Source organism: Camelina sativa, chromosome 12 (assembly GCF_030686135.1).
Source record: "Camelina sativa cultivar CO46 ecotype springtype chromosome 12, ASM3068613v1".
Lineage (NCBI taxonomy): Eukaryota > Viridiplantae > Streptophyta > Magnoliopsida > Brassicales > Brassicaceae > Camelina > Camelina sativa.
The window spans coordinates 16,727,617-16,788,788 of NC_141891.1; the positions used below are offsets into that span (position 1 = coordinate 16,727,617).

Here is a 61,172-nt window from a genome sequence, read left to right on the forward strand (position 1 = left end):
TTTTTGGCGGGAAAATATGTCGGAAATTTTTTGGCGGGAAAATTTTGTTTTTCTTTTTATTGAATAAAATAATTTTCATCTAAGGGTAAAATGGTCATTAAAAATTAAAAGAGGGCATAAATAAAAATGGCCAGAAAAGAGGGTATTTTTAAAAAGGGGTATATCAAAAGGGGCATTTTTAACAAATTCTCATTTATTTTAATGTGTGAGTTAAATGTATTGTGTTTATTGGATCTTAAATATTGTTTAAAGCAATTAGAAAGCAAATAAAAAATAAAAAAAATTAGAAAACATTAAATGAAAATCAACCAATAAGGAAAGACCAAAACCTTACTTTTATATATATGATATATTGCTTTAAACTTTGAAATGAGAAATATATTATAAACAATAATTTTACATGAGAAATATATTAATTTAGCCAACCAAACTATGAATATAAGTTTAGCCAACCAAAATAAATAAAAAATATTAAAATTTAACCAAAAATAATTTCTCTTGAAAGATAATAAGTTAGTAGGAGGAATGAATTAATGTACAATTATTGGATAGGAGTTACATTTGAGTTAAATGGAGTTACATGTCTTTAATTATAAATAAATATTTTAATTTTTTATAACCTAAAATAAAAGGAATACCAAGTGGCTGAATCAAAATTCACATGATTTGGTTGTTTGTTGATATAAACTCAACACTTACACATAATATTTCAAAATAAAAAATATTACTTTTTAAGTGACAAACTAAATTAGTTTTCTTATAAAATTATATGAATTCTTCAATCTCAATAATTTTTAAAATCCTAAGGATAACTTATATTTTTTTGGTTTTCACTCATCAATTTAATTTATAGTGCTAGATTTCATACTAATGGTTTCATCTTTAGAGAATTTAGTGAAATGATATTTTTAAAATTATATATTATTTTTAAATTTAAGTTCCAGTTGAATATGTTTTGTTTTTTGGATCATTTTTTATTTTGATTAAAGACACAAAAACCAATTGTTTAATTATGTTCTTTTTGTTTTCAAAAACCTCAAATCATAAAAATATATATATATATATATATATATATATATATTATATTGATCTCTGCAGATTTAACAATTGGATCACAAAACAAAATAGTCTTTATAAATGGATAAATGGATAATTATATTGATCTTTATAAATTATTTAAAATGATACATGAATATGTGAGATAACCAGAGACATAATAGATAATTACATATGGATCATTTCAACTTTATGATCTTATTGTGTGGTGAATATTGTAAGGAAGTATGAAAATAATAACTTATAAGATGTTAATATAAAATAGAAAATGGAGATAAACATTTTAAAAGATTAAAATAAATATATAAGATATACATATCATACAAACTCTAAAACTAAGCTTTTACAATGATATTTGATTTGATTTTTTATAACCCATACAACAACAATAACAAAAAAAATACAAAACAAAACAAAACAAAACAAAAAAGAGATTTGAGAGTAGTGGAAGAAGATGAGAGAATGAAAGAGTGATAGACTAAGAGAATTACATAATGAGTATTTATAGGAAGAGAAATGATGAAAAATTACATTTAGAAAAATGAGAGTTACAATTCTAATTTATTGTTTTGTTTTAATACAATTGATTAATACAACTTAGTGGAGAAATAAAGTTAATGCATAATTTATAGGGAGAAGCTATAAAGATTTCAGTTTTATATTATGTGAGTTAAATGTGAAAATTAATTGTTTTAAATTTGTGTTTTAATATAATTTTTTTTTTGTTAAAATTGCATTGCCAAGTGGACCAATAAGGAGAGATTGAAACTCTACTTTTATATATATGATATGTGATGTTATACAACTATTTTCACGGCTCCAAAATATATATATACAGATTTGTCATTTTTCTTATTTTCTATATGGATACAAGATTGTTTATTTATATAGATTATTTAACTTTATACATTTATTAAAGTTTTTGATGAATATTTTTATAGTATTTTATTATATAAACCTTAGTTTTCAAAGTTAGTAATTCATATCATCTCGACATGTGTCAAGTATATCGATAATATTTTGACATGTGTGAAAAAATTATTTAATAATTATAGGAAACTTAAAAATCCTAATAAATAAAAGGATTACAATTAATATTTTTGAAAGTACATCAAATCAAACCAAAAGTAATCTATTATATCACTAATTCTAATAGGAAAGTTGTTTATTAAATTACTAATTTCAATAGGAAAATATGTGCAATTAATAAGGAAAATATTTGCAATTTAATTACAATTATTATTTATTATAATCATATTGTAAAAAGAAATTTATACAGCAAAATGATTAAAATATGGAAAGGTTTAATGTGTCAAAATTAGTGATTAACATAATGTAAGTATACATTTCCACATTTCCACTTGGCACTCAAATGTTATGTATTCACCTTTACATAAACAAATAATTTTCTTATAATAACGTTTTTGAATTTTTGATAATGTTGGACAAATAGTAAAACTATTACTTATGAGATTACAAAATATGAAACAAATATATTTAAAATATTGTTACTTTTTCAAATATGAGATAAAATCAGTTTTCAGTTTTTTTTTGAGAATTATCTAATAATTTTTATTTTTTATAAAATATTAAGTAAGATATAATTTGATACTCGTCCTCATCGTTCAGATATAATTTGATACTCGTCCTCGTCATTCTTCTCTAGAGTTTCCCATGTTTCTATATATATATCAGAGTATATACTCGCCGCCTCTCTGTAGATTTGGCGTTCTCAACGAAATTCAGGGTAATAAACATTTGTCATATGTTTGTTTAATGCATTTCAATATTTTTAACATTTTTCATCGCATATCTTTCATCTCTTGTCCTCAAAAATTTTCTGCAGAGATGGTTTAAGGCTTCTCAACGAAATTACGTCTCCAGTTGTGATTATGGTATGTTTCCATGACTAAGTCTTTAAATTATTGAATTTGCAAAATCATTTTGCCTTGTTACTGCAATTACAATAGGAACTTGATCAAAGAAAATAAATGATCTATTTGGCAAACTAGTCATTGTTGCTAATATAAGTGTAGATTCATCACTCTTCGGATCCATGTGAAATCATGCTGACCAGTAAATTTTTAATGTACCTCACCTCATATATAATTCTTTGAGTTCTGAAATGTTGCTATTCGTGTTTATCTCTCTTTTTTCTCAGGGATTTGAGTTTTGATGGTGCTTGCGAATATTTTTTGGGTGATCTCATTAGTCCGCTAGTATGAATTTGCTGCAAAGCGCCTTGAGTTTTTGCCTGTTCGTCATACTCTTTCTATTCAAGAGCTCTTGAACATTACCCCCAGTGAGTTTCTTGTCATTCTTTTCCAAAAGTTGAATAACATAACCATTGGTCCATTGGAATCGAAGTTTTTTATGGGGACGATACCATTAATGATCGATCAAAGGGTTTGATTAATAAATGTAGGCGACAACAATTATTAGTTTGAAAGGTTCAAAATACTATTGGATTTGATTGGTGATTTTGTTTTAAAAGTACTCTCCATGGAAAAAGAGTAATTAAGAGAAAAAAGATTCATTCATTTGTAGATATTTTTGGTATTGGTGTATTATGTTCATGTATTTTTTATAAACGAAAAATCCTATAATTCAATTACATAATACAACAACATAAATAGGTAAAGGAATTCTTCAAAATACTAAGTTTTGTTTTTCAAAAATACCATATAATTTTTTGAAAATACAAAAAATAAAAAATTGACTTTTAAGGATGTATGATCTATTTCTTTTAGGTTTGTGTTTACTCTCTATATTTGGAGATCACTTGATGACAAATGAAATCAAAAATATTAAATGATATTACTATTTTGATATTATTTTTAGTTGTATTACAAAATTCTAAAATATGATTTGATATAAGATGTTCAAGTTTGTAGTTTTATTTTGAAAAAATCTATGTTGTAATTTCAATCAAAATAGTGAAAAAAATTCAATCAAAATAGTTGTATTGCATGTATAATCTTAACTTTGTTAATTTTTATATAGTTTTTCATTTAGACATCAATGTAAAAAGTCTCCAAACCTTTCATTGATTCACAAGTAGACATTTTCTATAACTTTTTTAGAAAACCTTATAGTAAAAGCAAAAAAAATAATAATAGTAAGGTATTTATAATAATAAACATACCAATTTTTTTAAATTCACTGATGTAGAATCAATGTGTGGGTTCAAATAGCACAAGTAAGAAAGGATGAATACCTAGATGAAAACAAAAAAATTGTTCAACTTATTTAGGATTCTTTAAAACAAATTAATTTTTTCTTAGACTTATTTTTTTTTTCTTTCAAAACCATATATATATTGAATCAAGAGCATCATAATCTCTAGGATCATAGATGTTGAGAAAAATACAGTTATTTCAATAATTTATTTGATTTATACTTTTTGTGTCTTGTCGATCTCACTTTGTGTGTTTTTTTGATTTTTTCGATTCAAAAGTTTTACTCAATTGAACAGTAGTTTGATGTCATAAAAGGAACTAAATTCCAAAACTATCTTTATGTGATATGAATGTGCAAAACTATATATCCCTCTTGTCATTATGTTTTTTCTGTACAAAATTTTATTTGAGATTATAGGTAATTTGAAGATATTTGTTGATAATCATAAATCTAAAATAGTTAGACTTTTTCGCGGTCAATAGATTCATAAAATCTATTTTTTTGATGGAAACGATACCACTAAAGGATCAAAAGGTTTGATTAATAAATCTAGGTGACAGTGATTATTGGTTTGAAAGACTCAAAATACTATTTATATTTGATTGGTGATTTTGTTTAAAAATATACTACCCATAGTAAAAGAGTATTTAAGAGAAGAAAAAAAAATCATTCATTTGTAGACATTTTTTTGGTATTGGTGTATTTATGTTCATGTATTTCTTATAAACGAAAATCCTATAAATCAATTATATAATATAAGAACATAAAAGAGGTAGAGGGAATTCCTCAAAATACCAAGTTTTGTTTTTGAAAAATACCACTTTTTACCAAAAATAAAAAAATTGACTTTTAAGGATGTATAATTTATTTATTTTAGGTTTGAGTTTACTATCTATATTTGGAGATCACTTGATAATATATGAGATCAAAAATATTAAAATGTTAGTTGTATAACAAAATTCTAAAATATGATTTGAAATAAGAGGTTTAGTTTATAATAATAAACAAGCAAATATTTTTAAATTCATCGATGTAGAATCAATGTGTGGGTTCAACAAGTACAAGTAAGAGAGGAGAAATACATAGATGAAAACAAAAAAATTGACCAACTTATTTAAGATTCTTTAAAATAAATTAATTTTTTCTTTGATTTTTTTTCTTTTTCAAAACTATCTATATATAGAATTTGAATCAAGAGCATCATAGATTTTGAGAAAAATACAGTTGTTTCAATAGTTCATATCATTTCTCCTCATCTCCTCATCGATACATTATCATTAACATCATCATGATTAATTTTATTTTCATTTATTTGAGAATTTTTAATAACTTAATGGGCGTGATGTGTTTCTGGATTAAGGCCCGTTAAATACTATTTGCGACTCTGTATTCTGTTGACGTGGCAATTTGATACATATTATTATTATCTTTTCGTCATCTAAATGAAGCAAACGCCAATCAACGGTTGTCACGTAATCAATCAATCTTGAAGGACGATGACGTGGTGAAATGTATAACTACTAGACTACTAGTCTTCTACTTTCATTAATTCCTAAATTGGGTAGTTAACTTATTTCTGTTGACATTTCCACCTTAGCGAACATTTGGCGGTGGTTTAGATTTTTTTTTTCTTCCCAGGTGAGGAGGTCGGCGATAAACAATGGCGGATGAGAGATTTAACCGGAAGAATCCGGCGGTGAAGAGGATTTTGCAAGAGGTTAAGGAGATGCAAGCGAATCCTTCTGATGATTTCATGTCTCTTCCCCTCGAGGTACAACATATTTCGAAACACCTTCCTCTCATTTCCTCCTTCTCTTATCTCCATATTTGAATCTCACAAAATTTTATTATCTCTGTAGTAGTATCCATGTTTCCATTTGAATTAAGGTTAATTCAGAGTTTATGTGGCCCGATTTGAATTTATGCGTTTCGTATTGATTAGCTCCATATATTGTTTCCTCTATTCAATCATTAGCCTTTCAGATTGGAATTTGAAAATTTTTGGTATGCTTTATCAATGGTTGTTTTGTAATGTTATTGTTCAATCTTGTGCTGTTCAAACTTCAGGAGAATATATTTGAGTGGCAATTTGCGATCCGAGGTCCTAGTGATACTGAATTTGAAGGTGGGATTTACCATGGGAGGATTCAGTTGCCTTCAGACTATCCTTTCAAACCTCCTTCATTCATGTTATTGACCGTAAGAATTCTTTTTTTTCTCTCGCTTCTGTTCTTCAAAGAAGACTATACCTCTCTCTATTGAATCTTTCTTTGTCCTCTTGTTTTCAGCCTAGTGGTCGTTTTGAAACCAATACCAAGATTTGCTTGAGCATTTCTGATTACCATCCTGAGCATTGGCAACCATCATGGAGTGGTAATGTCACAAACTTTTAAAGTTGACCTTCTTCAACTATCAATATCCGAACTTGTTATGAAAGACTGAACTAAAACATTTTAACTAACACCGAATTGAACAGTTAAAAAGCATTTTATCTCTAGCAACTTCGATCATGATTTTGTTCTTGTTTATTTGTAGTTCGGACTGCTTTGGTGGCTCTCATTGCCTTCATGCCTTCAAACCCTAATGGAGCTCTAGGCTCAGTAGATTATCCAAAGGAGGAGAGACGTTCACTTGCCACTAAGTCACGCGAGACACCACCCAAATATGGTTCTCCTGAGCGTCAAAAAATAATTGATGAGGTACTCCAATAGATCACCCTGCTTGTAGAGCAATGTTTGAACTTTTGATTTACTAGGCACATTATTCAGATAGAGAAATGTGATTCTGGCTACATATTTAGAATGCTTTTGATTATTGAACCAATAAATTGGATATGTGGATATACTTTCTTTTTAATAAACGACATGGAGAGCCTTTGATCAGCTTAAGCGACAAATTGCTCTGCAGATTATTCATCCTAATTGGGTTTTGATTACTTATGATGTGTTTAGAATGCAATGTGATGCCATTTCTCATTAGAACTTTGTTAGATGTTGATCCTAAGATGCTGCAATAACTATTGTTGATCTTGAAGCAAAATGAACATATTACATGAATCTTTTGAAAGTTAGTAACTTGAAAAGACACAATTGCTGGAATTATTATTATCAACCAAAACGAATTTTAACAATCTCATTTGATTTTAAAATATTGACTTACTTGTTTACACTTTTTGACACGGTTAAATATGGCTTGTTTAGAATCATGTCATAACATTATTTGATCTTGTCCTCTTGATTGATATACGCAGATTCATCAATATATGCTCAGCAAGACACCGACTGCTCCCAAACCTAATCCTCAGGAATGTAACAAAACGCCTTTGGCTGATTCAGACAATCAGTCCCAGACCGAGCCGCAGGACGCTGCAACGGTTATATCAGAATTTGATACAGTGGCTGAAGAGAGAGTAGTTGGTCAAATCGCTGAAGAGGCAGCTCAGACGGTTTTTCCAGGAGCGAATGCAGCAGTAGTAGAGGTTGCAGAGGGAGATAGTGGAGGAAGCGGCTTGGTCAGGCAGCAGGAGCGACGTACATCCGTTGTCAGGACAGCTCAAAAACCGGGTGATGACAGGTTGTTCACGTGGGCGGCGGTTGGACTCACGATTGCGATTGTTGTTCTCCTGCTGAAGAAATTCGTTAGATCGAGTGGTCATGGCGCTGTGTTTATGGACGAGTCGTAAACGCTGAATTCCCAAACTGGGAGATATGGTCCCAAAAAGAAAGCAACAAAAGTGGAAGAGTTTATACGACTGTGAAATGGGGAAATAAGTAATTAATTAGTTATGTACTTATGTTAAGGTATTTTGATCATGTGTTGATAACTCGTGTTAGATGAATGTGTCATGTAAACGCATTGGACCCGTTTCCAAAGCTACTTCACGTCACAAACTCAAAACTTGTTTTATATTTGTAAAGTACAGAAACAAATCATGGATACGTAGCACAAACATTTATAATGCTTTGCGTCTACACCTAGATCTATCCCTAACTGAGATTCCACATTATTGCGGCTGCATACTTGTAAAGTAAAAAAGAAAGGGAAAACTGTTAATCCTGCCATGAACAGTGACAATTGTTCGCTCCAATGCCAGTTTCGTCGTAACATTTTTCCGCCTGCCACAAAGGGATAAAAAAAAGACCCTTTTATCCTCATCCATCGGTCGCAACTCTTAAACGATTTTTACTCTGAAAATTATTAAAACATAAATATTTTGAACCGAAATGACATAAAGTGGCAGGGCTTTTATTACTTCATCGGTCTACGCAACGGATTACCCAGAGATTACTTGAACAAAATTTCTTCATTATTCCTTCTCTCTCTCTTCTCACAAAATAGAAAGCCAACCGAGAGACTTTACAGCTTTTCAGAAGAAATCCGCCGTCACCGTTCCTCGCCGCCTTTAGCGTCGACTTCTGATGAATTTCTTCATCAATTCCCTTCTACGGGATAATCCCCCGGCGTTGCTCCCACCCGCTGTTAGAGGTGAACCCTCGGCTAATACTTCCCCTGTGCCCACCGCCGGCGTTTGGTACGTTTTTTACTCCATTTTTTCGTTTTTGAAAAGTCTCATTTCTTACTGTTTGTTTACCCTAAGTTTACTTAGTTTCAGTGGCGAGTTGGAGTTAGATGAGCCCGTTGTTTCGGATGAATTTTTGTCCGCCGCCCCTGGAGAAAGGTAAATCGGTTTTCTAAGAAGTAGAATCCGTCTGTTTTGATGTGCGTTATGTGGTTCCTTATAAGGGTAGACAACAGATCTGTTGTCCACCCGATTTCTTACATTATTTATATAATTGTCCACCAATTCAAGTTAATCTATCAATGGTAACCCCACATTCTTTTCATCGTGCATGGCGTATCCTTCAGTGGACAATAACGGAAAAATCAGGTTTGTCCTCAATTACGATGAGTTGTCTTTGGTGGACCTTAGGTTTATGTCCATCAAACGACGTCTATATATATGGTAAAAGGACAAACAACATACCAACTTCTATTCTTTTGCAGGTCAGGTGCCGCTGGAGACGTTGATAATGTTGTCCATCCAGTGGACAACTTGCAGATGCCCAGGTATATGTCTATTCAATTGTAGTTTCTTCGTTTGGATGTTTGCAACTTCTATTTTTCAAGTACTGAAAACTAACTGAACCTCATTGCAGTTTTGCTGACAACGCAGATTCTGGGCATGATTTGCCTTCGGTGGACCAAAGAAAAAACCCAAGGTATATGTCCATCTCTTCGTGACATGTTGGGATCTATCGGATTCCATTGTCAATCATGTCTACTTTAATGTTGCTTTTATGGTGGACAACTTTTAAACTTCCTCTCAATTGCAGTTCCGCTCAAGGTCTCTCTCCGGTGGACCAAAGCCATAACGAAAGGTAGATGTCCACACATTGGTTTCCATGGTCTTTTATTGCTATACATTGTCAATCTTGTCTTCATGTTGGTTTCATGGTGGACAAAGTTACAACCTCCTCTCCATTGCAGGTCCGAGCTAGACTCTAGGAATGTCATGCCCTCGGTGGACCAGCCTTCGGTGGACCAAAGACAAAACCCAAGGTATATGTCCATCTCTTCGTGACATGTTGGGATCTATCGGATTCCATTGTCAATCATGTCTACTTTAATGTTGCTTTTATGGTGGACAACTTTTAAACTTCCTCTCAATTGCAGTTCCGCTCAAGGTCTCTCTCCGGTGGACCAAAGCCATAACGAAAGGTAGATGTCCACACATTGGTTTCCATGGTCTTTTATTGCTATACATTGTCAATCTTGTCTTCATGTTGGTTTCATGGTGGACAAAGTTACAACCTCCTCTCCATTGCAGGTCCGAGCTAGACTCTAGGAATGTCATGCCCTCGGTGGACCAGCCTTCGGTGGACCAAAGACAAAACCCAAGGTATATGTCCATCTCTTCGTGACATGTTGGGATCTATCGGATTCCATTGTCAATCATGTCTACTTTAATGTTGCTTTTATGGTGGACAACTTTTAAACTTCCTCTCAATTGCAGTTCCGCTCAAGGTCTCTCTCCGGTGGACCAAAGCCATAACGAAAGGTAGATGTCCACACATTGGTTTCCATGGTCTTTTATTGCTATACATTGTCAATCTTGTCTTCATGTTGGTTTCATGGTGGACAAAGTTACAACCTCCTCTCCATTGCAGGTCCGAGCTAGACTCTAGGAATGTCATGCCCTCGGTGGACCAGCCTTCGGTGGACCAAAGACAAAACCCAAGGTATATGTCCATCTCTTCGTGACATGTTGGGATCTATCGGATTCCATTGTCAATCATGTCTACTTTAATGTTGCTTTTATGGTGGACAACTTTTAAACTTCCTCTCAATTGCAGTTCCGCTCAAGGTCTCTCTCCGGTGGACCAAAGCCATAACGAAAGGTAGATGTCCACACATTGGTTTCCATGGTCTTTTATTGCTATACATTGTCAATCTTGTCTTCATGTTGGTTTCATGGTGGACAAAGTTACAACCTCCTCTCCATTGCAGGTCCGAGCTAGACTCTAGGAATGTCATGCCCTCGGTGGACCAGCCTTCGGTGGACCAAAGACAAAACCCAAGGTATATGTCCATCTCTTCGTGACATGTTGGGATCTATCGGATTCCATTGTCAATCATGTCTACTTTAATGTTGCTTTTATGGTGGACAACTTTTAAACTTCCTCTCAATTGCAGTTCCGCTCAAGGTCTCTCTCCGGTGGACCAAAGCCATAACGAAAGGTAGATGTCCACACATTGGTTTCCATGGTCTTTTATTGCTATACATTGTCAATCTTGTCTTCATGTTGGTTTCATGGTGGACAAAGTTACAACCTCCTCTCCATTGCAGGTCCGAGCTAGACTCTAGGAATGTCATGCCCTCGGTGGACCAGGTTCCGGAGGAACCCAGTCAGGTTATTGACGCCTCCTTACTCCCTCATAGGTTATTCGCTACTAACCGGTATCCTGCAAGAGGCCGTAATAAACTCATACTCAAAGCCAGAGTATCTGATGGATATTGTCAAAGTTTTGGATGGTACTGTGGAGTTTGAGTGGCTGAAAGCATCTTCCTTTGGTCCTCTATTTCAACTGCCGGTCCGCAAAAGCTCCCTCTCTGGTAAGCTTGTCCACCAGCTTCTCTGTCGTACGCTTGTAGCACGGAAGCTTCACGAGATGTGATTTGTGTTTGGCGGTCATCCGGTGCGGTTCTCCCTCCGAGAGTTCGGACTCATAACAGGCCTCAACTGTAGTCCTTATCCTTCACAATTACAGACCAAAATGTTGGAAACTCCAGCCGAAGGGGAACAACCTTACTGGTACACTCTGCTTGGTCCGAAAGAGTCCTATTCCATTCGGGATATTGTTCTGATGTTGAAGCGGGAAAAATAATTGCCTAAAGCTGATAGAATGGATGGGAAACGTCGACTACGGCTTGCCCTCATTGTAATTGTTGAGGGTATACTTGTCTGCGACTCCTCAAAGGTTAGGGCAAGCAAGGACGTAGCAGAGATGTTGAAGGACTTGGACGCATTTGTTAACTACCCTTGGGGGAGGAGATCTTTTGAACGGACTATTGAGACGGTTAATGTTGGTATGTTTAAACGGACTCCTGACGTTTTATGTAAAAAGTTGATGGGATCCCATACAGCAACACATGGCTTCACACTCGCTTTCCAACTGTTCTTCCTAAAGGCCATCCCCTTGCTGGAGACCCATCTTCCTGAAACTGACGCTGAACTCACTTTCACAGACCGATGTGTTAAACACCTCACAAAATTGATGTCCTACCACAATGCCAACATTATACAAATAGAGAGTGACAAAAATGTAAGTTTACATGTCCCACACATTTATTACATGTCCATTGTTACTTCTGTTACATCATCTCATTATATATCTTGTCGACAGCTCCGTGTCCACTTTTTACTGCCCTCCGACGTTCCAATAGACCCTCTTTCTTGTTCCTGGGTTGACGAGGTCGATGATGAGCGCGTTGGTTACATGTTGAAGAAGATTGAAGACGGACACGTTTTTACGCCTGATGTTTGGCCAGGTGGAATGGCACAGCTTCCCCTTATACCTGCATCTATGGGAGTGAACAGGACTACGGCTGACCTTCCTAAAACCAAGGTCAGTGTACCAATTCGTAGAAACAAAAAAAGAGGCAAAGGGAAAGCCCCTGCCTTCGTCCAAGAAGAAGATCCTGTCGACGACTACCCTATTGAAGATCCTGTCGACGACTACCCTATTGATTCTTTAACTGTTCAACAACTTCTGCGTGAGGTCGATCGGAGAAACAAAGAGCATACAGCAAAAATGAAGCGGTTGTGGGATGTTGAGAGGAGTCTACTGCAAGACGAGATTTATGACCGAGTTATCAGATCTTTGAAGTCCAAGGGTGTTTGCCCGAATTCACCACCCATGTCCCATCCAGATACTGCACAAAAGTTCAACCAATCTTCATGGGAAAACTACGGCCTTAACATCGCAAATGTAGTTAACAGTATAAACAAGTCCTTCAAAGATGGATGTATGGACAATGTCCACCCTAAAGATAATGCTGATACTGCCGACTCTTCTTCGGATGAGGTACAATTAACTCTCACACTTTGTAATTACTAGAGATCTATAATTACTACCTAACTCTCACACTTTGCTCAACTCAGCATGACAACGAAGATTGTCGAAGCAGATCTTCTGGTCGGGAAGAAGGCGACGTGGTAAGAAAGAAGTCATCCTGATAGACAATAAATATTGGTGGACAAAGTTTATATTACTTCTCTTAACTTTGTTGGACAGGGATTGGGCTCAGCAAGTGAAGAAGATGTAGAGAGGATGGTAATATGCACCCAACCCGATACTGCAACAAACCCTCCACATAAGCTCAGTCAATCCGGTAATAAAATGGACCAGAATTGAATAGGTATTTTCGTTGTCCATCAACAGTTCTGTAGATGTCGATCTTGTGTCTCAGTCTGGTAGTCCATCAAATAGACCCGGTAGACTAGTAGCTATTTCGATTGTCCATCAACTGTTAATCTTGTCGATCTGGTATTACAGGCTGGTAGTCCATCAGAGTCCAAAATGGAGAGCATGAGTAATCGAGACCAATCAGGGGATGAGGCAACAGAGGCTACACAAATAACTTCGGTTAATAAGGTAATCAAAGTGACCCCGATAGACATTCCTTTATAATGTTGTCCACCGTCATAAACTCTTGTCCATCCGTTATTTCAGGCTGGTAGTCCTTCAGAATCCCAAAAGGAGATCATGAGTGATCGAGACCAATCAGGGGATGAAGCCACTACTGTATCACCACCTGTGAAGGAGAATGATGCTGACGATGTCGTAGGGGAGGCAGGGGTCCCTGATGAAGGTCATCTGGAAGGTGATTCAGAATTTTCTGACACCGTTGTAGTAGAGGTATGCTTCCTCTCTAATAGACTTATGTCCATCTTAATAGAATTATGTCCACCATATGTTAATGACAGCCTCGAAGTCCATCAGGATCCCAATTGGAAACCATGAGTGACAATTCTGGTGATGCGGGTACCAATGTATCACTTAAGGAGCATGTGAATGATGATGAAGTCGTTGTAGGAGAGGCATCGGTTCTGTCTGCAGGTGAAACTGAAGGTGGACCACGGATGGAGGTATGATTCTTAACTTGTCCATTAAGATTTCCCCTCATGTCTCAGCCATCCTTGTTGCTTGCTTACTTACAGCAAAGGACATTTTTGCAGGTCCCCGACAAAGCTAATAGGAAGCGGCGTAATCCCACCGCCGATAAATGTCAAACTCCACTTCCAAGGAAAAGAACGAGGACAGCCCCTAGGCGCTATGGTCAGTGTTCGACTTCTCACTCTAAGCAACCAGCTTCAGAGAGCTCCGAAGACGATAGTTTCATGCCTCTGAAAGCTGTAAGCCGTTCACTGGAGAGAAGGTTTATCGCACAGCTAAAAGCGTACCGTAAAAAGTCTGTTTCTAATGATTCTCTATCTTTTTTTTCCTCTGGTTATATCTTACCAACACTAGCTTTGTGTAATTGACTTATTTCTCAGGGAGTACATTATTGATGGCATCCCTGTGAAGAAGACTTTCTTTAGCGAGATTTACACGCCACAACACTGGGTGGATACTCCGGTAAGTGCATACTACTGTCTTACAGAGCCACACAAGTCTAATGTTACTAAGAATGCATTTGTTGAAGCTTTGTCCACCTTTGTTTTGCAGCACATGGAAGCGATGTTAAGCCTTCTGTGGAGGCGTTATGGGGATACGTTGCGCCAAAACAGGATAGTTATCCTTGACACCTGGTTCTCTCACATGCTAACCACCGAGTTACAGCGTTATCAGGCATCGAAGAAGAAAACAACTTTTTCCTGGAACAACATTATTAAGAACTACGTCAGAGGTAATGTCTACAACCGTAACTCTAACCTTACATGGTACACCGACGTAGATACTGTTTATTTACCTATGAATTGGGGAAAACGGCACTGGGTTGCACTTGTTATTCGCTTGAGGACGGCTCACGTCTTGATCCTTGATCCGTAAATTGTCCACAACTCCCCCAAGAAGGTTCCCCGTCTTATGAGACCTGTAATGGACCTCCTGCCACTGATCATTAAGAAGTTCGTAGATCCTGCATCAGTTGACTGCCCTCTGCCTAACGTGTTTAGCTTTCAAAGACTGGAGAATGTTTACCATAATGACAGGACCGGCGACTGTGGTCCTCTGGCGGTTAAGTTTATCGAGCTCCATCCGCAAAAAGTAATACCTGATGGACTAACAGAGGACTTGGTGGACAAACTCCGTATGTCCTACGCTGTTGATGTTTACCAAGAATTTGTTGTCTCACTAAATAATTGAACTTCTTATGTTTTCCCTAGAATTTGTCTCAAACGGTTATGTACTTCCTTAGAACTTCTTATGTTTCCCTAGAACTTCTTATGTTTTTTGGTCCCTACTACATTTTGTTATTTAAACAACGGTTAGAAGAGTGGACTGTATTTCAATCTAATTAGACAATTGTCTGCCCTTGCTTTATCTACACAAGTGGTTTAAAAGTCTACAGACCTTAAAACACTCCTACCTTGTCAGTTATACCACATTTTCTACAGTGGGAGCCAATCAATCATGTCTCTGTACCGTGATGGCAGAGCAAACACTGTCAACAGCTCTTAAGTCAAAGGATAAAAACTACAGTGGGCCACCAATACCGCCTATTAGGTCATTATACACCTAAAGACTAATAGGATCTCTTACCCATATATTCCACCACATCTGCCTTCTTTATTATTATCCACATAATGGGCCTTTATTATTATCCACATAATGGGCCAGTATAGCTACTCTTAACCATCTTCTTCATCCGCATACACTCCCAATGAGCCTGCCTACGGCACGCCTCTTCCTTCCGATGCTTCTGCTTCTTCCGCATCTTCTATTTTTTCTCGTCGTTATGGAGACCCAACATACGGCCTCCCTCGGAAGTGCATTTGTGGTAGTCATCTCAAAATTGGTACCAGATCCGAAGAGTCTGACATTGGGCGTATCTACTACGAGTGTAAGAGAAGTGGAGTAAGTCCCTTTCTTTTGTATCATGTTCCCATTTTCGTCTACACATGTTTCATTGTAACATCTCTTATTGTATCATGCCTTTACAATACTTTGCTACCCTAACAAACATCATCCTTTATTTCTAATAGACTGGAGGGCATCACTTCAGCAAGATGTGGGATAAAGCCATTATGGAGGAGATACACGACATCAATGCCAGGTTTTCAGAAAATGATGACCGGATGATCCGTTACCTCACCTATACCAAAGAAGGGGAACAATGTGACCCTCGTACTGTGCTTAAGAGTGTTCACGCCCACGATGAACAAATCAATAGCCTTCATGAGATGGTCACAGAGCTAGGCACTGGCTATACTGATTTCCGGGCATTTGTTGAGGGATTCCAACCCCCTCAACCACCCCCCAAAAACCAAAAGTTGGAGCTTGCTGTTATTTTGTCTACTGTACTCGTCCTTGTTGCTTTTCTCCTGGCAATCGGCATGTCCATCAACAACTACAGAGGGTGATTTATTTATGACATTTATGTATTCTGCTGGAGTTTCCTCCCTGGTTGTACTAGATGTTTCATGTTGTCTATCTCCTTTTGCTTTTTAGTAGACTTTTCATGTTGTCTATCTCCTTTTGCTTTGTAGTAAACTTTTTATGTTGTCTATCTCCTTTTGATTAGGCACCTTATGTACTCACAAGCTTTTGTCCACCTACCGTGTCTATCAGCATGTTTTATGTCTACCATCAGTGTTATTTGTCTCTTGTTTGGTTGTTTCATTAGATCTCTTCTTTACAGACCCAATGTACTTTTCTGTTCCATATCTATCTGTTATGCTTGGTCATATATGCACTCATTTCCCAATTTCTACGAACTTTACTGAGGGACAATATGCACAATATAGGCTTGATGGACATATTGCCATTTTTGTCTACCAACATGTTAGATACTTCATTGAACACAAATGTAGTTCTCCATATTTTACAAAAGACAACGATTACACTACAATGTATTTTACATCCATGGAGGTAATTGGGATCCTCATTTCTTACATGTCCGAAAAACACACAAAAAGATCAATCATGTTTACTGTCTAAGACATGATATCCGATTACACTAAGACATTATATCCGAAAAACACACAGAAAGACCAATCATCTTTAATGTCTACCATCTGTAGACATAAAGGCCTTTCAATGTCCACCAATGTTTATGGTCAGCCAACTCCAAAAGACACAGTAACTTCCCACTTTTTTCTTCATATTAGCTGAGAACATGTTTTCCTGTTATGACCCACCCCGAAGCATCTTCCACACTTGGCAGGTGTCTTTCGCTTCTTCCGCTAATTAGGAAAAAATACACCAATTAGCTCACTAATACATTCAAACACATAGACATATCAATCTAACAACGCCTACAAACTTACTTTATGCTTTTCCCCCTGGGAAGGTATCCTTTTCTTCTTTGGCCTTCCACCCGCGCGTTTTGTTCTAGGTGGATCAGCAGCCTCTTCTCGTACGGCCGCTGGGATGTCGTTGTCCCTTTCTTTTGGCACGAGCATTATGACTTCTGCGTACTTTTTCCTCCACGGACCAACAAAGTAGCATTCATCAACCAGCGAATAGATATCGATTTGAAACACTCCTCTGGCAGCCAAAGCATGACAACATGGCAACTTCAATACATCAAACACTCGACAAGTGCAAGTTTTTTTCTCTAAGTCCACTGTAAAAACAATACCTCGTCCATCGTTAACTTGATAAATCCACTGACTCGCTGATATAACACGACAGTCCACAGCATCTTTCAGGTGGTCTATCAGGATTTCTTCTATTTCCGGTGTGCATCTTGTTTTTGTTTTATTTACCATTGTCCTCCGGCAGTAAAACCACCTCATCAACATTGCCCGGATAAACTCGACCATCGACACAATAGGGTAATCAACAGCAGTTTGCATCGCCGCATTCAACGACTCTGAGATGTTGCTACTCATTATGTTGTAACGATCTCTGGGGAAGTGAGACAGTGTCCAGTGTGGCAGACCAATTTCTGTGAGATAAGTTGCGCAAGCTGGTTTTCGGTTTTCTATTTCTCTCCACCAATACCGGAAATCTCCTACGGTGTATGCCCTCGCAGCTTTAGATACCACAGTAGCCAACCCTTCACAATGGAAATTGTGCTTAACGTTTCTAAATAGATGGACAGAACATGCACCATGTTGGGCCATTGGATAGACTTTACCTAACGCTGCATATATTGACGCATGTTTGTCAAAGACAAAAACTAGGGCTTCTTCATCTGGAATAAACTTTTTTAGATTCTCAAAGAACCACACCCATCCTCCTTCATTTTCCCCATCAACTACACCAAATGCCAAGGGAAAAATTTGCATATTTCCATCTTGTCCACTGGCTGCAACCAAGCACCCTTTATACTTCCCTTTCATTGTTGTGCCATCAATTACAATGACCTTCCTCAAATATTAATATCCCGCAATGGAAGCTCCCAATGCAAAAAATAGGTACTTGAACAAAGCTTTGCCTTTTTTGTCCACCGTTGTGTGCATGGCAGTCATGGTCCCTGGGTTAGTTGACTTCAATAGGTGTAAATATGTTGACAGGAACCGATAACTCTCCTCCTCGTTCCCTCGCGCTGATGCCATTGCCAACTCTTTAGCATTCCATGCCTTTGTGTACGATATTGTAACGTGGTATTCAGCCAAACAAATATCAGGTAGCTCGCACGTTCGTGGTCCCTTCTTGCCATTTGCGAATTTTGCCTTCAGTAGATCTGCAAATATTCTAGCAGTAGCTTTCTCTCCATACTTTGCCCTAGCACCCACATCACAAGTATGCTTCAACGTCAATGTCTTGATCTCCAAGTTTTGAGAATTTGCGTGGGTTGTTGCATATATTCTCCAGCCTCAGTTCTTGTCTACGCAAGTTGCAATAACTCTTCCTGGATCTGACTTGCTGATTCGAAAACTAAAAAGCCTGGTCATCGCATAAAGGGACAGCATTCTATGCATCTCTTTTTTGTTTGCAAATATACGTCCAACATATAATGCATCGGTTGCCATTTTCAAATCCATGTTCCTTTCTTCGTTCGGACCTCCTCGAACATTGTCATGCACGGGAGGAGCATCATTGATAAGATGAGGATCGTCTTCTCTTATAACTGCTCTGTTACTACCCATACATGTCATCTGCTCGTTTCCTCCCTCAAACACGAACAACCCTTCATCCATTCCATCGGCTACTCTGCCAATGGCTCCCACCGACTGATCTGTCACGTTGTCTCGCACTGGTGGTGCATCCTCAAGTAGTGATGGATTGTATGGCACTACCGCTAGCCCGCGGCCATCATCACCAACAACGTTTTCATTTCCTACCTGATCGTCTAGCTCTATGCCAAGTCCAAAACCTATGGGTTCCATTGGCCTCTCTACCCTTCCCTTGAAAGGATCCCAATCAGGCGGGTAATCTCTATTAATCCGTTCAGTCCACTCGTCAAAATTATAATCAGGCTCATCGTCACACCTTCCCCCTGATGTGGCTCCAACATCATCATCCTCTTCCATCTCGGTTCTACCCTCACCCTCTTCTCTATGGTTTTGTCCTCCATACGGGTTTCCCCTTTGAGTATCCAATGTCCCATTTCCGGCAGAAACCTCTCCCTTATCACCTGATGTAATCGAACTCACCTTCATTCTTTTACCAGGGTTCCCATCATCTCCCAACCCTTTCCTCTTCACATTCTTCTCACCTAAGCTTCCATCATTTTGGCACCCGTTATCCCTTTCCTTGTGGACCATTTGCAGCCGGTGGACTTCTTCAACATTCCTCAGATACTCTAAGAAAACTTCGTCCGACTCCTCATCCAAATTGGCAGCTTCATTAGCTAGACTCATAATTCCACCCCCCGCCATATCGTTTTTCTCCGCCAAAATGGACATCTCGTCTGTTTCAGTGTTTTGTCTACCACCGATGGCCACATTTTCTTTAGCTCCTGCAGCCAACATGTACTGCCCAGATTTCTGTCCACACATAATAGACATTTCGAGATGTCCATCTTCATCACCATTACCCCTATTGTTCTGTTCTCCGATAGACAACATGCTTTGTCCTCCCTCTGCTGATATCACCTTCTTTTTGTTGATCGAAACGTACAAATACAGCCCCCCACCCTCTTCATTCTTTGCTTTAAACTGCTCAAACTCAACTTCACTCTCAACTGAAACAGGGAGCATCTTCCCTTGTGTGAAGGCAACTGTTTCTCCTGGGTGCCAGAAGCTTAGCTCTATATTGCTTTCCTCAGGTTTTACCCCCAACAGCTCTACTATCTTCTCATTCACCTCTGCAAACGTTGTCCATCTTCCGATAGACAAAAATCTAGCCATTTGCCCGCGACGGACAACAAACTTCCACACCCCCATGTCTGAACATGTCCACTCACCCACAAGCAGACACACTCTCCCGTCCATCTGCATCAACATTTAGCACATTTAATACTCACAACTACATTCTCTCCCACCAACAACATTCTCTACCAATAGACCAAAATAAATGTGAAAAAACATGTTTCATTGTCTGAACCCATATTAAATGTGAAGTCTTACCTCCGATTCTCCGACCAGAATTAATTCTTCATGCTCGTCGCCACTCTCTTTCTTCAGATCTGTTTACTCTTATCTCTAACCTTTTGCTTCATTAACTACAACTAATTAATGATTTCTTTAGCCCCTTAAACAACCAATGGACCAAAGCCGCTGCCATTAATGCCAGTCCCATCGTTATTAATGACCTCAAACCCTTCAAATTTTACTTCCTCTTTGAATTCTCCCGCGTTCGTTTTATAGATAATAGAGTAGGGCTATTTTAGTCTTCTTACAACTCTCCATCATTACCGAAAATGGCAGTTCTCATAAGAAAAAACAAAAGTGGCATTAGTGATAAATTTTTTGGAAAAAATGGCATTCCTGATAAAAATCCCAAAAAGAAACTTGACCAATGAGAAATGTTAGTGATGCAATATAAGGCCACGTTGGTAGAGCTTTCGTGATGCAAGAAAGTATGGAACACTTCTTCATACTTCAACTCTGAGAGGATAAAGAAACCTTAATTATCAGCCATTGTAACTCAAATACTCGGTATCTGTTTGGTCCACGTTAAACTTTTGGTAAATTGTCCACTGGGGGAATTCTTTGTAAAAACTTTGGTAAATTCGTTTTTCACCTTTTGATTCGCAGATATTTTTTTTCCAAAAAACACCTACAATGATGATACTATTATTAGAAGATTTTTAATCCTATCCCACTACAAAAGTATAGATAGATTGAGCAGAACTTGATTTGATATTAGATACACCACCCTTGGGAACTCTCACAAGTCACAACCATAGGCCCACTGCCCACATATATCGATCTCCTCCTCTAGTAGTCCCTCGTGCGCCCCCACTAGCCGGGATATTCCAGAAAAACCCACGTGATCTTGGTCCCTCTTAAAACACAGACACCGAGAGTTCAAAATCACGCCGAAATGTAACCGTAGTCTGGGTTAATTTGATAATAAAACAAGTTTTGGGGTTTTTAAAAAGAAAATTATAATAAGTAAAGGAGTCAAATCAGCAAAGAAAACGACACCATCATCTTCTTTAACCTTTCACCTCACTGCCTCTTCTTCTTCGTTTTAATTGGCTTTGAGAGTGCCCAAAGAAAAATTTCAAATTGGTTTCTGTTTTTCTCAGTTTGAGAAAGAAACTTCGACGTTAAGCTATAGACAGTGATAATTTCAAGCTTCTCAATATCCTTATCATAATCTTATCAGAGTATCAGTTTCAGTTTTAAAGTATAATTCCGCAAAATTGCTCTTTCCAGGTTCTGAGTCCGATGATTAACGACGATCTTCTTCGTCTCTCATTGTAATTCTACGAAATTAACTGAGAAAAATGGTCTCCGGAGGCGGTAGCAAAATCAACGGCGGAGAAGCAGCTTCGTCAGGCCATCGCGTCAATTGTAGTAGCCGTCACACAAGCAGAGAACAAGCTTAGTCTTCGACAAGCAGAGCCATTAGGTCACATAATCATAAGCCGCAAAGCCACGGCGGCGGAACGGAGTCCGTTAGCAAAGCTATTCAACAGTTCACTGTCGACGCTAGACTCCACGCCGTCTTCGAGCAATCAGGAGAATCCAGCAAATCGTTCGACTACTCTCAGTCCCTTAAAACGACGCCGTACGATTCTTCCGTACAGGAGCAGCAGATTATGGCTTATCTCTCGCGGATCCAGCGCGGTGGCTTTATCCAGCCTTTTGGTTGCTTGATCGCCGTCGATGAATCCACCTTCACAATCATTGGTTACAGCGAAAATGCGCGGGAAATGCTAGGGCTCATGTCTCAATCTGTTCCGAGCATCGATGACAAATCGGAGGTTCTTAACGTTCTCCTCGAACGCGCGTTCGTGGCTCGAGAAATCACGTTACTGAATCCAGTTTGGATTCACTCTAAGAACACTGGTAAACCTTTCTACGCAATTCTCCACAGGGTTGATGTTGGGATTTTGATTGATTTAGAGCCAGCTCGAACCGAGGACCCGGCGCTTTCAATCGCTGGTGCAGTCCAATCGCAGAAACTCGCAGTCCGTGCGATTTCTCATTTACAATCGTTGCCTGGTGGAGACATCAAGCTTTTATGTGACACTGTTGTGGAAAGCGTTAGAGATCTTACTGGCTATGACCGTGTTATGGTGTGCAAGTTTCATGAAGATGAACATTGGGAAGTAGTTGCGGAGAGTAAACGGAATAATTTAGAACCTCACATTGGTCTGCATTATCCTGCTACAGATATTCCTCAGGCATCTCGGTTCTTGTTCAAGCAGAACCGTGTTAGGATGATTGTAGATTGCCATGCGTCACCGGTTCGTGTGGTCCAAGATGATAGGCTGACGCAGCCTATTTGCTTGGTGGGTTCGACTTTACGAGCTCCTCATGGCTGTCATGCTCAATACATGGCTAACATGGGCTCTATTGCGTCGTTAGCTATGGCGGTTATAATAAATGGAAACGAAGAAGACGGTGTTAGTAGTAGCGGAAGACACTCGATGAGGCTTTGGGGTTTAGTGGTTTGCCATCACACATCGGCTTGTTCCATACCTTTTCCTCTGAGGTACGCTTGCGAGTTTCTTATGCAGGCCTTTGGCTTACAGCTAAACATGGAGTTGCAGTTAGCTTTGCAGGTGTCTGAAAAACGCATTCTGAGAATGCAGACGCTGTTATGCGATATGCTACTGCGTGATTCACCAGCGGGGATTGTTATGCAGAGGCCTAGTATCATGGATTTAGTAAAATGTAATGGCGCGGCATTTCTTTACCAAGGGAGGTATTATCCATTGGGTGTGGCTCCGACTGAGGCTCAGATAAATGATATTGTGAAGTGGTTGCTTGCTAACCATTCTGATTCAACCGGGTTTAAGCACAGATAGTTTAAGCGATGCGGGTTATTTTGGGGCAGCTGCTTTGGGAGATGCTGTGTGTGGTATGGCAGTCGCGTATATCACAAAAAGGGACTTTCTTTTCTAGTTTCGGTCTCATACCGAGAAAGAAATCAAATGGGGAGGGGCTAAGCACCATCCTGAGGACAAAGATGATGGCCAGCGGATGCATCCACGTTCTTCGTTCCAGGCTTTTCTCGAAGTTGTTAAGAGCCGATGTCAGCCATGGGAAACTGCTGAAATGGACGCCATTCACTCGCTCCAGCTTATTCTAAGAGACTCTTTCAAAGACTCCGAAGCAATGGACTCTAAAGCTACTGCAGCTGGGGCGGTTCAGCAACATAAAGATGATACGGCAGAGCAAGGGATGCAGGAGATTGGTGCAGTAGCGAGAGAGATGGTTAGGCTGATTGAGACTGCGACTGTCCCTGTATTTGCTGTGGATATCGACGGCTGCATCAATGGGTGGAACGACAAGATCGCTGAGCTGACCGGTCTCTCTGTTGAAGAAGCTATGGGAAAGTCTCTTGTTCGGAATTTAATATACAACGAGTACGAAGAAACAGTTGATAGGCTTCTTTCTTGTGCTCTAAAAGGTTTATGCAGTTCTTAAGACTTCCAATCTGTGCAGGGCTCTAACATGAAAATTCTTATAATGTCCTGCGCTTTCAATTATGCAGGGGATGAAGGCAAGAATGTGGAAGTCAAGCTAAGAACTTTTAGTCCTGAGCTGCAAGGGAAAGCGGTGTTTGTGGTTGTCAACTCATGCTCAAGCAAGGACTACTCAAACAACATCGTTGGGGTCTGCTTTGTTGGACAAGATGTAACTGGTCATAAAATTGTTATGGACAAGTTCATCAACATACAAGGCGACTACAAGGCCATCATCCATAGCCCGAACCCTTTGATCCCTCCAATCTTTGCAGCAGATGAGAATATATGCTGCCTTGAGTGGAACACCGCAATGGAAAAGCTCACAGGCTGGCCTCGCAGCGAAGTGATAGGAAAATTGCTTGTTAGGGAAGTGTTTGGGAGCTGTTGCAAACTAAAGGGTCCTGATGCGTTAACTAAGTTTATGATCGTTTTGCATAATGGGATCGGTGGCCAAGAAACAGATAAATTCCCATTCCCGTTTTTTGACCGCAAAGGGAATTTCATTCAGGCTCTCCTGACTTTGAACAAACGGGTCAGCTCAGATGGTCAAGTCACTGGGGCTTTCTGTTTCTTGCAGATACCAAGTCCCGAGCTACAGCAAGCTCTAAAATTCCAAAGGAGACAGGAGAGCGAATGCGTCTCGAGGAGGAAAGAGTTGGCTTATATTTTTCATGTTATAAAGAATCCATTGAGCGGATTGCGTTACACAAACTCATTGCTGGAAGCCACATATTTAAACGAAGATTAGAAGCAGCTTTTTGAATCAAGTGTTTCATGCGAGAAGCAGATTTCAAAGATTGTGGGAGACATGGACGTCAAAAGCATTGAAGATGGGTGAGAGTTTTAATTCGTCTTGATAAACACTTAATTGTTCTGTAAAGCTTCATCACACTACTGAACAAACAACCTCTATTTTTGCTCATCAGTTCATTTGTTCTAGAGAGAACAGAGTTCCTCATTGGCAGCGTCATTGATGCAGTGGTAAGCCAAGTCATGTTGGTGGTGAGAGAGAGAAATCTTCAGCTCATCCGTAACATTCCCAAGGAGATCAAATCCATGGCTGTCTACGGTGACAATATAAGGATCCAACAGGTTCTGGCAGAATGTCTGCTAAGTATGGTCCGTTATGCACCCATGGAAGGCTCAGTGGAATTCCATCTACGCCCGAATCTTAAACAAATGGCTGACGGGTTCTCTGCTATACGATTAGAGTTCAGGTACCTTCATCATTCCTCTTATGACTCTTTGTCTGAGATCAAAGATCGAATACATAGCTATAACCATCCATTGGATGATATTTCTTTTTCATATATGTGACTACTGCGGATAAATTTCAGTTTTTGCTTGCTATCCCGCATTAAGAAGCTTGTGACTCGGATAAACTAAAAACGCAGTTTTGACCGAGAGCGTTGTCAAGTTTTAAAGCCTTATCAAGGATTGATTAGCAAACAACAAACACTCTGACTCATTTTGTCAATGTATGTTAGAATGGCGTGTGCAGGGGAAGGTATACCGCCAGAGAAAGTGCAAGACATGTTCCATAGTAGCCGATGGACAAGTCCAGAAGGATTAGGGCTAAGCGTTTGCAGAAAGATTCTTAAGCTGATGAACGGAGAGGTTCAGTATATAAGGGAATTCGAACGCTCTTATTTCCTAATCGTTATCGAACTCCCGGTTTGTCTGATGATGATGATGCCTTCTTAGTGATTGGCGGTGAAAGTTTTGACTCTGTTCCAGGTAGGTTTAGAAGGAATGGTGAGGTTTTGCGGCCGGAAAAACGTAAGAGGAGTTATAGTTTTCGTACACCGTATATATTGTTATAGTCTTACTTATAGAATGTGATGGGAGCTCTTTTGATCATAATAATGTAATATAGAAATGGAAGACTGTTTTTTGATTTATACAGATAACATTTGAGCGTCAGAGATATCAAATTTGTGCAGATCTCTGTTAATTAGCAAAATTTGCCAAGAAAATTATTGTGTACGTTCATTTAATGTCCAAAGTACTATATGCAGAGTTCAAGTTTGAGCGAACTTATAATTACAAAAAAAAAAAGTTTGAGCGAACTTATTAGCCTTAGGTACTTCGTTCTGTATTTTGTAGCTCTGTTTTATCAAATTCCAAGCTTACGGTTTTGGTTGTAACTGAACCGTTTTGTGTCGTAATCTTATTATATAAAGCTTGATGTCAATATTACTCATCGTCACACATGTCAATTATATTGATAAAATGTCAACACGTGTCTAGATTACTTCTTAACATGATCGCGCCTCATTAACTAAATCGTGACACATGTCAATTGTATCGATAAGATGGTGACACGTGTCCAGATTACTGCTTAACATGATCGCGACATGTGTTAAGCTAACGATTTTAGATTTTGACACATGTTAAGCTAATCGCTAGAAAAAAAAGTTAAAAAAATATTTACCAAAAAAAAAAAACTAATCCAAAAGCAAAAAGGAAATATTTACCTATCATCCTAAGGAAATAGAACATATGTTTTATTATATAAAGATGTGTATTAAGAGGTACCCAATATTAAATCAAAACCTTAAGTACGCTAGAATAACATGATCGCGACATGTTTTAAATTAACAATTTTAGATTTGACACATGTTAAGTTAATCGCTAAAAAAGTTAAAAAATTATTTATCAAACCAAAAAAAACTAATCCAAAAGTAAAAAGTAAATATTTACCTATCACCGTAAAGAAATAGAGCATATGTTAAATGGTATCCATATCAAATCAAAACCTTAAGTACGCTAGAAAATCATGAACAACAAATAGACAAATACAAACCATGAGATATGAGAAAACCTTGCTAGCAAAAGAAAACATGATATCATGAGTGATGATCAGATTGCTACAATCGAAAAGACACTTTCAGATGAACCTCATAAAGGCTGGATTTAACTACGCTTCATATATGGATAGATAAACTAAATCAAATGTGTAAATACAATATTTATATAATGCTAAACATATATCTTCAACTACTTTCACCTATATGACTATTTTCACATCTATGAATAATAGACATCATGTTATTTCAAAATTTTCATTATTTTTTATTGTCTAACATAGTTTACCAAAATACAAGGTTCCCAAATTACAACTTCGCAACTTAGATGATGGTAAGAACTTTATTCTGTTTGTCTTACACAATTTTGGATGACGAATCTACGTACTATCAATATTTGTTTATTCCTTTTTTAATATTTTAATTTAATTATGTTGTAGTATTTTTAGATTTTAGTTAAATTATTTAGTTAAATTTGAATTTCTTATTAAAAATTCGTGATATTTTAAACTAAAATTTTCTATATTATTTTGAGTTTATTTTTTTTTTCAGTTAAAGATATGTAAGAACTCTATTTAATTATTCCTTTTTAAATAAATATTTTAAATTTCTTATGCTGTACTATTTTTAGAATTTTTATTTGAGTTTATATTTTATATCTATAAACTATCTAAGACTCCTATACCATTGTGTATAATTTTGTTTTTTTTAACTGTCTTTAATTTCTTAAATTTATTGGGTTGGTCATAAACTCATTGCAATCATGTAGATATTTTTTCACATTTTTCATCCAAAATATTTTTGAGTAAACAATTTTAGGGGTTAAACAAACTGCCAATACCAATTTTAGTGGTGAAAAGAAACTACGTCAAAGTGAAAGTAAACAGACAAAAATTGGTTTAATTTGTTCACAGATACATTTTATAGGTGGTGATAAAGAGCGTATTATTATAACAAAATATTTTCGAGTGTAAGAACATATTATTAGAAGTAAACCATAGAGCAAAATTGTACGTAGATGCTAATAAGATAATGCTTTAACGGGTTGATTGCATGTAAAATATTTTATGAATAAGTTGTTGAACGTTTTTGAAATTTGACAATAATAATACTTTTAATGGTCAATGTTTCAAAAAAAAAAATTTGTGGTCGATAATTTATCTTTAGGTTATTGTAAGAATTGTAATAATAATTTTAAAATATAAAAATAAAAATTAGTGTATTATATTAAAAACTTCTCTCTAACTAAAGGTATTTATCTATTTATTTGCGGAAAATATATTTCACTTACAAAAACGTATTTTTTAATTTTAAAATTTTTTAATTTTATTAAATAGTTTAAAAACCCGCACACCGTGCAGGTCCTAATCTAGTAATACATAAAGTTAATAAAAATGTGAATTTTCCTGCATATATTGTGATTTGAATTTTTTTAAACAAATATATGTTACTCAATTAATATAAAAAGTGTGTGTTCAACATACATATATAGTAAATTTTCCGTATATAGTAAATTATAAAATTTTAAGAAGGTTATAATTTAGAACTGATATATCTAAACTTAGTAAAAAGTTTAAAATTATGAATATTTAAATATATTAAAATTTCAAAATAACATAAACGAGTTATATTACATGACGAGTTATATGACACTACAAGATTGAACTGATAATACTAAAAATAAACTATCATTATGATATTTCAATACGGGTTAAATTATCATTTTACTATTTTAACAGCACCAATATAAAATATGTCGAATCCTCATTTTACTATTTTAACAATACCAATATAAAAAATGTCGAATCGAAATGATTTAATTAGAATTGTATTAAACAAAAATTGTTGTGCGCTATACCACAGATTATATACTAATTCACTATAACTAACAAAATAGTATTTTAGCAAAATTAGTATTAAAATAGTACATTAACAAAAATATTAATACTCAAAAAAAACTTATCCCACGGTATACTGTGGATCATAATCTAGTTCTATATAAAAAATCAAATTGATTTTTTATTCTTTTTTTTTTTTTGGACAAACATTGATTTTTTATTTTCTATCTAGCTTTTTATTACAAGGATTAAAAATTATAACTAAACCTAGCAATATATCTTAAACTAAGAAGAATATAATAAACAAATAATACTTTTTAAACATTATGTATATAATATTTTAAATTTAGAGCAATATAGTGACATATTTTTCTAACATGTTCATCAAATTAATGAAAAAATTGATAATTTAATATTTTAGATGTCTCAAATTTAAGCATAGTGTACCTAAAAAAGTCAAAATTCTGATATACATTTTGTGTAAGTCCTTATAAAAATAAACATAAATATCCATATTCAGAAAAATTATATTAAAAAGATACGTATATAGATTAATATAATATATATATATGTATATAGACTAGAAATTTACTGAAAAAAAAATGAAAAAGAAAAAGAGAACACTACTCGATGGCTGATCGAGAAAAACAAAGATGATCGACTATATAATTTCACTATTTCAGTTCTATATTGATCGTTCTTGATTGGTTTTTTTTTTTTTGATAACGTCGATTGTCCTTGATTAATCGGCCAACCGATATATTGACTTAAAAACTTCGGAAGTCTACATATATTAATTTGAGACATAAATTTCAAAATAATTGTAGCATTTTTTTATCATAATAAGAACGATCTTCATATGTGCTTACCGGCCCGTTCTCGGTTATATAAACTAAACTTTGAGATTGCCGTAGTTTGTCGTGAAGTACTCGATCTAGTACACCTGCGTCTTTCCCAAATGACTTATATACGTGCTATGTAAGTTATGCATGAAACTTACGCATGGACTTATTAATTGGACCGTCTTCATAGCAAGAAAAAAAGAAGAAGATGAGAATTAAATTAATACATATAATCTGGTACGGTGGTCCAAGAAACCTTCATATTCATCTCGCAAAGTTTAAGGAAGATCCCAAATGGAAGAGGGCAACAAATGGTTTAAATTCCTGGACATTGCACCATAACTCGTCTGAAACATGCATATGTAAACATTTATTCCCTAACAAACATTTCTCCAAGACAGGCTACATCACTTTTGAAATCACTAGTAGTAAGTAGTAACTAACTAACAAGTAAACTTATTGGTAATGGGCATTCACTATAGAGAGTTATGAGACATTTCTAAAATAATTTAACGTATGTTTTAGTTGACGTTTAGACAATAATTTTTTTTTTTAATAATAATTTTGTGGTGAAAACTAACTTATTTTTCTTGTTAACTTTTATTCTTGTAGGCCTAGCACAACTCGACATGTGCCATTCATGTTTCTCAAGAAAAAAACATTTGAAGTAGTCTCCTATATCTTCGTTATAAGGTAGTCTTGTGTATCGGTCCATTAGAAGAGAGAGATACACAACCGAATAAGAAAATGACAAATCGAGGTCGATGATCATTGCTCATATAGTCATACCTATCTACATACATGTTTTGGTGGTGGTGTGTTAAGGCAGGCTAGTGCGCAAACTTACTTTTTGTAGGTGCATTCAAGACAAAGACACATTGATATATTTTCATCAAATTATTCCTAGACACATCAAATATATTTTCATCGAATGAAACTATTTATTTCGTTTAAAAGTTTAAACACACTTAGATTTTATAGTTATTCGTGTAAAACATTCTCAATATGATCAGCATTCTTTTTATGATATTACCAGAGCATTGATCTTCTCTGTAAAATGTTAATATAAGAATATATATATTTTGAAAGGTAAAATCTTCATTTCAATAGAAGAATATATATATTTATATATGTAAAGCGCAACTTAAATCTCGACACACGATAACAAACCTTTAAGTCAAATATATTAAATTTGTCGGCAGATCATATTTATTGATAACGATTTGTGGATGAATATAAACTGCATGATTAGGATAAAAGATCAAATGTTTTTATAAACCAAATGGTAAAGTAGTTGGGACGCGGGAAAAAAAAAGAGGAATCTCAATTAATTTCATCACCTGCCTTACCCTACTCTTTTTTAAACCATGTTGAAATTCTCGTTAATTTGTCTTTTTTTTTTTTAACAATGAGATACCCTTTTAATTTGTTTTTTACAACTCATACATGATACATCATAGAAAAAATCGAAAATTAAGCATCGATGATAACATTTAAAAGAAAGAAAAAAAAAAACTAAATTTGAAATCTTGAGTACTGTCTTTTTAGTTAAAACGTTGTAATCCGTTTTGTTCTAAATTCGTAGTTTCATCCATGTATAACATTAGTTCATGTTTGGATTGTTTAACAAATTATTTAGCAAACCCTTTTTCAAAAAAAAAAGAATGTATGTCTCATAATTTAAAGACCTTCGCATTTTCTGTGTGTTTGATCAAATAACTTTGTATATAGAAACATAAATTCGTAGTTTAATATTGTATCTTAACTCTTATAAGTATATAGAAACATAAATGAATATATTTAATAGATACGTATTATGTATATGGCCTTATGTTAAAATTCGTGTATATATTTATTTTTAAACTAAGAAATTCCTGTATATATAATACATATAAGATTGGTACGGTGAAACATTTTTGAGTTTTAGTAAGCTTGATTATAAATACACAATTGAAAATCCTGCGTAGGAATACGTCAAAACGACATTAATCAAGGTATACATAGTCTATATTACGTGTTATAACTTATGACTAGTGACTCTATCTTTGGACTACTGACTTAGTCGGCGGTAAAAAATACTCTAGCTACGCATGCAATTTTTGTTATGATTAAAGAAAATGATATATATATATATATATATATATATATAGGGTTGAAAAAACATGATAGGCAATTTGAAAAAGAAACACTTGCTTCGCACTCATTAATTACCTTGAAGAAAATTGTATCCTAGCTAGATTGCGAAATGAGGAATTGTATGAGAATTTCAAACTAGTGTATGATGAATGTATAAGGCCTCAACCAATTCTCATTAATGCTCATTTTTGCTCCTATAAATAGATTTAGTAAGTAGAGTAAGGTGAGTAACCAATTGCACTGAACAAAGAAGTGAAGAACGGGATTCTGAGAGTAGAAAAATAAAATGGGAAAAGTTTCTAGGCGATTAGGGTTTTTGGGTTTGATGCTTGTGGTGCTCATTATTGGAGTTGCGGAATGTAGGAGACTTGAGAAAGAGACTTTGGGAGGAGGTGGTTTTGGAGGAGGTGCTGGAGGAGGATTCGGTGGTGGAAAAGGCGGTGGTGGGGGTGCTGGCGGAGGAGCTGGTGGAGGGTTTGGTGGTGGTCACGGTGGAGGATTTGGCGGTGGTGCTGGAGGAGGTCACGGTGCGGGTGCTGGAGGAGGATTAGGTGGTGGTGCTGGTGGAGGTCATGGTGGCGGTGCTGGAGGAGGATTTGGCGGTGGTGCCGGAGGTGGCCACGGCAGTGGTGCTGGAGGAGGATTAGGCGGAGGTGGTGGTCATGGCGGTGGTGCAGGAGGAGGATTTGGCGGTGGTGCTGGAGGAGGACACGGTGGTGGTGCTGGAGGAGGATTTGGCGGTGGTGCTGGAGGAGGCCACGGTGGCGGTGCAGGAGGAGGATTTGGTGGTGGGGCTGGTGGAGGTCACGGTGGCGGTGCTGGAGGAGGCTTTGGTGGTGGTGCAGGCGGAGGTCACGGTGGAGGTGTTGGTGCAGGAGGAGGATTTGGTGGTGGGGCTGGTGGAGGTCACGGTGGCGGTGCTGGAGGAGCCTTTGGTGGTGGTGCAGGCGGAGGTCACGGTGGAGGTGTTGGTGGTGGAGCTGGAGGAGGGCACGGTGGTGGAGCTGGAGGGGGCTTTGGTGGTGGTGCAGGAGGTGGAGGCGGCCATGGTGGTGGAGCTGGTGGAGGTTTTGGTGGCGGTGCAGGTGGAGGAGGAGGCCATGGCGGAGGGTTTGGTGGTGGTGCTGGAGGAGGTCATGGTCGTTGATTTTAAATATAGCTTTATAGGTTACTTACTTGTCTCTCAAGCCAGATTAAAAGGAAGAGATTATATATTTGCTTGAGAATTTTATTATGATGAAATAAATGATATTTAAAATATAATAACTATTTGATGTTCATTTCTAATGAACAGACCAGATTGTAAAATATCAAAAATAAAACGTTGTAAAAAAATATCAAAAATAAAACGTTGTAAAAAAATTGTCTGCAAATAAAGTAGAACCTCTATAAATTAATACTCTTTAAATTAATACTCGCTATAAATTAATAAATTCTTCTGGTCCCGAATTGGGCCGGTATAAAAAATAGCACATTTCGATAAATTAATAAGATAATATTTTTTTCAGAAATCTTATATAAAAATATGGTCCCATCAATATCATAAATTAATAATCAAGCTACTATTGATATATATATATATATATATATATATATATATATATATATCTAAGAAAATCTAGTGAAATATGACTCTATTGTTGTTTTCATATTCTTGAATTTGCATTTTTATTGGAGCTCATCTCTAATCTTTTTCATTACCGTCTTCTCAAATCGCATCCAAAAATCATGGAGAATCCTAAATGCGATAATTGCTTCCTTACATGTATTTATTCTAAAATTACCACAATATATCCTTTGACTTCATCATTACAATGAATGATAGTAGCAATTTCTTCTAAACTCTAAACTTCTAACATTTATCATTTATATCTAAACTCTAAACTCAACAATTACGATAGCCAAGATTATAAATTAAGAAAATTCTTTAATATTATGAATGATAACAAAAGTATCTTATTTTATAATATAATTTTTTTAAAAATTATGAAAATTAAAAATCTCTTCATAAATTAAAAAAATATTAATTTATCGATAAATTAATAATTATTAATTTATCGATAAATTAAAACCTCTATAAATTAATAAAATTTTGTGGTCCCAACCTTATTAATTTATAGAGGTTTTACTGTAACATGAACAGTGTTAAAAACGGAAACCTATAAATATTTCTAAAACTATGGCACCATCCGAATCATGATAATTAAAGCGGCTAAAGCGAGTCTTATTCTTCACGTCTTCAGATAATTGTTTGATTTTTCGTTTTACAGATTTGGGTTGATGTTGGACATGGGCTGCGTCCAATATGCCACTCGGCCCAACAAGACAAGATAATTGTGATTTCGGCCCGACAAAATTGGGTGAAAGTCATTAATAAAATCGTAAAGGGCAATCTCGGGAATTCACGATGGAAACCCTAAAAAACCCTCGGTCTACAGTCCGCTATATAAAGCAACAGTACTCACTGGAGAATATCCATCAGACTCACGTACAATACCCCGAGAGCAAAACTTTGTGTCTAATCATAGTTATTGTTTCCTGTATAATTCTCGTTAGCTTCCGAGCTCGTCGTGACTCACTTGTCAGTTCTCCTGTGAACTGACGAGCACAATCTTGACTCGTTTTAGTGACGACCTCGAATTCTTATCGTTAATAAAAGAACAAACTTCTCTTTCCCCAAAAATTGATATTTATTTAGTGTTGTGCAATCCTCTGTACAAACAATTGGCGCCCACCGTGGGGCAAGAGCAGAACATTTCTTTTTGACGAATTAATACCGACGGTCCTCACTTCCTCAAAGTTTCAAGATCCATGACGAACCCCAGCGACGATCTCAACGAAGCAACAGAGCAGCCAACGGAGCAGCCGACGGAGCAGCCGACGGAGCAGCGATGGGGGCGAACGAGAACACGAACTGTCCTGCCTTAACCCTCTTCGGCGATCTCAACCAAAGGCCCCTCGCCGAGCACGATTCCTCCGCCAGCGCCCGACGCGCCCCTCGAACCCCTCGCAGCTACAAACGTTGGACCCGGACCTGTCACCGACCAGCTGGTGACTAACGCCACCGCTCTCCTCAGCGCCGCACTCACCAACACTGCCGCTCACTCCAATGCCGCTCTCCCCAATGCTTTGCCCGTCCAAAGGAGCGGACTCGACAACCTGATGCAAGTCATACTCGATCGACTCGATGGTCAAGAAACGGGAACAAACGAGCGGCTCGAAGCAATTGTGGCAGCGCAAGAAGCGTCGCAAAATCAAATTAGCAGGCTCCAGCAACGAAGGAGCGAACGCCGGAGTGAGAACAACCCTGGCGATCAGCATGCAAATCCACCACCATTTGCGACGCTGTCCGTAGAAGAACGCTACGAAAGCCATAGACGCCCACCAGCGTCGATCATCGCAGGCTCCATGGAAGAACGCCCCAGAGAAGTCCCATCCGAGAATCAAAACCGAACGCAGAGACAAAGCGGAAGCCCGCCGACCCCAACTTTGCTGAGCCGACAAACAGACGCAGATCTCAAGGACGAAACCATACGGCGCCTTGAGATGATGGTCCAAGACCTCTCCTCGAGAGTTCACCCAATCTCGGCCGAGTACTCGAAGAGGTCCAGCGCTCGCCGTTCACTGCAAGGATCTCTCGCGTTCGTGTTCGTTACGTAAACAAGTTCAAGTTCACTCCGTATAATGGATTGGATGATCCAAAGCCGTTTCTGACTTCAATGAGTTTTGCTATAAGCCGAGCTCATTTCAGTGAAGAGGAGTACGAAGCTGGCTCTTGCCAACTGTTTGTCGAGAACCTAGCTCACGAAGCCTTGGGATGGTTCGCCCGGCTCCCGCCGAACTCAATTGGAAGCTATCACGAGCTGACCACCGCTTTCTTACAACACCACTCCACATTTATGATTCGAGGTGCCTCAAATGCCGATCTGTGGAACATGTTTCAGCAAACCAACGAGTCGCTCCGGGATTTTATGGAAAGGTTCAAAAGAATAGTTTTGAAGCTCTCGATCGCTGATGACACAGCGATATCGGCTCTCCGCAACGCTCTCGCTCACGGTTCCCGATTTAGGGAAGACATTATAATCCATGAGCCCCTGTCTCTGGACGACGCGCTGCACCGCGCCAACAAATACATCGAACTGGCTGAAGGAAGCGCATCGAGAGCGAACCGACCGTCGCAAGAACCGCCGACCTCTAAGTCGGCCAAAGGAAAAGAAAAGGTACAGGACGAGCATCACGAGCCTCGTCAACACCTCGACAAGGAGTACGCTGACAAGCTGGAGAAAGCAAAGAAAGCCCAAGCATTCGCTGTTAGCAATCAGGACCCCCAAGCGTCATCGTCGAAACCCTGGAATAACAAATGGGTCTGTGACCCATCGGGCAAGGGCGGAAAAAAGTATTGCGACTACCATAAATGAGGAGGACATACCACTGAAGAATGCCGCACGCTCCAGCAAGTACTGCTCGATAAGTTTAAGGAAGGCCACATTGACGTCGAACACGAGCGACGACTAATAACGGCCCACAGGGATAATCAATTTTTTAACCCTGCGAACGAGAACCCAAGTAGGCAATACAATACAGCCCCCGCCCCACAGCAAGTCACTGAGGTCCTGCCGCCGCCCCCTGCACCTACCCTTAAGAGGAACCCCGAGCCGGTCGACGACCTAAACGTTCCGGCCCTGCGCCAAAGGATTAATATGATTATGGGCGGCCTAACGACTTGTCGAGACTCGGTTCGTTCCATTAAAGCTTACAGGCGGGGTCTAGAGGTCAAGCGGGACTGGATGGCTCAAAGCACGCAGCCCATCACAAACTCCGAGCCGATCATATTCACAGAAGACAATGCATCAGGCCTAGCAGGGCCGCACAACGACCCATTGGTGGTTGAGATGGCAATTGGTGAAAGCATCGTCACCAAAATCTTAATTGATACTGGCAGCTCGGTAAACGTCATCTTCAAAGACGTATTGATTCAGATGGAGGTCGACCTGCGCACAACCGACCATGAAGTCCAACCCCTCACCAGCTTCGATGGCGATACAGTTATGACGGTCGGCACGATAATGCTTCCAGTCTACGTAGGCGGAACGATGCACTGCATCAATTTTGCCATCGTTGACAAACCAATCGTCTACAACGTTATCTTGGGGACTCCATGGCTGCATAAGATGAAAGCTGTAGCATCAACGTACCACCAGTGCGTAAAGTTTCCTACCTCAAGAGGTATATTCACGCTGCGAGGAGACCCGTTGATCGCCAGAACTTGCTTCATCGTCGAACGACAGCAGCGTAGTGCTTGCACTTTTGCAATCTCAGACCCCGCCGAGCAGTTAGATGGTCGCGTCCGTCCAAACACCGAGCTAATCATCCAAGTGAACATTGACCCTTCTGACGCGACTCGCTGGGTAGGGATCGGTGCCGAACTACCACAGGCTATCAAGGACGAGCTCGTCAAGTTTATGTGCCAAAACGTTACCACCTTCGCGTGGAATATGAGCAGTATGACCGGGATCGACCCCAGTATAACTTGCCACGAGCTCAATGTAGACCCAAGGTTCAAACCGGTCAAACAAAAGCGCCGTAAACTCGGGCTGGAGCGCACCGCTGCCGTAAACGAGGAGGTCACAAAGTTGCTCGCTGCTGGATCCATCAGGGAGGTCAAGTACCCCGACTGGTTAAGCAACCCCGTAGTTGTGAAGAAAAAGAACGGCAAATGGCGGGTGTGCGTTGATTTTACCGATCTTAACAAGTCGTGCCCAAAGGACAGCTTTCCTCTCCCAAGAATCGACCAGCTGGTCGAGGCAACTGCGGGAAATGAACTTCTATCGTTCATGGATGCTTATTCAGGATATAATCAGATAATGATGCACAAAAACGATCAAGAGAAGACAGCCTTTATCACCAATCAAGGCACTTACTGTTACAAGGTCATGCCGTTTGGCTTGAAAAATGCTGGTGCAACATACCAGCACCTCGTTAACTGTATGTTCGCCGAGCAGCTCGGCCAAACAATGGAAGTATATATCGATGATATGCTGGTAATATCGACCCATGCTGCCGATCACGTCTCACATCTCGCTAAGTGTTTCGAAGTTCTCAACCGATATAACATGAAGCTGAATCCAGCTAAGTGCTCGTTTGGCGTAACTTCTGGAGAATTCTTAGGCTACCTCGTCACCAAGAGGGGTATCAAAGCTAACCCGAAACAGATTTTGGCGCTTACAAACCTTCCGTCTCCAAGAAATACTCGAGAAGTTCAACGACTTACCGGGCGAATTGCCGCCCTCAATCGATTCATTTCACGCTCTACCGACAAGTGTCTACCGTTTTACCAGCTGCTTCGCAGCAACAAAAAGTTTGAGTGGGATGAGAAGTGTGAGTCTGCCTTCCAGGAGCTCAAAAACTATCTCGCTACTCCTCCAGTCTTAGCTAAGCCCGACCAAGGAGAAACGCTCTATCTGTACATCGCCGTCTCCAGCTCGGCGGTCAGTGGGGTACTCATTAAAGAGGACAAGGGAGAACAGCATCCCTTTTTCTATGTCAGCAAAAGTCTCGATGGAGCAGAGCTCCGCTATCCAACCTTGGAAAAGCTCGCCTACGCCGTAGTTATCTCGGCTAGGAAGCTACGTCCATACTTTCAGTCCCACACAGTGGAAGTCTTGACTAACCAGCCCCTGCGGACCATTTTGCACAGTCCAAGTCAATCAGGTCGTTTGGCCAAATGGGCAGTGGAATTAAGCGAATATGACATTGAATACAAGAATCGCACCTGTGCGAAATCTCAAGTACTCGCTGATTTTTTGGTCGAGCTCTCTCCCAGACTAGAGTCAGGTGCTCCCCACGAAGAGAAGTGGTCATTGCACGTCGATGGTGCTTCCTCCCGACACGGCTCTGGGGTCGGCATACACCTTATTTCACCAACAGGCGAAGTGCTCGAACAATCATTCCGGCTCGCCTTTGCTGCCTCAAACAACGAGGCCGAGTACGAAGCCTTGATCGCAGGAATGAGGTTGGCAAGCGGAATTGGGGTCAAGAAATTACAAGTCTTTTGCGACTCGCAGCTGGTGACCCGCCAGTTCAACGGTGATTACGAATGCAGGAACGACCGAATGGACGCTTACCTTAAAATTGTCCAAAACCTATCCGGTTCATTCGAGTCGTTTGAGTTGATGAAAATTCCTTGCAGCGACAATACTCCCGTACTAACACTGATTGTCTCTGAACCATCGGCCGGTGCACCATCAACTTCTGGTGAATGCTCAGCCGATCAGGAATCTGCCGAACAAGGATCCACCGAGCTAATGTCTAACGACCAAGTATCTGAAGGATAGGAATCTGCCGAACAAGGATCCACCGAGCTAATGTCTAACGACCAAGTATCTGAAGGACAGGAGTCCGCCGAACAAGGATCCACCGAGCAAATATCTGCCAAACACAATTCCGTAGGACAAGCATCTGCCGAGCACGAGTCCGTCAATAAAGGACAAACTACTTCCGAACCGAAAGAGCGACCATACGACTGGCAAAAAGAAATCTGTGGTTACATCGCCGATGGAATTGCTCCATCAGAAAAATGGGAAGCCCGACGCCTCCGAGCTCGTTGTGCGCATTACACACTTTACCGCGGCGAAGTCTTCCGTTGGAGCGCGTCTGGAACCCTTTTGGCTTGCTTCGGTCCCGCCAAAGTTGAAAACGTAATGAGAGAGGTGCACGAAGGCGCCGGTGGCAATCATTCAGGAGGTCGTGCACTCGCAATGCGCATACGCAACAATGGTCATTATTGGCCTACCATGAACAACGATTGCGAGAAATTTGTCGCGAAGTGCAAACAATGTCAACGCCACGCTCCTATTATTCACGCGCCAACCGAGCTTCTGAGGACAACAACACCGCCTTACCCCTTCATGAGGTGGGCAATGGATATCGTTGGACCACTTCCCGTGTCTCGTCAAAAGAAATACATCCTCATCGTGACGGATTACTTCACCAAGTGGGTCGAAGCTGAAGCCTTCACAAAAATCGGAACTCCGCAAGTCCAAAAATTTGTGTGGAAAAACATCATCTGTCGGCACGGACTCCCGTATGAAATTATCACTGACAACAGCACGCAGTTTACCTCGATCCAATTTGAAGGCTTTTGCGCGAAATGGAGAATTCGCCTGAGCAAGTCTACACCTCGCTACCCGCAGGGAAACGGACAAGCTGAGGCGACCAACAAAACAATCATCGACGGACTCAAAAAACGGCTTGAAGACAAAAAAGGCCTCTGGGCTGACGAACTCGATGGTGTCTTATGGTCGCACCGTACCTCCCCTCGCTGATCTACAGGATGGACCCCGTTCTCCCTTGCATACGGAATGGAAGCACTCGCACCAGAGGAGATCGGTGTGCCAACACTAAGACGCTCCATGCTCATTCATGATCCTGCATTGAACACGGAAATGATGCTTGATACTCTCGATACCCTCGAAGAAGAGCGCGGCAGAGCACTTATCCGAATCCAGAACTATCAGCAGCAAGCCGCGAAGTTCTACAACAAGAAAGTCAGGCTTCGCCACTTCGATGAAGGTGATCTCGTCCTCAGGAAAGTCTTTGAAAACACCGCCGAACTCAACGCAGGAAAGATGGGCGCTCACTGGGAGGGCCCATACTTGATCTCCAAGGTCGTCACCCCCGGCGTCTACCAGCTCCTCACCTCGGACGGCACCCCGATTCCCCGTTCGTGGAATTCCGGAAACTTGAAACGCTATTACCACTAGAAGACGAAGCGTCACTCGTCACTCATCAAAAAAAAAAAAAAAAAAAAAAAAAAAAAAGAACGCTCGTACTAACGAGCTCTCCCTTTGTACTATGAACTACGAATGGCTTGATCCCTCTCTGAGGGTACGTAGGCAGCCCGTCAAAAGGCGCAGCTATACCAAATATTAAAAACAAAAGTTTAAACATTTTAAAACTAAAACGAGCTCTCTCGAACGAGTCCGTCTCAGCGAGATGTCCAGCTCATACATCGACCCTCTGGCCAAGGGAACGATTTAGAACGCGTTCCTCATGGATGCAACGGTGAAATAATCCGCACCAAAAAGCCGAGCCCAGTCTCGCATTCAGCTAGCAGGCGGTTAAGTCTGTATAAGCCAAGTTCTCACTTGCACTTTCTTGCCGACCTCGTGGCACACACAGGATAAGCCGGACACTAGGGCTGCACCTAAAAGGTACGACGAGCTCATCTTGACTACCACCCTAAACACTTGGAAATCGATACGTAATAGGATAAGCCGAGAGACGTCTCGCACCGTAAAGTACAACTCGATTCCAAAGATAGGCAAAACACAATTTTTTATTTCATAACAAGAACGACCAACAAAAGCCACGTTCGGCACAAGTTCAAAATAATAAAAACAAACAACAAAAGGCCATGCACGGCACAAAGAACAGAAACAAAGGCCATGCTCGGCATATGCATCACGCACAGGCGTTCAATCTTCTAGTCCCAGATCGGCATTAGAGGGAACATCAAGCTCTAGCCCGTCGATAAACTCCCGCCAAGCCAGGCACTCCCCACGCAACTTCTCCAGCGTATACATTGGGACGTTTACACCCCTAGCAGCCATACCCTCCAAGTATGAGCAGATTCCTTCATCACGGCTGCTCTCAAAGAAGATATTGTCTGTACACTCTATCCGAATAATATATCGACGTAATACGTCGATCCGAGTTCGGCAAGCATCGATCTCCGCATTACTTTCGAGAGGTCTGGCGTCGATAGGTTCAAAATCACTCTCCTCAAGTTTAGGAACCTCCACTGAAGCCACTGCCGCCTCGCGACGAGAGCGCTCTTCTAGCAAACGATCCCATCTCCACTTTGGAACGAAGAACCCCTCATCGATCATAGTTTCGAGATACGCAACAGTCCCGTCCACACGATCAAACTGGAGGCAAAGCTCGAACTTACGGCGCGTAGCTAGAATGTAGGCCCTTAACCTCTGGATCCAAGCACGATAAAACACGAGTTCGGAGCGAATCACATCGTCCACACCTAGCGCCATAGTACCAACCTCAACCGCTCAAAACCAAAAGAGAGACCTTTCCTGAAAAAGAAACAGAACGAAATGGAATGGCAAGAAGTGAGCATTTGAGGAGCAATTTATAGAGCAAAGGATACAATCCTCGAGATGAAATAACCAAGACAGTGATCCTCGAAAACCACATCCATCAAATGATCAACACATGTCAAAGACCAGAGGGTAAAACATAGCAAAGTTCCAAAAAGAAAAAGTACAATGCCTAAACGGCTCAATATCCGGTCAATCCAACGACAATGCAAGATCCCAAAAAGAAAAAAAAAAAGAAAAAGTACAACGCCTAACAAGGCTCAACATCCGCTACATCACGGGGATAGGGTGCAAAGATACACAAATAACACAAAGGAAACAAAGACAAGTCACTGGTCGACATCGACCTGAGCACCCGAGGTCACGGGTGCCCCCGCCGTAGCGACCTCTCCCCCCACGATCACAGGAACATCTGCGCTCACCGGTGCCACCTGAGGGATCGCGTGGCCGAGCATGCTCTCCAGGCCGAGCACAGTCTCTGGAAAGGCCTCGAGATCGCTATCCAGAACATCGGTAATATCAAAACCAGCAACCTTGTCCTCCAACATCTTCAAATCAGTCTCCAACGTAAGCAACATCTTCGGCGGAATGACCATGCCACCCGTTATCAGCTCCTGGAGACACTCATAAGTACCCGACACCTAACTCAACGACATCAGAGATTCATGCACCGCTCTGTTATCAAGGATGTGTCTCCTCAATCTCTCAATGCGAGACCTATAGCCAGCAAGCTCGGCATCGAAGCCCTGCCGCTCTGCTTGCAACTGCTGCAGCTGCGCTCCCTGAAATGCGTTATCTGCCTCAAGCTGCTCGATGCGGGAACGGGAAGCTTCCAAAGAAGTCTTGTGCTCGGCCAACTGTTTCCTATAACCGGCGACCTGCTTCGTCAGAGCAGCAGTAACCCCTCGCTCCTTCTCAAAATCCTGGCGAAGCTCCTCGGCCGACCTCCTGGGCGGCTCAGAAGGGCGAGCATCAGCAACCTGCTTCGCCAGCTCGGCAAGACGGCGCTCGTATGAGATGACCATACGGTTCACAAAACCACCATCCTGAAAGCATAAGGGATAAAAAATTAAGACAAGGATCGAGGGTGCAAATTCAAAATATGAAGAGAAACCAACCTGAAAGTATCGCCGAGCCCATGATCGGTACAGCTCGGGGTCGTGAAGGGAACCCACAGGGGGAAGCGGATCAGAAGAGCCGCGAAGCTTGCTAGCGAGCTCGCCACAAGCAACTCCATTGTTGAAATATGACCCGTCCTTCGTTTTGTAGGAGAAAAAGAATGAGTCATCGATCTCAGTGGTATCGCGCGATGCGCCGTCTCTCCTAGATCTCTTGGACGACTCGGGCTCAGAAACGACCACCTCGCCAAGAGAAACTCTCTTCCTCGTCGGAGTAGGACGCCCAGAATCAGCAACAACAATAGCTAAGGCCTCAGAAGTCTCGCCGCGCGGCTTCTTCTGTGCGCGAGAGGCAGCAGAAGGAACAGTAGCAGCCCTCTTGTCGGCACGAGCAGGAGCCACCTCCGCCGATCTAACATCACCAGCAAGCCTCTGTTCGGCACCAGCTCCCGCGACAGGATCAGCGACCTCAGCATCAGCAACACGCGTAGAAGGTACAACGTCAATGCACTTCTTGAACTGATCGGCGTATCGAGGGAAACGGGTGTTGACCTTTCCCATTCCTAAACGTGGTAGACCTGAAAAGGAAAACAAAGTATGACAACCTAATAACCATCAAACGCAACCATGAAAGTTATAAGAGTTTATAGAGAACTCACGAGATCTCTTAGTAAGCGAGGGCCAATCAATCGCCCCTATCGCTCTGATCTTCCTGAGATTATCAAAGAAACCTGGAGGATGAGCGCGCAAACGAACAACAGGCTCTGCAAACATCAACAAAAACAAAAGTGTTAGAAACTAATCAGAAAAAATTCAACAGGCAAGGATAAGAAACAGCAAAGCTACCGGGAACCATATTCCACTCAGTAGCATAAAACATGTCAAGGTTCTCAACCGAAGTCTCATCTAGCTTGACAAAGAAAAAATAACGCTGCCAACGACAAATCTTCTTCTCAGCTCCGGTGACGATCTGATAACCCGACTTAGCACTAGTATAAAAACATCCAGGACTACCTCTGACTTTCGTAAATCTGGTGGCTTCCTCGAGGAAATGTGCGTCAACCTCCACACCACAATCGGTACCAAGTATCGCCAAACCAGCTGCGTTGCGGATACCTCCCACAGAAAGCTGAGAAATAGCAATCTTGCGTCTCGCACAATAACGCGTCAAGAACTCCGGCAGAGGAAACCAAAGACCGCAATCTGTGAAGTAATGTGTATAGAGAGTGATGAAACCTGCTGGAGGCGTCCAAGGACGCTCGTGAGATTCAGGAACCTGGAATACCAACCCATCGGGCATCTTACACCACTGCGCCATCTCAGCAATGGTATCCGATGTGCACAATGAAGAACCCTGATCGATCGGACCAACGGCAAGTTCGTCATCGGAACCAACAGGAACGGCACCAAGACCCAGAACAGCTGAACTTGGAACCGCATCCTCAGCCGGTACAACATCCATAGGACTCCCACCAGAACCACTCTCGCTACCCTCACTAAACTCGGGAATATCATCAAAGTTGAAATCGTTACCCAGATTATCAATACTGAGATCTCCACATTCTCCCCCGATGTCAACATCATCAAGAGAGTCCCTACAATTAATATCGTGCGTTCTCAGAGAAAGCGCGTCGAATTCCTGCGAAAGTTTTACCACGCGCATATGTTGGAACTCGAGACTGTGACTGAGGTCGTCTGAACTTCCTAGATATTGGTCTACCAACGCCGACCTCACCACCATTGCCGAGCTCAGCACTACCAAACTCATCACCATTGCTGATCTCGAGCACCTTCCCGGACCTTCCCTCGATCCGACCTCCCATCTGAGATCGGTGTCGTCGTCAGAATCAACGACTTCATTTGCATCCTTCTGCCGATCACTATCCACCTCGCAAGGATCCAACTCAACGGACCAGTCTCGTTCTCCGACATCTAGTTCACCACGCCGATCTCCGAATTGCTCAACCAGCCGAGTTTGGGAATCTGTACTGACTCCGCACGAGGTCACTCCGTGGTCGTCGCTGATACCAACAGATCTCGCTGACTTCGAACCAACAATCCGCACGCGAGGGACCGACACAGAAATGCCAAGCTCACAAGAGCCGAACTCGCGTCTCTCGCCGAGCCCACGAGAGATATTGAGCTCGTGCGAAATACTTGGTTCGCGAGTCATATCGTCATCGCCGAGCCTAGAGATGCCGAGCTCATGGCCAACAAGCTCGTCACCCTCGGTCCTAAGACCGCCGACCATGTTGACCTCGGCATCGATCTCCGACCGCCGACCAGGTGTCTCGCTCACAATCTGCCGCCGTACCCCAAACTCGTTAAGCTCAGATCTGCCGAGCTCAGATCTGCCGACCTCGGACCTCTCAGCTCGGGACTCGCCACAGCCGACCATGTCGCCGAGCTCGTCACCACCAGCCTTGGTAAAACTGGGAGTTCTTGTTGATGGCTCGCCGATCTCATTTTGTCGCCGACCCCTTTGACCAATCTCAAAACCGCCGAACCCGTCACTATCCCTCAACTCGTCTCGACCTTCTTCACATCTCGTCCCGACCGGCAGATCTTCGATCCCAAAATCAACCAATCCGCCGATCCCGTCCGAATCTTCCCGTGCGGCGATCCTTGAACCAGCACGGCGACCACGATCCGGCTCCACATTGTCCTCATCATTTCGATCTCCAACCAAGGAAACACGCCGATCGCCGATCATCGCCGACCTCACAAAAGGCAGAAGCGAGCGGCGGCGAACTAGGTCAAGGAGAGGATGCAATGGACCAAAGGGAGAAGTAGAGAGAGAAAGAAGTAAAAACAAGAAAGTAAAAAATAAGAGAGAGAAGAAATTACCTTTTATGAAGAGGAGGAGCAAGTGAAGGAAATGAGAAGGGAGAAGGAGCATAAATAAGTAAATAAAATGGAAAAATTACTGTCAAATCCATCACCTCAATCCGCGACTCACTTCTCTTTTTCGGGATAATCATTGAAAACCGCACTCAAAGTAAAGACCGCAGGATTTTCCCAGTGTCTCTCGAAGAATGAACCCGAAGGTTTTTCAGGGGTTACAGAAGAAATTATGGGAGATTCACTGTAGCAATATTCATTTCCCAGGAGCAATCCGAGACGAACTGTGCCGAGCAGGCATATTACAGACAATACAAGCATGCCCGCCGATCGCAGAAAAACTGACGCTCCCCGGACTAAGGGGGGGACTATTGTTGGACATGGGCTGCGCCCAATATGCCACTCGGCCCAACAAGACAAGATAATTACGATTTCGGCCCGACAAGATTGGGTGAAAGTCATTAATAAAACCGTAAAGAGCAATCTCGGGAATTCACGATGGAAACCCTAGAAAACCCTCGGTCTACAGTCCGCTATATAAAGCAACAATACTCACTGGAGAATATCCATCAGACTCACGTACAATACCCCGAGAGCAAAACTTTGTGTCTAATCATAGTTATTGTTTCCTGTATAATTCTCGTTAGCTTCCGAGCTCGTCGTGACTCACTTGTCAGTTCTCCTGTGAACTGACGAGCACGATCTTGACTCGTTTTAGTGACGACCTCGAATTCTTATCGTTAATAAAAGAACAAACTTCTCTTTCCCCAAAAATCGATATTTATTTAGTGTTGTGCAATCCTCTGTACAAACAGTTGAGTAAAAGTCATCATCAAGATCAATGGGGATTTGGTATTTATATAACTTCAAAACTTTTTTTCATAGTGTTGCAAAAGTCGAGAATGTACATGAATTTTTAACTTAACCATCTACATAACAGTGATAACGATTATGTTTTAATTTCTAATCATTTATGCCACAGATGCATGACAAGTCATTGTGGTTAAGAGTATTAACTTTCAGGAAACAAAGAAACAACTCAACAAAAATACATGTAACTATTTAATCTGAGCAAATAAGTATTGGTTTGATTTGTAACAAGCTAACTGCAAAAAGCTGACAATATTTGAAATCAAACAAAGCAGGGAAATAAAGCAAACATGTTTAAATCAAAGAAAGAAAGACGAACTTTTGAAATATAGTAATTGACTAAGAGTCTAGGATGATTACTTGCTGACTAGTGGAATTCATACAATTTAACAATGCTAATTCTTAGGCCCTAGATCACAAATCTACACTAATTCACTTCTATGATACTAGTCTCTTCGTTAATCATCTAATCATCAATGACTTTTATTCGCGATCAAATGATCAATAAGCATGAATAACTAGCATAAATAGCCACTAAACAACCATAATCACCAATATTTCCTTTGGCTAGATTCGTAAAACTTTTAGTAATTTGGTTTACGAATTTCATTTAAGACATTCCTAGCTAGCTAGTATGAAATTGCCTAAAATCTAAATCAATATGATCAAAGTCAATCTAGCTGAATACATTCTAAACAAGGATAAGATATTCTAACCTTTAACTCCAATAATCAACTCATAATCATCCTAAATCTATCATATCGAAGAAGTCAAGAATCCTAAAAAGATTACTCACTCATGAGGAATGAGTGAATGACCATGATAAGACAAATCATAGAGTTTGATCTTTGCATTATATAAATACAGTAGTAGTTAAAAAGAAAAAAATAGATTTGAGTATGAAAACTCTAAGATTCATAAAAAAATTGTTTGGATCGGAGTAAACCTTAAAGAGGCAAAGATATTTATGCGACTTATCAATTTTGATTTTTTGATGTTACTCACCAGGGTATTGGTATCTAAAGGTGTCACTAACTCTTACATGACTACATTTTTGCTACTAGATTTTTGTCACTAATCGTCGCAAATATTTGCTATAAATTATATGTCTTACATATGGCAAATCTATATCATCTTAAATCTGTAGTGACATATGGCAAATATAAGTGGGATCCCACTAAAAAATGAATCATATAGTACAAGATTTGTGAGTTCGCCCTAAAAAATTCTCTCCCAGGCACATCTCCAAAGGAGCTGCAAGCCTTTGACGAAATGAGCTTTTCCCATCGGCGTTGCTCTTCTGGCGACCCTTAATCCTGAATAGTGGTTGGTAACTAGGCGAGATCTCTCAGGGTACCTTCCTCCGGTGAGTTTCTGTTCCGGGGAGTTTTTCCCTGAGATGACTTTCTCCCCTTTGTTGATTTTGACCTCCTCTCTTCCTCTTCTGATGTGTTCGGTTTCTTTCCTCAGTCTGAGGCCTCCTGCAGCCCCGCCACCGGAGCCTCCATCTCCGCCGACCCCATCAGAACCACCGGACCCACCAGACCCTCCTTCTCAGTTTTGCTTGCTCTCCGACAAATCTCTCTCTCAGCCGTCGTCGCTAGCCTCATTTCCGTCTAAACCTTTCCCCTGGTTGCTCTGGCGACTCTCCACACCGTCGCTCTTCCTCTGCACACCGTCGCTCTTCCTCTCCTCACCGCCGCTTCTTCTCTCTTCATCGCTACTTTCTCAGATTTTCGTTCTGAAACCTTTGATAGTGCTTGTGTCGTATCCTCATCTTCCATCCTTTGTGTTAACGGCCAGTGGCTCTCTTGGCGTTGCCTTACGATGGCTTACTGCCGTCTGCAGTTCATGTTGTCAGCTCCGAAGTGAGCTCGTCTCATCAAGGTTTGCTTCTGATTTCTTGCTCCTTTGCCTTCCATTTACTAAACTTAGTTGGCTTTCTAAATCTGAGATAGAAAAAGACTTAACTAGTTGTGTTGAATGGGATGGTGAGCCCTGTGACCTTTGTTGGAAAGTAGTCATTGAGTTTAGTTTGCTCTTGGACTGCAATTTGACTCTCTTGGATCACCTTAATGATGACTCCGTTTTACCTTGTATTGAGGTCTCTATTAGATTTGTTCTAATATTGTTTGTTACTAAAGGCTTTGTCCCGACCTTTAGCATCGGTATCTTTGTTTATGTCGATGTAATTTGGGAAGATCAGTCTCTGTTTAGAGCTATGCTTCCTCATCTTGGCACCAACTGCCTCTTTCTCTTCTCAAATGTCCCTCTTGTGAGTGGTTTGGATGATCAAGCTACACCGGTTTTGCAAGGATCTTCCTCCCGGTTGTTAGCTTCCTCTGCCTTCGTTGTGGAGCTTGTAACCCTTCGGGTTGCACTGGATACATTCTCTCATGGAGTCGTTGGGATTGTTATGTTTCGATCTCACGTATCTTCCTTTGTAAAATTGTATCTTGCATTTATCCATGGTTTCTTTTCTTTTGGAGTTATTGTAGGCACTTCTTGCTTTGTTTCCTTGTATTTCCCTTCTATTTGGGTTGTAATTCGTTCTCTTTTGAGTGAGTTTGAGACTTAATTTCAATGAAGATTATTAGTTTGACCAAAAAAAAAAAACGTGGGATCCCACTTATATTATACGCAAATTACACAAACAAAAACACATGTTTTTTTTTTTTTTTTGAGGATAGTCAGTCATCCTTAAAGTCGAATCACATAAAATTTTGCATGGGTTAACTAAAAGAGTAGAAAAACATATTAATATGAATGATTCTGCCCAGGATCGAACTGGAGACCTTTTGCGTGTAAGGCAAACGTGATAACCACTACACCACAGAATCGCTATATTAATTGTGACATCATTATAATATCTGACGCTATACGTTTACCGTCTTCATTCTAGTATAAAGTTTAGAACTAACTAACTACACATATTTGATAATTCCTTACATTTTATATTACTGGTCGATTCCTTAAATATAGTATTTGTTTTGGAATCTCATCAAATCTTGTAGTGTAGGAGACTCAAACCTTCTCCCATGCATGTACGTGTAAGTAGGTCTCTTCCTACGTCCTAGAACCTTTTTCAATTCCCTTCTAAATTTCAGAGATATAGATGACATCAAGAAAAGTTACAAAGCTTCTAGCCATAAAATTTGGTTGTTCTAGAATATACTATGATAAATGATATTTCTGTTTGTTAAAAAGTAATGAAATATTCAACATATTCTTACGTCATTATATATTATTTTATAGTAAATTAATTACTTGTAATTACATTCAAAAGTGACGAAATACAAATGACATATCACTATACTGCATGAGACGCATTCATCCTTTGAAGTTTGGAGCATGCAAATTTAGTTAACCACGAAACACTATAATTTACATTTGAAAATGCTTTCTAAAACAAGACAAGACAACTAAATATATTTCATTAAGAACGGAATGAACGGAATGCAAGGATTTATACGTCTTCGGTCTTCCACGCGTACCGAAAATCAGATAAAGAGAGAAATTCACTTACTTCTCAAACGAAAGCTCACTGCCCTTGATAAAAAGACTATTCTCACAAACCACTCTCAGGAATCATTTTCTCACATTCTGGTTCTCAAATTTTCATGAGCTTTATAAACTATCTCTCTCTCTCTCTCTCTCTCTCTCTCTCTCTCTCTCTCTCTCTCTCTCTCTCTCTCTCTCTCTCTCTCTTATTACTTATCAACTCCACTTCCCAAGCACCTGTCCTTGGAAATGTTTTTTTCAAAATTCTGAAAAATCTGTATACGTAACTCTACTTTGAAAAAAAAAACTAAATATATTCCATTTCTCCCCTTAGTGCAGCAGATGCATGTCTGTCATTCCTTTTGTTGCTTAAAGAATGATTGTCTAGAGTTTTCATATATATTAAAAAGTGAAAATGCACCAGATTGACACAAATATGAAAAAATATTGCTCGATTGACACCTTCTTTTAGGGAAAAACTAGAATAACACAATATTGTGTTTAAATTACCAAAAGCCCAATCAAAATAAAATAGGAAAGTGATAAAAAAAAATCGATTCTCTTAAAACTTTAGGAACCCGACAATGGTTTATTTTTTTAAATTAACCAAACCTTTGTTTCTTCTGCCGGCAAAGAAAAAATTTACAGTCCAAAAATAAAATTTGATATGTCGTCATCTCCGCCGGCGATTTGGCACTGTAATCACCGGTGTTTTCTGCTCCAGCCAGATACAGACGCTGGAAACTAAACCTTTGTTTCTTCCGCCGGCGAAGAGAGATTTTACAGTCCCAAAAAAATTCGATCTGTCGTCATCTCTGCCGGCGATTTAGCACTGTAATCGCCGGTGTTCTCTGCTCCAGCCAGATACAGACGCCGGCGGTGAGTTGGATCGTTTATTCCGGTGGCGAACTAAGAACCGTAGTGGCTTCGGTGGTGGCTGAAAAATCTGCGGCGGTGAGTTTTTAATTGGATTATTAGAATAATTAACAGAATTGTTACTTGCAATTATCGATTAACCCTGTTTTTGTTTTTGTTTTGGATCTTGATCTTCAATAGCTTTGGTGGATCCTCAAAAGCATTGGTGGGAAAGATTAGGCTTCTTGTTTTGGGTCTTGTGGGAAAGATTAAAATCTGAAGCTGTTGGGGAAGTAGGAAAGTTAGACGATCCTACTTCTGATTGTTGAACCGGTGCAGCTATTGGTGATTGAAAAATAATAGGTTTTTTCCCTTGGCTTTTTGTTAAAATTTGTTCTACACTTTCTTCTGATTCAGTGCTAGCTTGGCCAGTTCTGTACTCAGAGAAAGATGAATGTGGGTAGAATGAACTAAATTTTAATGATGGTGGATCTCTGAAAGAACCAAAGTTTAATAATATTTTTCCATCATATTATTCTGTTATAATTGTAATAGTTCTTTGTTCAAAGTTTCTTGGTGGTTGAGTAATATTAATTTTCTATTGATCAGGAATTGTAATTTCTGTCCAATTTAATTGTTTAGGTGTGTATGTAGAGGTTGGTGTGTCTTTACCATGTGCAGCCAATATTGTTGTTTCGCCTTTATCATCTTGCAATAAACATCGTGGGTTGAACTCAGATGTAGATTGCTTAAAGTAAATTTGATACAACAACAAATATCCATGTCTTTCTTGCTGAAATTTAATTTCAGGCAAGTGTACGTTTAAAACTAAAGTATTAAATATTGTAGGGTCATGTAGGCTCACTTGAAAATTTGGTGCACAATTAAAATATATAGCTCCGTTACATAAGTTTGACTGTACTGCTCCTAATAAGGAGTCTTCAAATTTTAAAAGTGTTTTATCTCTTAATAACATGAGTATTGGAGAATCAATCCCTGTTCTAGATAAAGGTTTAATTGCTATTTGTTTCCACCGCTAGAGAGCATGATTGTCAAAGTACGTGCAGAATAAACTTGTGTATTAACTTCAATGATTTACATCAGTATATATACATAATCCAAGTGGGCTTAACAACATAATCTAGCCCTTAAGCCTATATCGTATATAATATGAAGGTTTTTCTCAACTTTTACTAAGGAGATGACATTTGGCTTACTATTTTCTAAATCCTGTATTTTTTTGTTTGGACCTAATAACTATAGTTTAGACCTAATTAACTACAAACCCATAAAATAAAATAAAAATAAAAAACCATCAACATTTCCTTGCTCCCTTCTTTAATGAGAAACATATGCAGCCTCCAAGAATCTAGAACCACCTTATATCAGTGTGTGGTTGGTTCCATCTCCGAACTAAACCAACATTAAATTAACTTTATAGGTTTCAATTTTTGGATTTAATTTCTGTGTTTGGATTCTTATATAATTTTCACAGGCACAAGTGAAATCAAATTTAAGTAAGATGGTGGGATGGTATTATTTAAGTAAATTAGTTTCACTTTTTAAAAAATTGTTTATATAAAATTTAAATTTTTGAGCTTAGTTTCTGGAAAATTACGTAAGATTGTGAAATGTTTTAATCTAATTCTATAATTATTTTGTTCGTTTATCACTTATTATTTCAAACGCCATGGTATTTTTGAATTATATAAAATTTATAAGTTTTCATATTAGGAATTTCAGGATAAATTATGAACATAATCAGTTATGTTTTGATTTGAAATAATACCATCATTTTATGCATTGCCTTATATCTACCCACTATTTTCCTCAATTTTTTTTTTTATATTACTTCTCATTCTTAACTTATTATTTTGAAGCACTTGCGAATTTATGATCAATAATATTTGATCTCAATCCCTTCTCTCTCTTAAAGGCTCAAACATTCTATAAAGTTTGGTTTTCTAAAAACAACCTATTAACATAAAAACACATCCTCTTTCAGATTATTGTGAAAACTAAAACATTTACTTTCTATTATATCCTCTATTCAATTTCCAACGAACAACAAAACACTGGTAACAATAGTATCGTTGTTCGGATCAATCGTTTTTGGGAAGTTCCTAACTTTAGAAGAAATATTATCTTACTAAGTCTTGAATAATTTTCCCAAAAATGTAAATTATTTTTACTATTGTTCGTATTTTGATGATTTATGCAATCATTTTAAAACATTTATAAAAGAAAATAAATAATTGTATGTGTATTTGATTTTAAAAGAATTTTAGGGGGGTATATTGAAACTATGATTTTGCAGGATTTTATGAGATTTAAAAAAATTGGAATTTTGATAAATTTTAGGGAAATTCATATGATTTATGGTAAAATTCTTTCAAATCCCACCTAAAAACATGAGATTTGAATTTCTGTATTTTTAACTAAACAAATCCTCCCAAATCCTTCAGAATCCCTAAAATTTATTAAAATCCAAATCCACAAATTGTTTTGAATAACAGTGGATTTTAAAGTAGATTTTTAAATCATCAGTTCAATAACAGTGGATTTTAATGGACTTTTTAAAATTCATGATTGAATAACATAAGATTTGTAAATTTTACACAAATCACTTAAAATGTCAAGTTGAATACATCCCCTTAATATATCATGATGATGGGCGTCAGATTCTTAGAGTAAGAGTTGAAAGAAACCTTACTATATTATATTATTTAATAATAAAGTAAAGTTTTCTTTAGGCAAGCTACAAAAGATTGTCATTTGATGCTCTCTTCTTTCACAAGTGTCATTTTGTTTCTTTAAATTTTTAGTGTAACAAATTTTTCAATTGAATTTACATAATAAATTTTTCTCTTAACAAATAATTTGATGATTAAATAGTTTAAGGATATATGGAGGGCGATTGAGAAAATGAATGAGACTATTTCTGACATGGGCAAAACCCTCAACAGTCGAATAGATGCTTTGGAGAGCAAATTTGAAACATTTGTTGAAAAAAAATGAATGTGTTAGAAGAGAAGATGAGTGAGAGAATTAAAGCAGTGGAGAAAGAAAGAAAAGAGCCAAAAGACGCTGATGTACCAAATGATGCCACTTCGCACACCATTGAAGATGATGAGGGAACAAGTAAAGCACTAGTAAGTTACATTTTCTCTTATCATGTTGCTGTCAGAAGTGTCCCTAAGTATTTTCCTTGTAAAAAAGTACCATCCACAACAACCACTTTCCTCAAGAATGGAAATCCTTGTATGCTTGCACCAAATGCTAGAAAACAGTACTTAAACCTTTGAGTGTCATCAACTTCAAGCTGTGTAAAAGTTTCATGATTTGCCCTTTTTATCATATACAAATATGTAGGCAGCTGCTCATAACCACTCTCTGGACTACCCCTGACCAACTCGCAAGCATGCCTTAGCGTTCGATATGCCTTCCAATAATCCATCTATCAAGAACAATATTATTTTAAATTGTTGTGAAAATAAATAAACGGTATAATGCTAAATAGTACTGGAAGGAATAATTTTACCTTGATATGAAAACGTTTATTCAACGCTTCAGCAGCATGCATTGGCAGTACCTTGGGACCAACTCCACCAACAAAATCTTTGTACAACTCTCCTAGAATATGATGATCTGCTTGTCGGGCACGCATAGAGCGCTCTGTTACTGAACATGTATGTGCTGAAATAAACACACGCACCTCAAACTTTGGAAAGTGTCTTAATGTTGCAGCTGTTACCCTCCACTTGCATCCTTTAACCCAACACTTGACAATCAATAGTGTTGGTCTCGATTTGTAAACATAAAAATCAAACCTTTGAACCAAGGTTAGTATCTTCAACCGTGTTTTTAGGTGCTCTTTTGTATCATACATTTGCCCAACAGCCAAATTCACAGAAGACAAGTCTACCTTTGAGACATCAACTGGTTCTTTATTTTCTTCAGTAAAAAAAAATGAACTCCTTTTCTTCATTGGCAATTTATGATCCTCTTCTTCTGCTGGAATTCCATACAGGGTAAAATTCTCATCATCAGAATCTGTTCCGTTAGAATCATCACAATAATCAAATCTACTATCATCTTCAACGATCTCTTCCTGTTTTGCTTCGTTGGCCAAATCAACATACTTTTCCCCAACAAAATCGTTTTCATCTCTTCCTCGTTTCTTACCTTTGTGATTCGAATCAGTCCGTATTTTCTTCTTCACTTCAACACAAAGTCGACATGTATCCCTTTTCAATTGTCCCAGAAAAGTGTGCAACTGACGAGAATTATCAATAATAACTAGTGGTGTATCAGCGGGTAAATCCTGCAATAGCCTCTTCGAGATCTTGGAACTCAACACAACATCAAATACCTTGTTATCCAGCCTGTAATCCTCACATACCATTCCAATGCAATCATCAAAACTGCTTTGATCATTACATTCTAGAATTCGTGAACCCCTTTCATTATCGACAACAAACAACCATTTGTTGTTGTCAAAGATCAAATGCACTCTAAAACGTGAAGGAAGCGATGAAAAAAAAAACCTAAAAGGAAAATAATAGAGAAGTCGATTATGAACCCCAAAAGGAAAGAAAGCATGATTAAATCCACATTGGAGAAGAGGAAGAAGGAATCTATGGAAAAATAAGATGAATCCAAAAGAGAAAAAAATTGGAGTCGATATTGGGGGAGGCACGAGACAAACACGAAAAAATAAGGTAAACCCTAGATTCTCGCCATATATGGCAACTACTTAAAAAGTCTGTCGCTTAACCGTAAAGAAAATATGTCGCAAAACACACTAATAAATCTGTCATTACCCTGAAAAAAAATATGTTATTACAGGTAACAAATCTGCCGTCACTATATTAACAAAAAAACAAATCGGTTATGATTGTATTCATATATAATAAATCGGTTATCAAGCAGCAGATTTTATAGTAGAAAAACTAAAACTGTCATAACATAAAAAAAAATCTTACGTATAGTGTGAATGTAGGTCAATATAGCAATTTTAAAAAGACTTTAGAAAATCTGTTATCAAACAACAGATTTTTTCTTCAATCCAAAAATCAGTCATAACTTAAAAATATCTGTCACCACTAGATGTCAAACTAGTAATTATTTTTTCGTTTATAAATCTGTCGCAACGTGACAGATTTTTGAAGGAAAATAAAAACTGTTACAACAATCATAAAAAATCTGCCACAAAATTCCTAAAAATTTGACTAAAATAATGAAAATCTGTCATGACTTTATAAATAATTCTGTCGCGTTAAAAAGATCTGTTGTTCAAAAAAAATCTATCGTTACACACTTCAAATAAATCTGCCGTAAAAAATAAATCTGCCATCAAACTGTTCAAATTAATCTGCCATCCAAAATAAGTCTGCAAAAAAAAGCTGCCATCGACAAAAAATCTGCCACTTATAAATTACTTGCCATTACTTGTTTGGCAGACTTTTATATATAAAAAAAAAAAAACAAAATTGCTGGAATTTTTAACCAAATGTAATACTCCTAACAAAGCAAAAAATGGTATTTTAGGTATGAAAATAACCCAACTAACCCTAAAATTTTATGAACTAATCTAGTAATTAACTGGTCAATTTGGGTCAAACTAGTAATTTTCCCTATTAAAAATAATTAATACTTATATCTACGTTATTCTTTTACACTAAACAATATACAACAGCGATGAACCAATAAAAATTTAATTATTTATAATATGTCTTAAGTTTACAATTTATTAATAGCCACGAATAAAACATAAAGAAAATCTTTGCTGAATATGATAAATAATAACTAATAATCAAACTTTTTAAGAACAGATGAGTTAAAATACTAAGAAATCTAATGTCTCTTCATTCTAATTAAAGCTAGCTACACCAAGCCTTACACACACAAAAAACACAATAAGGAGCGCATATCAAGGTGTCATAGAAATAAAAATAACTTTATCAAAATGCAAACGCCAATAGCCAAACCAACGCAACCCTATATAGATGAGTTTTTTTCCACACGGTTCATGCGTTTATCTTGAGGTTAGCGAGTTGCCGGATATTGACAGGAAAAATATCGGAGGTGTCGCCAGAGAGGAGACGCCGGGCAATGATGATGTTAGCAGCTTCCGAAGGATGGTAAGGATCCCAAAAAACGTATTTGGAACGGTCCATACACACTTTTGAAGTCGGGCCACATGGAATCAGCCCACCTACTTTCCCAACTAACGAACAACACGGAATCTTCTCACTCTCAAAACCTACAATATTGATATATCAGAATCTGAAAATAAGTATCATATATATATTTTTTTTTTGAAAAATAAAGGACTAACTGAACGGGGCTTATGTTTCAATGACAAACCGAAAGAAAAAAAAAAAAACATTGCTAAAGCATATAAAATGGTTAAGTTGCGTACCATAAGATGAGTAATTTTGGAGAATATCATAAACAATGCGAAAAACATCAGCGTAGACGAATCTTGAACCGTGTAGACTCCTGTTTAAATCCTCAACGAGGGTTTTAAGCTTGAGATTATACATTTGTGCCATTTCATTAGGTTCCACTGAACATTCATTTCCAGCCGTTGGATCAGATGACTCTCTCGAGAACGGTATGCAACCAACTGGACCAATATTAATCACCGCGATTTTCCTCGCACCCAACTGGTACAGTCTCTGCCAAAACCATATACAGTAGTAAAATAAATTAGTTTGTCAAACCGGTTTGGTTTAAATCCGGTTTATTTGAAATTAGAGAAGAAATTAGTTACGGTGAGTTGTAATCGGAATCTTGAGATCATTGTATCAACGAAGACTTCTGGAGATACGACTTTACGTTGAACGCTTGATACGACGGGAGTGAAATAATTGTTGATTAGATCATTAGAACCGGTCGTAACCGAGAAAATTGCAGACCGGACTAATTTAGCCGCATCGAATTCACCAATCCAAAAAATTATGTCTTGTCTCGTGGTTGCAAAATTGTCTAGTTGTGCATCCACATTTACACGTTCCCCCTATGATTAAAATTTTATAACAATGAATAACAAAATATGTGAAAAATAAGAAAGAAAATTAACAATATGCTTACAAATAACTTCCCGGTGGAATTGAGGATTCCACTTCCGCCGGAAGCATAATTGACACCGTTGAGAATGAGGGATCCTCTTGTTGTTGGTGCTAAGTACGGTGGAGTTAATTCATCTGACCCCAATGCTTGATCTGCGGTTTACCCAAAATATCCGGTTATCTAGCTATCCGTAAAAGACACTAACCAAAATTTGGTTTAAAAACAAACCGGTCAAAAAATGCAAGAACATTGTTACATGTTGGAAGTCAACTCAGTTTGAATAATGTTTTCACAATAAATACAATCTTTATTATTACGGCTTGACGCTTGACCATTGCATTGCATGGAAACTTGTGTATATAGTATTATAGTTATTATAGAAAATTTTACATAAGAAAATTACTCATTAATAGAAAATTGTACTGTCATTTTACAGAATTTTCTTTATTTCACAAAAACTGTCACTTTACAATTCCAATATATTTTTTACAATAAATTTTCTAATTTACCCTTTATCCTAAAGCTCACTTTCATTGAATTTAAACTATTAGTCACTTATTAAAAAGGGGCAAACATGTATAATTTATATTTTCTTAATTTGTGTGCATTGTGTCAAAATGACACTCTTAATGAAACGGAGAGAGTAACAAATTACTTACATACGATATCAACGATTGTTCTTCCATTGGTGAATCTCCCAGTAGGCGATCCAAAATCGATCCCATTAGGATCATAATTAGCTTTAGACAATGTGGCTAAGTAGTTGTTGTTTCCGGCGTCTACCAACGAATCTCCGAAGACAAAATTCGCCGGAATGTTCTTACTACCGGCAAGACACAGTATCTCGGTGAAGAACAAGAACAATAATGCTATAACTTGGCAAAGAGAAACAAGAAACGACATTACTGATTTTTTGTCAGTTTTAAAATAGGTATCTCGAGACAAAATATCAACAAGAAAACAGGATTCTTTTTTGTGAAGAACCAAAGACGAGTACTATTTTGAAGAAGAGGGGTGCGTATCAGAATAAAAGATAAAGAAGGCAAGGTTTATATAAGGGTTTTTGTTTTGTTGTTTGTTCCACAAATGGAGTCCTTCATTGGGAATAGCACAGAACCACTGTTAGTTTGATTGAGAACTTTTATAACTAAAAAGACATTGGAAATAAACAATAAAGTTTTTAGTGTGTATATAACTTTAACCTTTTTATATAGAGTCTGAAATAGTTGGCACGTTTAGTATTAATGGCCTATACGGCTATACCTACAAAGCTACATGCATGAGCGTGTACGTAGGATCAAATAATTATAATGAATAATGTTATCATCCAAATTCAGATTAATCTATACGAAAACTTTTGTATTTGTCAAAAATGTCCGATGCAATTTGGACTCAGAGCGAATGGAGAGACATTTGAGAAAAAGTCACCTAAAATTATTTTAACCATGCTAACAAAATTTTAGGGGGATATGAATATAATAAAAAGTTTCCCGGGACAATGAAACTATTGTTGTTCATGAAATGAAAAATAAAACGAATCACTCTATATATGAATTAACTGTATATAGATAATAGATTCATACTCTACATGGTTTTGTCTCCAAGATCTTTTTTTTTTTTGATAAAATAATTTGTTTCTTAATTTATATTGTGACGAGATAAATCGTAACTGATAAACCCAATAATTATTATGTATTTTTTTTGTTAACTCTCATTTTTTTGTTAAATTTAAATATACACAAAACCCATACTGATAATAATGAGACGAACGTGGGAATATTTTGATTTTGCAGCAATAGCGAAGTTAATATTGTACTTTGCAACTGCGGTGGTAACTTCCACCAAACTCTGGGTGTACAGCAAAGAAAACAAAAATGAATAAAAGCTTCGCAAAATTTATTATTGTGTCTGGATAATACAATCTGTATGTAGTATAAAATATGTCACTAGGAGTATTGAATAGAGTTTAAGGAAAAAAAGAAATAAAAATTCGAAGCAAGTGGTTGTTTTTGAATTATGTAGACAACTTCTTGTTTAGATACGCCTATTAATTGTACCACATAGAGTAGAGAGAACGTGTCATTGGATAACTAAAGCTGCTCCAATGGAACTCTAAGGTTCAATTGTAGAGGTAAATTATAAAAACTCTAAGATTCCTATCCTAAATATCAGTACTGTATTATGCTGTGATATTGTGTGATTAAAAATAAATCTTGAGTGATATAGTTAGTGAACGATAAGCTTGTCAAAAACAAAAACAAAAGATTGTTAGTGAACGAAATGTAATAAAACATTTGGCGGAACGACTCGTATAGAAAAACAAATGTTTTGTTTTGGTGCATTTAATTTGCATAACCTTTTCCAAGTTTCCAACATTTGGCGGAACATCTAGTATGTCCTATTTGTTTTCGACCAAAAGTTTTCTTGTGTTTTAAGGATGAAGTTTTTGAATTAGTTTAACGTAGCACATTGTGTGGATTATGTGATGTTGTATATTAAAATTTTATTAAAGGAAAAATGAATTGTACTACTAATAGGTGGTTAGACGATTACATTTTGTTATCTTTGATCTAATGTATAATGGATTGGTGACTAAAACTAATGTTTAACAAAGCGTTGGTTGGTATCCTCCATATATAGGATGTTGAACCCGGCTTCTCTAGTTTGAAATTTGCTTCGGAGGGGTCTCGACATTTCTGATAAAAGAAAAATAGGTAACAAAAAAATAACATTGGCGAAAGTGAGAAACTATAGACTTCAGTCCAAAAAACGTTTTAAAAAAAATGTGAAAAGAAATCAAACATTTAAATGGCGGAAGGAGTTGTTTTTGATGGAAAAAAAAAACTAGTATATGTAAACCAGAATTGAACCGGTCTCAGTTGTGTTCATCGGCTTAGAACAATTTTTTTCTTTGGTTTTTTGATTTCATGTAGTAGTTCACATAATATGATACATTAAAACCTCTCTACATTGATTTGATAAATTTATTTATAATCATATGTAATAACAAATTTCTCCAGTCACGTTAGTGTAAAATTAACACAATTTGATATATTAATATAATAAGATAATAAATGTAGGTTCTATCAAAATCACCTTTTTGTGAAAAGTTTAACCAATATTATAAACTAATACTCCCTTTATATCAGAATAGATGATGTTGTAGGATTTTATTTTGTATCAGAATAGATGATTTTCTATATACTTTTATCAATTAATGCTAAGAAATTGCAA

General features: G+C 38.4%; 11 protein-coding genes and 1 non-coding gene across 19 annotated transcripts; 9 read left to right on the plus strand and 3 right to left on the minus strand.

Annotated features, from left to right (window-relative positions):
* The first annotated feature begins 5,751 nt into the window (after positions 1 to 5,751).
* LOC104731994 (ubiquitin-conjugating enzyme E2 32) lies at positions 5,752 to 8,194 on the plus strand. The gene is made up of 5 exons (XM_010451517.3): positions 5,752 to 6,007; positions 6,304 to 6,435; positions 6,525 to 6,609; positions 6,772 to 6,935; positions 7,487 to 8,194. Exons 1-5 carry the CDS (start codon positions 5,897 to 5,899, stop codon positions 7,916 to 7,918), a joined length of 924 nt encoding a protein of 307 aa, XP_010449819.1. The 5' UTR covers positions 5,752 to 5,896; the 3' UTR covers positions 7,919 to 8,194.
* A 251-nt stretch (positions 8,195 to 8,445) lies between these two features.
* On the plus strand, positions 8,446 to 11,286 carry LOC104731998 (uncharacterized). 2 transcript variants are annotated; one of them, XM_087476746.1, is made up of 15 exons: positions 8,446 to 8,767; positions 8,849 to 8,914; positions 9,103 to 9,124; positions 9,241 to 9,303; positions 9,393 to 9,455; positions 9,570 to 9,614; positions 9,724 to 9,795; positions 9,910 to 9,954; positions 10,064 to 10,135; positions 10,250 to 10,294; positions 10,404 to 10,475; positions 10,590 to 10,634; positions 10,744 to 10,815; positions 10,930 to 10,974; positions 11,084 to 11,286. In XM_087476746.1, exons 2-15 carry the CDS (start codon positions 8,866 to 8,868, stop codon positions 11,283 to 11,285), a joined length of 912 nt encoding a protein of 303 aa, XP_087332872.1. In that variant the 5' UTR covers positions 8,446 to 8,767; positions 8,849 to 8,865; the 3' UTR covers position 11,286. The 2 variants fall into 2 exon arrangements, with proteins under 2 accessions (XP_087332872.1, XP_087332873.1); XM_087476747.1 differs by lacking the exons at positions 9,570 to 9,614; positions 9,724 to 9,795; positions 9,910 to 9,954; positions 10,064 to 10,135.
* A 353-nt stretch (positions 11,287 to 11,639) lies between these two features.
* On the plus strand, positions 11,640 to 15,273 carry LOC104731997 (uncharacterized). 6 transcript variants are annotated; one of them, XM_087476742.1, is made up of 7 exons: positions 11,640 to 12,060; positions 12,142 to 12,822; positions 12,900 to 12,953; positions 13,033 to 13,156; positions 13,294 to 13,392; positions 13,471 to 13,656; positions 13,741 to 13,886. In XM_087476742.1, the coding sequence occupies exons 1-4, from the start codon at positions 11,641 to 11,643 to the stop codon at positions 13,150 to 13,152; spliced, it is 1,275 nt and encodes a 424-aa protein (XP_087332868.1). In that variant the 5' UTR covers position 11,640; the 3' UTR covers positions 13,153 to 13,156; positions 13,294 to 13,392; positions 13,471 to 13,656; positions 13,741 to 13,886. The 6 variants fall into 6 exon arrangements, with proteins under 6 accessions (XP_087332868.1, XP_010449821.1, XP_010449823.1 ...); XM_087476745.1 differs by lacking the exon at positions 11,640 to 12,060 and adding exons at positions 13,977 to 14,209; positions 14,295 to 14,376; positions 14,467 to 15,273 and having other exon boundaries at positions 12,690 to 13,156; positions 13,733 to 13,886; XM_087476744.1 differs by lacking the exon at positions 11,640 to 12,060 and adding exons at positions 13,977 to 14,209; positions 14,295 to 14,376; positions 14,467 to 15,273 and having other exon boundaries at positions 12,690 to 13,156.
* A 1,787-nt stretch (positions 15,274 to 17,060) lies between these two features.
* On the minus strand, positions 17,061 to 21,670 carry LOC109127961 (uncharacterized). Its single transcript, XM_087476957.1, has 2 exons — positions 17,229 to 21,670; positions 17,061 to 17,144 (listed from the first exon to the last, which is right to left on the minus strand). The coding sequence occupies exons 1-2, from the start codon at positions 18,246 to 18,248 to the stop codon at positions 17,061 to 17,063; spliced, it is 1,104 nt and encodes a 367-aa protein (XP_087333083.1). The 5' UTR covers positions 18,249 to 21,670.
* Positions 21,442 to 23,883, plus strand: LOC147930625 (phytochrome D-like). The gene is made up of 2 exons (XM_087479401.1): positions 21,442 to 23,239; positions 23,320 to 23,883. The coding sequence occupies exons 1-2, from the start codon at positions 22,064 to 22,066 to the stop codon at positions 23,560 to 23,562; spliced, it is 1,419 nt and encodes a 472-aa protein (XP_087335527.1). The 5' UTR covers positions 21,442 to 22,063; the 3' UTR covers positions 23,563 to 23,883.
* LOC104731995 (phytochrome D-like) lies at positions 21,920 to 25,917 on the plus strand. 2 transcript variants are annotated; one of them, XM_087479399.1, is made up of 4 exons: positions 21,920 to 23,883; positions 23,968 to 24,775; positions 24,868 to 25,158; positions 25,429 to 25,917. In XM_087479399.1, the coding sequence occupies exons 2-4, from the start codon at positions 24,750 to 24,752 to the stop codon at positions 25,643 to 25,645; spliced, it is 534 nt and encodes a 177-aa protein (XP_087335525.1). In that variant the 5' UTR covers positions 21,920 to 23,883; positions 23,968 to 24,749; the 3' UTR covers positions 25,646 to 25,917. The 2 variants fall into 2 exon arrangements, with proteins under 2 accessions (XP_087335525.1, XP_087335526.1); XM_087479400.1 differs by having other exon boundaries at positions 23,745 to 23,883; positions 23,977 to 24,775.
* A 5,697-nt stretch (positions 25,918 to 31,614) lies between these two features.
* Positions 31,615 to 32,830, plus strand: LOC104731999 (uncharacterized). Its single transcript, XM_019233592.2, has one exon. The coding sequence runs from the start codon at positions 31,851 to 31,853 to the stop codon at positions 32,709 to 32,711; it is 861 nt and encodes a 286-aa protein (XP_019089137.2). The 5' UTR covers positions 31,615 to 31,850; the 3' UTR covers positions 32,712 to 32,830.
* A 2,453-nt stretch (positions 32,831 to 35,283) lies between these two features.
* On the plus strand, positions 35,284 to 38,898 carry LOC104733589 (uncharacterized). Its single transcript, XM_087476958.1, has 2 exons — positions 35,284 to 35,928; positions 36,019 to 38,898. Exons 1-2 carry the CDS (start codon positions 35,284 to 35,286, stop codon positions 38,896 to 38,898), a joined length of 3,525 nt encoding a protein of 1,174 aa, XP_087333084.1.
* A 1,026-nt stretch (positions 38,899 to 39,924) lies between these two features.
* Positions 39,925 to 40,326, plus strand: LOC147930626 (uncharacterized). The gene has a single exon (XM_087476959.1). It carries the CDS (start codon positions 39,925 to 39,927, stop codon positions 40,324 to 40,326), a length of 402 nt encoding a protein of 133 aa, XP_087333085.1.
* A 7,312-nt stretch (positions 40,327 to 47,638) lies between these two features.
* Positions 47,639 to 49,089, plus strand: LOC147930627 (uncharacterized). Its single transcript, XM_087477881.1, has one exon. The coding sequence runs from the start codon at positions 47,905 to 47,907 to the stop codon at positions 49,081 to 49,083; it is 1,179 nt and encodes a 392-aa protein (XP_087334007.1). The 5' UTR covers positions 47,639 to 47,904; the 3' UTR covers positions 49,084 to 49,089.
* Positions 49,090 to 49,272: 183 nt separating this feature from the next.
* Positions 49,273 to 49,345, minus strand: TRNAV-UAC (transfer RNA valine (anticodon UAC)). Its single transcript has one exon. It is a non-coding gene; the product is annotated as a tRNA-Val (tRNA).
* Positions 49,346 to 56,650: 7,305 nt separating this feature from the next.
* On the minus strand, positions 56,651 to 59,050 carry LOC104732000 (GDSL esterase/lipase At4g16230-like). Its single transcript, XM_010451531.3, has 5 exons — positions 58,598 to 59,050; positions 57,960 to 58,090; positions 57,640 to 57,885; positions 57,286 to 57,544; positions 56,651 to 57,126 (listed from the first exon to the last, which is right to left on the minus strand). The coding sequence occupies exons 1-5, from the start codon at positions 58,839 to 58,841 to the stop codon at positions 56,891 to 56,893; spliced, it is 1,116 nt and encodes a 371-aa protein (XP_010449833.1). The 5' UTR covers positions 58,842 to 59,050; the 3' UTR covers positions 56,651 to 56,890.
* Between the last annotated feature and the right edge of the window lie 2,122 nt (positions 59,051 to 61,172).

Coding starts and splice junctions, on each gene's coding strand:
- LOC104731994 (XM_010451517.3), top strand. CDS start 5,897: ATGGCGGATGAGAGATTTAACCGGAAGAATCCGGCGGTGAAGAGGATT. Junction 6,008..6,303: donor TCATGTCTCTTCCCCTCGAG/GTACAACATATT, acceptor TTCAAACTTCAG/GAGAATATATTTGAGTGGCA. Junction 6,936..7,486: donor GTCAAAAAATAATTGATGAG/GTACTCCAATAG, acceptor TGATATACGCAG/ATTCATCAATATATGCTCAG.
- LOC104731998 (XM_087476746.1), top strand. CDS start 8,866: ATGAGCCCGTTGTTTCGGATGAATTTTTGTCCGCCGCCCCTGGAGAAA. Junction 9,456..9,569: donor GACCAAAGAAAAAACCCAAG/GTATATGTCCAT, acceptor TCTCAATTGCAG/TTCCGCTCAAGGTCTCTCTC. Junction 9,796..9,909: donor GACCAAAGACAAAACCCAAG/GTATATGTCCAT, acceptor TCTCAATTGCAG/TTCCGCTCAAGGTCTCTCTC.
- LOC104731997 (XM_010451519.2), top strand. CDS start 11,641: ATGGATGGGAAACGTCGACTACGGCTTGCCCTCATTGTAATTGTTGAG. Junction 12,823..12,899: donor CCGACTCTTCTTCGGATGAG/GTACAATTAACT, acceptor TGCTCAACTCAG/CATGACAACGAAGATTGTCG. Junction 12,954..13,032: donor GTCGGGAAGAAGGCGACGTG/GTAAGAAAGAAG, acceptor TTTGTTGGACAG/GGATTGGGCTCAGCAAGTGA.
- LOC109127961 (XM_087476957.1), bottom strand. CDS start 18,248: ATGAAAGGGAAGTATAAAGGGTGCTTGGTTGCAGCCAGTGGACAAGAT. Junction 17,145..17,228: donor CCCAGGGGGAAAAGCATAAA/GTAAGTTTGTAG, acceptor TTTCCTAATTAG/CGGAAGAAGCGAAAGACACC.
- LOC147930625 (XM_087479401.1), top strand. CDS start 22,064: ATGGCTTATCTCTCGCGGATCCAGCGCGGTGGCTTTATCCAGCCTTTT. Junction 23,240..23,319: donor ATATTGTGAAGTGGTTGCTT/GCTAACCATTCT, acceptor CTGCTTTGGGAG/ATGCTGTGTGTGGTATGGCA.
- LOC104731995 (XM_087479399.1), top strand. CDS start 24,750: ATGGACGTCAAAAGCATTGAAGATGG. Junction 24,776..24,867: donor GTCAAAAGCATTGAAGATGG/GTGAGAGTTTTA, acceptor TTTGCTCATCAG/TTCATTTGTTCTAGAGAGAA. Junction 25,159..25,428: donor GCTATACGATTAGAGTTCAG/GTACCTTCATCA, acceptor AATGTATGTTAG/AATGGCGTGTGCAGGGGAAG.
- LOC104731999 (XM_019233592.2), top strand. CDS start 31,851: ATGGGAAAAGTTTCTAGGCGATTAGGGTTTTTGGGTTTGATGCTTGTG.
- LOC104733589 (XM_087476958.1), top strand. CDS start 35,284: ATGAGTTTTGCTATAAGCCGAGCTCATTTCAGTGAAGAGGAGTACGAA. Junction 35,929..36,018: donor AACCCTGGAATAACAAATGG/GTCTGTGACCCA, acceptor CGCACGCTCCAG/CAAGTACTGCTCGATAAGTT.
- LOC147930626 (XM_087476959.1), top strand. CDS start 39,925: ATGGAAGCACTCGCACCAGAGGAGATCGGTGTGCCAACACTAAGACGC.
- LOC147930627 (XM_087477881.1), top strand. CDS start 47,905: ATGACTTTCTCCCCTTTGTTGATTTTGACCTCCTCTCTTCCTCTTCTG.
- LOC104732000 (XM_010451531.3), bottom strand. CDS start 58,841: ATGTCGTTTCTTGTTTCTCTTTGCCAAGTTATAGCATTATTGTTCTTG. Junction 58,091..58,597: donor AACAATCGTTGATATCGTAT/GTAAGTAATTTG, acceptor GGTAAACCGCAG/ATCAAGCATTGGGGTCAGAT. Junction 57,886..57,959: donor ATTCCACCGGGAAGTTATTT/GTAAGCATATTG, acceptor TTTTAATCATAG/GGGGAACGTGTAAATGTGGA.